Consider the following 62549-nt stretch of genomic DNA (forward strand, 5'->3'; position numbering starts at 1 on the left):
GTAGCAAACAAGTATGTGGTTGCCTAGGCAACACTGACCTCTCTGCAGCAGCACATTAGTGATACGCAGGTTGACTCATAACCAGCAGTCCCGCAGTTATATCCGTGGGGTTTGTCAGGTTTAGTGTCATGAAATATTGTATATTGTGTGGATGAAGGGCAGCGGTATTCTCTGTTCTGATTGCATTATACTGTTCAATCAAACTTCAACCAAAACATTTTCATACATGTCTGGATTTACTTTAATCATTTGTTATCATTTCCACACTGTACCACATGTTTTGTCTTTGTATGCCTCTATTTTATGAAAAAGTAACTTTTCCATTGTCAGAATAATGATTATTCTCTATGACCATGTATTTTCAATGGATACAATAGCCTGAGTCGACATTCACATAATAATAAGACATTTCCCTCGACCACGCCTACAGATAGTGGAAAACCAAAATGTTTTCCTATTGACCCCCATTGTAAAAGAGGCAACTTCGTTGTTGATTTTTTTGATATACAGAAATAACAAAACATGCTGGAAAGCTGCTGTGTTGTTAGCCAAGTCAAAAATCCTGACCTACATTTCGCAAATGCTCCCATGTAGGGAAATGATGCCTGCGAGAAGAGCCCTGTGGCTTCAGGCTATTCAGTGTGGTAGAGTGGGAAATAGGGGGGCAGTGTCCAAGTAGGCTACACGTAGCTATGTGTGGAAAACATTTCATCACATGTAAAACATTTAACTTGCTTAGTACAGTCTGTTTGTAACTCCGCTCACTACTTGTTGCTGTTTAGTCCGTTTGTTTGTGTTATTGATCTTGGCTACCTTAATGTTCAGGTCGGTAGCTAGCTAGCAATCACTCACTCAAGTGGCTGCTAGCATCATCATGAAAACGAGCATTAGGGAAGTCCTACAGTATTACATTGTTTCTAAGTAGTGAGAACACCAGGGAGCAGGCAATGTTGAAAAGGAATCTTTAGATCTGTTGTACTTTTCTCAAATGTAGTTTTGTAATTGACTTAGACAAGCAGACAACAAGAAAATTGTGTTTGAAAAAGGTGATGTTATTGCTGTGAGCCAATGGTTATCAATGGTTGTTTTCCCCCCAGGCAGGCAGGGTCTAGAATAGACGTTCTAGCTAATACCATCTGGGTCTATGGCAGTTCTTAATTAGTCACAAGGGGCATTGTGCCGATTTCTAGGTTGTTTTTGTCACCAGTACTGCCTCACAGGCAAGATTAAAAAGAAAGTAGGCTAAATGTGCGCATCCAAAGCTCTTGCTATAGCAGGCTGTTAATTGTTCATCTTACTGGTAGTGTTGAGCGATTTGTGCTTTTTGAGGTCATTTCGATGTCTCTTCGATTATTTAAAAAAATAATCACTGTAACAGCACAGAACAAAACAATTTATAGTCCCATGATGGTAGTGACTACCTATTACTGCTTATCAAGCATAATTTATTCACATTACTTTACTTTAATCAAATATTTGTGTCTATTTGTTACATTTGTTTTATGTTATTACTTTATTATTTAATTCCAAGTCATCTCATCTCTATAGAACTACTGCCTATTCTTTCTGACAAAATCACCATTTTAGTAGTTCAAAGTAAAGGCATGCATTTATGACTGAATACCAACTATCAATCACTTAGATCATGTATTTTCAGGTAGAGATATCTTGTGAAGGTCCCTCTCGATTACGCATTCTTCTCTCTTCTTGTCTCTGTGTCTGCCCCACACAGACCGTAAACGAGCAATGGATTATGGTCATTGTAGTTAATTACCACGTTTTCTGCACTAAACTATGTCGAATATTGGCCTGTTGGAAACTACAACTCCCTACTAAATCACACAGTTCAGGCTTGATCTGATTTATCTGAACGACATCGGTCACTTAGTTATTTAAAAAATGAAAAATAACCCACATTTCGGTTAATGCTCAGCACTACTTATTGGCAATAAGAAAAGACAATTGCCATAATTTTTTTATTTTCCTCACTAAGTTATTACAATTTAATTTACATTTAACAAACCAAACATTGAAATACTGTTATGTAAGGTAAAGTAAAAATCCAAACCAGTCCATGTATATAGTAAAATACACTTTACCAAAAAAACAAACGATTAGGCCTATAAGGGTGACCACGTCATTTGGCTGACCAATAATGTCATCAAACATTCCATGACCATCACAGCCCTAAATTCAATCAGTATTTGGTCTGATGTTTCAAAGAAACCAAACAACTGTCATTTCTGTCGCATCAAAATGACTGAGTACTTGAGGAAGATGCTCTTATGCTCTTACGTCCTCTCCTTTATCCTCCCCTGCATCTTCCTGTGTCTATCTCCCTCACTTTCACTTTAAAGCACCTGACCATTACTTCATCCACCGCTGTTAAATTACTAAACTATTACACAGTGCACTCAAGAGTAGGGCCAGGACTGATTCCTGGTTAAGTCACATGATACTGTGCTTCTCAGGGGCGGCTGCTTAGGCCAACTGATCTCTGTATCGTAATTGTATTTAATTGAACCTTTATTTAACGAGGCAAGTCAGTTAAGAACAAATTGTTATTTACAATGACGGCCTACCCTGGGGTAACCCGGACGACGATGGGTCAATTGTACGCCACCCTATGGGACTCCCAATCACGGCCGGATGTGATACAGTCTGGATACAGTATGATAGTGATGGCCTAGCACTGAACCAGTAACTTCTCTAAAGGGCTGGCAGTGAATGAGCTGATTGTACTGTGGAGAATGTGGTTTTATGAGAAGATCTGTCTTAGCATATGTTAATGAGTTCCATGTGTGTGCTGTGTGATTGTGTCATATTGAGGGAATGTCCCTAAGACCACAAGAGTATCAGTTATCATCCTTCCTTTCATCCCTTATTTTAGTGGGAGGAGAAAGGGTGGGGGAGAAGGAGAGCGATGGCTTGGTGGCGGACTAGTGAGAGAAAGGGGTTGGGGAGCGGAAGCACTGCATTGTCATTCCACCTCAAAAAGCACAAGAGGATTTTGACAACCAACATCTCTCATTGTGCTGTAATTTAGTAGTAAACTGATAAGATTAGCATTCCTTCATTATGTTGTTGAAATATAATGTAATATCTGAAAAATTAAGCTGATTGATTGCACCCAAATTGGCCCTTTTCATTTATAGGATACGCATAATATTCAATAAATATGGTATCCAACATTCGATTTGGACCATAATACTTCCTACCAATGAGTAAGACATGAGGAACACATTAAAATGATCCAAAGCAACCTACACCAATCCTAACCCAACAACCGGTAGGCCTATACAGTGTCAGTTCGCCATGTCTGACAAGTAGTGTGGAGCTGCTGCTTGTTTTTTCATCCTATGTAACGTATTCCCTGTGACTCTGATCATGGTTTTCTCTATGTATTTTCATTGGGATGTCTTTCTGCGGCGGTGGCAAAGTTGTGCCGCTGCTAAAGACATATAGGCAAAACATTTCTGTACCGAGAAAATTAGCCATATTGCATTATTTACCATAAATAAGTGTAAAAGTAGCAGGTTTTGCCCACTAGATGCCTTTGTTCCTACTACTGCCACACCCTTTTATCCATTTTGCTGGTCTCTTGTGTTCATTAAATGGATCAAAACATTTTCTTTGGAACTTTGGTTAGAAAACCAGTAGCTTTTGCTCTTGATGAAAATAAATTGTGTGGTCATCCTCACAAGTCAAGCCAGTCCTCCATGAAAGTAATTACGTTTGTCCTTCTCTTAGGGTTAATCTGTGTCCAGGAAACGGTCTGTGTGTGGTTTATTCCTTTCAAAAAAGGCATGGATTAGTTAGAATATTCCTGGTGAACAAGCAAACCTTTTGGCTATAGCAGATCTAATGGTTTTAATGTGAAGGTCACTAATGGTCTTCCACACACTGTGGAGTAGTTTCCAATGATAATGGTGTTTATTGTAATGGTAAATGTCAATAATCACACTACGTACATGTAGAGATGTTTTCTAATAATGTTATTGAAAATTATAAGACTGCCATGCAATGGTTTGTATTATTTCTCCATCAACGTTTTGGGCTTGTAGGAAAAGTCTTCATGTTAGATTTGCACCAAAGGGATAGCCCTAGAGAGCTGCCATTTGTTGGACTATTCAAGAAGAGTTGCTTTCATGGAGAACTGGCTTGACTTGTGAGGATGACCACCATTTATTTTCATCATGAGCAAAAGCTATTGTTTTTTACCCAAAGTTGCAAAGAAAATGTTGTGATCCATTTAAATTATCAGCAAATGGATAAAAGAGAGTGGTAGTTGCAGCAACAATGGCATCTAGTGGGAAAAACCTTGTACTTTCACACTAATTTATTGCAAATGACTTCAATGGCTAATTTCTCTGAACAGGTAAAAAAAAACATCACCAGATTCACAGGGAATACATAACATAGGATAAAGAAGCAATACACCAAGCAGTAGCTCCATACTACTTGTCAGAATAATTATTTTACTGTATACTGGTTGTTGAGATGGGATTGGCATAGGGTGTGGGGGTCCGTGCATTGCTTTTGACAATTTTATTGGATTCCCTATATTCCCTACCTGTCTTACTCAATGGTAGGAGGAAGTTTGGTCCAAATCTGATGTTCGGCAAAATATTTAGTGAATATTATGTGAATCCTAAAAATGTAAAGGACAATTAGGGTGTAATTAATTAGCTTAATTTCAAAATACATTCAAACCCCCGAAAACTGCAGGAATTCTAATCGTATCTATTTGTAACTACAGAAACGATTTCAGAACAATCTGAGATGGTGGGTGTCATGGGTTGCTGAAATGACATGGAATGACTCTGCAGGGATACAGAGAGGAGTGTGAGTGCATTTTGTGTGCGATTTCAAGGCCGTCACACTCCCATGAGGCCTCTGTCACGCAAAAATCTGTCCAAACTGTTTTCAGACGGTTCCCTTGGCCACAGCCACGCCAAGAGATGTCATCAGCACAGAAAACGCTCCATGTTTGTCATGTATGGTCATGGTCTGTCTGCTCCTGGTGGCTTCCAGCCAACCTTCTTCCCTTACGTCTCTGGTGTGTAATCATGATGGGATTCAGCTTGTCACCATAGGTACAGGATACTGCATTGTGAGTCTGTTTCTCTGTTCGGATATGGCTGAACTACTGGAGTAAATTCTTTGAAGCTTAAAGAGGTCCTCCAGTGATTTTTGAACTTGTCCTGTTGAAAATTGATATCCCAAGTATTACTATGGTAAAGTACACACACTAAAGAGTATAAAAATATGTTTTGAGAAAAATAGTGTTTTTAGACACAACTGCAAACTTCAAGGAGTTGTTCTGATGGGCAGTCATGATGTCATCGGCCACCACCTTGCTTGAGGAACAATAGAGGAGCAATAGAGGACAAAAGAGAAAAGGCACAGCTCCCACTTGTGCCATGTCATTTCATACCTGGACTACCTATTGAGACGTGCCTTTTGTTAAGTAAATCTGGTGTTAAGTGGGGTGAAAAGGAGACTGGAGTGCCACTTTAAAGACCTACTACAGTTCCCTTTTCACCTCATTTAACACCTGATTTACTTAAGAAATTGCACATCTCAATAGCTGGCCCAGGTATGAAATGACATGGCACAAGTGGGGGCTGGGCCTTTTCTCTTTTGTCCTCTATTGCTCGTCTATTGTTCTCACAAGCAAGGGTGAGATGATGACATCACATCAGACCAACCCCTTCAATGGTTTACACTTTGAAGTTTGCAGCACTATTTTGCTGAAGACATATGTTTTACCTTTAAGTGTGTGTACATTGCTCTATTTATACTTGAGATTTTGTTTTCAACAGGAAAATATGAAAAATGAAAGCTAAAAAAAAAATGCTGGAGTGCATCTTTAAAAGTACCACTCCTTCCTTCCTTTTGTAGAGTATGGTATGCTCTGTGTCTGTGTCAGTCGCAATTGTGTGTGTGTGTGTGTATGTGTGTGTGTGTGTGTGTGTTGTGTGTGTGCTTATAAAAAGAGAGGCTGGCAGTTTACCTGACCTACTGTATATTATCTTTGACTACCTCAGCCTAGGCTATATGTATTATTTGCACTTCTGTTTTGTGCTTGAATTGCTTGCCCAAATTAGGCCACTGTTTATTTTCTCATTGGAACACTGATCCTTGAAATGGATCTCATTTGAGGAAATGTTCTCCCATCAAGAATAGACCTAACATCACTGAGTACACTCAGTTCCCCACAGTGTTTCCCCCTTTCCTTTGCTCTGCTACTGTACATGGTGCTTTTGATCTGAGCTGAGTTTCCCTGCGTATCATTGGATAAGGCTGGAGCCGCTACACACACACGCACGCACGCACGCACGCACGCACGCACGCACACACACACACACACACACACACACACACACACACACACACACACACACACACACACACACACACACACACACACACACACACATATGTTTTGTTCTTCTATCCTCATGGGGACCTAAATTAATGTCCATTGAAATTCCTATTTTCGCTAACCAGTACCATAACCCTAATCTTAACCCTTACCTTAAACCGTAACCCAACCCCTAAACCTAAATCTAACTCCTAACCCTGAACTAAACCACTAACCACTTACTCTTAACCTAACCCTAATTGTAACCATAACCCTCATTTTAACCCTAACCCCAACGCTTAAAATAGCATTTTAAGAGTTGGGGTTAGGGTTGGAATTAGGGTTTTTTATTTTATTTTTATTTCACCTTTATTTAACCAGGTAGGCTAGTTGAGAACAAGTTCTCATTTGCAACTGTGACCTGGCCAAGAAAAAGCATAGCAGTGTGAACAGACAACACAGAGTTACACATGGAGTAAACAATTAACAAGTCAATAACACAGTAGAAAAAAAAGAGGGTCTATATACATTGTGTGCAAAAGGCATGAGGAGGGAGGCGAATAATTACAATTTAGCAGATTAACACTGGAGTGATAAATGATCAGATGGTAATGTGCAGGTAGAGATACTGGTGTGCAAAAGAGCATAAAAGTAAATAAATAAAAACAGTATGGGGATGAGGTAGGTAAATTGGGTGGGCTATTTACCGATGGACTATGTACAGCTGCAGCGATCGGTTAGCTGCTCAGATAGCAGATGTTTAAAGTTGGTGAGGGAGATAAAAGTCTCCAACTTTTAGGGAAATGGGAGAATTTTCCTTGTTTCACTATCCTTGTGGGGACCCCCACACACACACACACACACACACACACACACACACACACACACACACACACACACACACACACACACACACACACACACACACACACACACACACACACACACACACACACACACACACACACACACACAGGCCTACAGAGAGTGCAGGCATATGCTTATGGTGTGGTAGAGATGGAATGGTGATATCAGCCTGTAAATATCCCTGATCCAAGTACACACACTTTGGAATTTGCTGCTTCTTTTCTGTCCCATTCATCTCTATTATAAACCTCTAGGTCATGGTAAAATCCTCTGTGTTAAGGTCTCAGTAAGTATTAAAAATGAGTGCATAAAACAAATATCCAACTTCCAGCTATTTTCAACCCTTTAAAAGTTAGATTGTTTTGTCTTTTACAGTGAATGAGATTAGACAATCAAAGAAAATATAGCCCGATCAAAAAACATTTAAGTAAGCTAGGTTAATATAAAACACATGCTATTTTAGAATGATAGTCAACATATTCATCAGGAATTTATACCCTTTATTGAATGGGCAACACGGAAACAACAAAATAAACCAAATTGTTTTTCATGTTTAAAAATGTAATGCACACATTATAGTAACGTATGAAAGGCTATATATGTAAGTAGTAGTCTTAAATGCATTAAGGTGACCATATACAGTGAGTGCAGACCAAGTCCAGATAGGATTAGTTATATGTTTGATAAGTGCTTTTTCATGCACACACTGATGGAATCACACACTTGTTATTATTAGGATGATGTGGCCGTTCAGACATAGGCTGGTTTGAGCTGATTCTCTGTTGGTTTTGTGGTGAAAGGGACTCAGGATTGGGTAAACAATCTAAGTCACTATGGGCTGGACGGGGGCGGGCATTTCAATCATAAGGGCCACTTACTTTAATGTGTGAGGGTCGTGAGACAGGGGTGTTCGCAGGGGCTATGGTGATGCTACTGGTGATCTTGCTGTTGCCTTTGACGTGGCAGCCATTGGTCAGTACTGGTGTCCTTAGCTCCAGCCCGGGGGTGTGGTATGGGCCACCAGACTGGCTCTGGGTCATACCATTAAAAGACTGGATGTAGGGGCTCCCAAGGTGGATGTGGATCTTGTTGTCCTCTGTGGTGATGATGCTCGGACCAGTGCTGTCGGACCTCTGTAGCTGCCAACCATTCTGCCTCTCCGGGCTCACCCGGAATACGGCTTGACCTATGACCTTAGCGGATTCAAGCGATCCAGTGCTGACTGTTAGCATCTGGATGGGAGAGCCAGTGGGGTCAGGTGACATTGATCTGGAGGAAGCTGGGGACATGACTGAGACGGGTGTCTTGATGAGAGGGGAGAGGACTCTGTCTGGGCTGCCAAACCCTTCTGGTAGTGGGGCGTTCTTTGTTCTGGCCACTGGTGAGATGGCAGCATTTGGGATGATGGTGATTCTCTGTTTTGGTGGGGCTCCGCTGGTGGGGATGACGGCGGTGCTGGTATAGGATAAGGCATTGTCAGTGGTGGGGCTACTGATATCCAGCATGGCCGTGTTGAGGCCATGGTCTGGCGTTACCTTGATGTGTAAGGGCTTCCCTGGGGTGTGTGCAAGCATCACATCTCCTTTCTGGAAAAAGTTACTGTTCAACACTTTGCAGTTAATGGGATGGTGATTGTCCTTGCCATTGGGTGAAGGAATGCTGAATCGCCTCAGATTATTGTTTTGGTGGTTCAAGCTTTCAATGTTGTTCAGCGGAGGTGAGTTGCACTTATTGATGACACAATCCTTCTTTTGATTTGGGTCCTCTCCATCGATCTCCTCATACAGTTTACCGCTGAGAGTCAGCGGAGTCAGGCTCCTGTAGTCAGGTGGCAGGGTGTCTGCGGGCTCCGTCTGCACCTCCTTGGTGCACAGATGCAGGTCTGAGAAGCATTGGCCAGTCATGCCTGGCCGGAGGCTCTTGCTGAATCGCCGGTACCTTTCCAGCTCATGGGTCAGTCCCTCCATCTCCCTGGCCAACTCCCTGTTCCTGACCTCCTGCTGGGTCAGCCTCTTCTGCAGGGTGGAGCTGTCCATCTGCACTCGACAGATGGACTCCTCTGCCCCCATCAGCCTCTGGACCTTCTCCTTGAGTGTCTCCACCTCCCTTTTGAGGAGGACAGACTTGACCTGCTCCTCCTGGAGTCGCCTGAGGAGGAGGTGCTCCTGGTTGTTCTCCTTCTTCTCAGCCAGCTGGTACTTGGAGAGCTCCCTCCTGGACTCCTCCAGCTCCACTGCCAGAGCTCTGGCTCTCTCCTGCTCCTTGGAGCACCTCCTCTCCAAAGACTCAAAGTCCTCCTCTGCCTTCATAAGCTCTCCCTCTATCACTCCCTTCTGCATGAGTCTCCTCCTCAGTCTATCTACCTCCTGGGTGAGTTCTTTGACTTTGTTGTCTTCCTGTTGGTAGCCGTGGTTAGTGTTGTCCAGCAGGGGGCTCTTGACTTCTCGACATAACTCCCCCTTTTTGACCTCCAAGATCAGAATCCTTTTTTTCATGGCGCTAACTTTGCTTTGCAGATCCCCACTCCTATCCTCCTCTGCCCTCAGCCTCACCCGCAGCACGTCCCGCTCTTTCGCCACACTCTGAATCCTGTCCTCGAGCTCTGCTTTAGATCTCATTGCCTTGCGGCTCTCCTCAATGAGTTTCTCTGTGGCTGTTGACAGGCTGTCACTCTCAGCCTGGAGTTTCCCATCCTTCTTCTCTTGGAGTTTCTCCTCTGTCTGCCTGAGTCGCTCAGCCATGTTCTTCCTCTCTTCAACCACTACCACTGTGAGTGTTCTCAGCTTGGCAAAGTCCTGTCTCAACACCCCCTCAGATTTTTCCAGCTGGCCCTCGATGGCTTCCAGTTCCCTTACCCGCACCCTGAGGGTATCCAGCTCTCCAGACAGCTGCTTGGTGCTGGCCCTCTCCTTGTCCAGGCTGCCCTTCAGAGAGCTGCACTCCTGCCTGCTTTTCCCAAGAGCCTCCTCCAGTCTGTCCAGCTCACTGATTCGGCCGTTCAGCTTGTCCACCTCGGCCTTCAGGCTGCGACTCTGGCTGGACTCCCTCCCAAGGTTTCGGTCCAGGTCCCGGCATTGGTCCCCCATTCGGATCAGCTCCTCATCCTTTCCTTCCATCTCCACCACCCTCATCCTCAGCTGTTCCACCTCTGAGAGCAAACCAGGGGTTGTTGCGCACCCTTCTCTCCCATGGCCGAGCCTGTCCCTCAGCTCCTTCAGTTCCTCCTCGGCCCTCTGGAAGGCGCCCTTGGTCCCCTCCAGCTCATCCAGATTTCGACTGAGGGCAGCCAACCGCTGACGCAGCTGCCGGTTCTGGGTGTCCTCATTGGACAGTTTGGCCATCATGGCTTCCTGTTTGAGGCGGAAGTAGGAAGCTTGTTTGTGTAGCTCTGCCTCCAGACAAAGTGATTTAAGCTCCTCCTCCTTTGCCCTGGAATGGGTGGAGTTTAGCTCCTGTTGGGCGTGGTCAGCGATTTCTGTCAGTTTCTGGACACGTTTGCTCTGCTGTGAAAGTTGATTCGTCAGACGCTGCTGCTCGTCAACAACCAACAATGCAAAAGACTTGAGTTTAGTCAGCTCTTCCTTTAAAGCAGAGACCTCTCTATTGCTCTCCTCCTCCTTTCTTTCCCAGTAGGCCTTCTCCTGGATGAGCAGTAATTTCAGCCTTTAGAAGAGGGAGACAAACAAAAGGATGTGATTCAAAGGGAAAGGTGTGGTTTAACTTAGTGATGTAACATATTTAAAAGTCTACAACAACTTGACTTCTGTGGAAGGTTTACGAGCCTTTACTTTCAATCAAATCAAGACATGAAATAGCTGCCTGTATTTGTCTTTATTCTGAATGCAATGTTATCCAATGTGTGGAAGTCCCCCCACACTCCTTTTCCTCTGCCTACTACAGTACACTTCTGAGCTGGTGAGCTAATGTTCAGACAGGAAATGTACCATGTCCATGACGGAGACATAATTTCCTCCTTGTTCCCTGGCCCTCAGTGCTCTCTCTAGGAACAATCTCTGTTCCTTCACCTGACCCGTGTGTGTGTGTGTGTGTGTGTGTGTGTGTGTGTGTGTGTGTGTGTGTGTGTGTGTGTGTGTGTGTGTGTGTGTGTGTGTGTGTGTGCGTGCGTGCGTGCGTGCGTGCGTGCGTGCGTGTGTGTCCAGTCTCCACATCCCTGTCCTCCTGGCGTTTGCGAGGATGTTTTGACTGGCATCACAGATGGTGCCTTGGTAAGGAGTAGTTGGTTAATTATTTTCACCATACTCACCAGCATAAACATGTGTTTGAACACACACACACTTTTTACATATACACATAAATAAATACACACAAACCTTATACATACAGTGCCTTGCGAAAGTATTCGGCCCCCTTGAACTTTGCGACCTTTTGCCACATTTCAGGCTTCAAACTGTATTTTTTTGTGAAGAATCAACAACAAGTGTGACACAATCATGAAGTGGAACGACATTTATTGGATATTTCAAACTTTTTTAACAAATCAAAAACTGAAAAATTGGGCGTGCAAAATTATTCAGCCCCTTTACTTTCAGTGCAGCAAACTCTCTCCAGAAGTTCAGTGAGGATCTCTGAATGATCCAATGTTGACCGAAATGACTAATGATGATAAATACAATCCACCTGTATGTAATCAAGTCTCCGTATTAATGCACCTGCACTGTGATAGTCTCAGAGGTCCGTTAAAAGCGCAGAGAGCATCATGAAGAACAAGGAACACACCAGGCAGGTCCGAGATACTGTTGTGAAGAATTTTATAGCCGGATTTGGATACAAAAAGATTTCCCAAGCTTTAAACATCCCAAGGAGCACTGTGCAAGCGATAATATTGAAATGGAAGGAGTATCAGACCACTGCAAATCTACCAAGACCTGGCCGTCCCTCTAAACTTTCAGCTCATACAAGGAGAAGACTGATCAGAGATGCAGCCAAGAGGCCCATGATCACTCTGGATGAACTGCAGAGATCTACAGCTGAGGTGGGAGACTCTGTCCATAGGACAACAATCAGTCGTATATTGCGCAAATCTGTCCTTTATGGAAGAGTGGCAAGAAGAAAGCCATTTCTTAAAGATATCCATAAAAAGTGTTGTTTAAAGTTTGCCACAAGCCACCTGGGAGACACACCAAACATGTGGAAGAAGGTGCTCTGGTCAGATGAAACCAAAATTGAACTTTTTGGCAACAATGCAAAACGTTATGTTTGGCGTAAAAGCAACACCGTGAACACACCATCCCCACTGTCAAACATGGTGGTGGCAGCATCATGGTTTGGGCCTGCTTTTCTTCAGCAGGGACAGGGTTAAAATTGATGGGAAGATGGATGGAGCCAAATACAGGACAATTCTGGAAGAAAACCTGATGGAGTCTGCAAAAGACCTGAGACTGGGACGGAGATTTGTCTTCCAACAAGACAATGATCCAAAACATAAAGCAAAATCTACAATGGAATGGTTCAAAAATAAACATATCCAGGTGTTAGAATGGCCAAGTCAAAGTCCAGACCTGAATCCAATCGAGAATCTGTGGAAAGAACTGAAAACTGCTGTTCACAAATGCTCTCCATCCAACCTCACTGAGCTCGAGCTGTTTTGCAGGGAGGAATGGGAAAAAATGTCAGTCTCTCGATGTGCAAAACTGATAGAGACATACCCCAAGCGACTTACAGCTGTAATCACAGCAAAAGGTGGCTCTACAAAGTATTAACTTAAGGGGGCTGAATAATTTTGCACGCCCAATTTTTCAGTTTTTGATTTGTTAAAAAAGTTTGAAATATCCAATAAATGTCGTTCCACTTCATTATTGTGTCCCACTTGTTGTTGATTCTTCACAAAAAATACAGTTTTATATCTTTATGTTTGAAACCTAAAATGTGGCAAAAGGTCGCAAAGTTCAAGGGGGCCGAATACTTTCGCAAAGGCACTGTATACACATACATAAATACACACACAAGAATAAACACGCATGTAGCTAATGTTTGTTCACATTGTTTTGACATTTATTTGATATTCATTGTTTTGTGTTGTGAAACATGTTTCCCATTAAGGCAAGGACATATTTACAGAATCTCAGAGATATAGTGAAGGACGCCTGGGTTTGTATAGGGCAGGGCTAGTGTGCAAATTTACAGAAAACTTCAGAAACTCTCAATGATGTAAGTTCTTGCATGGAGCTGTATTACTTTTGATGAATTTGCAATGCAATTTAGTAGTTTATTTTCTCTGTAAATATTTATGGGGTTGTTTTTATGAGAATTTTCTTGGCATGCATTATGTTTTACTACAACACCGAAATGCTAATGAGCTGGATGACTGTCAGTATGCAGTTGGGAGTTTCTCTCATGCACACACACGTGTACTAATGTGCACACACAATTTTCCTTGTTTCACTATCCTTGTGGGGACCCCCCGACACACACACACACACACACACACACACACACACACACACACACACACACACACACAGGCCCAAAATACAGCCTAACTCTACAGAAATGTACAGTAGCTAGACAAACTGGTCACAAAGTTTAGCCTATATTGTACACATTTACAGTATTTCTTCATTGACAAACTGAGTTTTCTGTATTTTAATATTCCTGCTTCACTTGATACATTTTAAATCTTCTCACTGAAAATTCCCAACTGATTTATAACCCACATGGTTCGGAATGCTGGAAAATCAATGCCGGGAGCTCAGCTGGGAAATCTAAACTGAGTTTCTGATTAGCTCATCTCCCTACCCGTAAATGTGATTAGTGATAGTGACCATATTCAGCATTTTGTGTTTGTGTGTGAATATTTAGGCTAATGTAGCCTATAATTTAGAGCAAAAGCAATTAAGAGGAATATTTTATAATAGTTTAGCAGCCTTATTATTAGTCCCGTTATAGGCTAACTTCTCTTTAAACTGAGAATTGCTTTTAGATATTAGGCTAACTGTTGGGTGTCGTTCGTTTTTCTAGACTTGTCTGATAAGTTGTTGAGCTAAGTTATCCAAATAAATGTATGGGTGGAATGTTAATTTGAGTGTTTTTGTAGCAAAGTGAAATACTGTAAGCATAATTTAGCATGGTATCACTATTTTGTATCATAACTCCAGGTTATGTGTAGGCTAATAAGAATAAACCTAAATCCATCCCTGTAATATAGGGGAAGGCAACTAGATTCAACCATGGGCTGGTTTTTGTTGGAATGGATGGTCGGGGGGCCGGAACATAATTATAATAATTAAGCCCAATAAGAGTATTTGAAAATATCAATAATTGTATTGAGACATGATCACATATGTCCCTTTTTATTTGTGGGAATACTTGGGACCAGATATCCTGATTTAAACCATTTTTTTGCTGAATTCCAAGTTATTTTATTCTCTTTTTTTTTTACCAAAAAAAAAAACAATCCCCACCCCCCCCCCCCAAAAAAATTCACTCAAAGGGACTATACTGTAGCATGTTCTGAGTTCATCTGGGTTTGTTCCTACCTGATCTGTATGTCCGTAAAGTCTCAGATCAAATCCTATTCCCTCTCCGCTCTCCCACCTCTCCTTCCCGTAGTTCCCAGCAATGTGGACATTCCAGGCAGAAAACTAACATTATGAGAAGTGTTCTCCACACACCCCCAGCCAGACAGCACAGCTCTAGAGCCCATTACATCATCAACAGGACCTTATAAGGGGCTCTGTGATGTACAGACTCTATTGTGTGTGTGTGTGTGTGTGTGTGTGTGTGTGTGTGTGTGTGTGTGTGTGTGTGTGTGTGTGTGTGTGTGTGTGTGTGTGTGTGTGTGTGTGTGTGTGTGTGTGTGTGTGTGTGTGTGTGTGTGTGTGTGTGTGTGTGTGTGTGTGTGTGTTTGTGTACGCATCATGAATAATTTGTTTGTCATGTTTGCTAATCTTAATGTGTGCATGCATGCATATGTGTGTGCCTGTGTATGTGTGTGTGTGTACTGGATATAAGCCTATTCCAGATGAGGTCATGTTGCAGCCATGCTGGAGAGGCTGATGTGAAGGACAGAGGAAGAGACTTTACTCAGGGAGAGAACGAAAGAGAGAAGAGGGACCTCACACTCAATCTCAGTTCTAACAAGTTACTTGGCAACACTCACATTAGTGTACAGTACAGAGACTGGTGTGTGTGTGTTGTGTGGAGCCACATGTTTGTGCTAGCCCCCGTGCCTGGGGCCTGATAACCTGACTGAGGCATGACATCATCATAGGTCTGCAATCACATCCACATGTGTAGCGGTATGCTCTATCACTCCCTTTTCCCTCTCTATTGCTGGTACATGGGACCGATACATTGAGGTGTAATCCATATAGGATGTTCTATAGGTGCACAGAAATGCTTTCCCCTGAGGAACACTGGCCGAGACACACACACAAAAGCACACACAAACACATGTAACGGATGTGAAACTAGCGCAGCGCACCGCTAGCTTAGTTAGCGGTGCGCGCTAAATAGCGTTTCAATCGGTTACGTCACTTGCTCTGAGACCTTGAAGTAGTAGTTCCCCTTGCTCTGCAAGAGCCGCGGCTTTTGTGGAGCGATGGGTAACGATGCTTTGTGGGTGACTGTTGTTGATGTGTGCAGAAGGTCCCTGGTTCGCGCCTGGGTATGGGCGAGGGGAAGGTTTAAACTTATAATGTTACATTGATGCTGTTGACCCGGATTACTGGTTGCTGCGGAAAAAAGAGGAAGGTCAAAAGGGGGGTGAGTGTAACGGATGTGAAACGGCTAGCTTAGTTAGCGGTGCGCGCTAAATAGCGTTTCAATCGGTTACGTCACTTGCTCTGAGACCTTGAAGTAGTAGTTCCCCTTGCTCTGCAAGGGCCGCGGCTTTTGTGGAGCGATGGGTAACGATGCTTCGAGGGTGGCTGTTGTCGATGTGTGCGGAGGGTCCCTGGTTCGCGCCCGGGTATGGGCGAGGGGACGGACGTAAAGTTATACTGTTACACACACACACACATTTGTGTAGGTTCTCTCAAACACACATACATGTGTTCACACACACATACGCTTACATAGCATTACAAGCATTTCGCTACACCCGCAATAACATCTGCTAAATATGTGTATGTGACCCATGACATTTGATTTGATGTACAATGCCTTCAGAAAGTATTCAAGGACTTATTCCACATTTTGTTGTGTACAGCTATAATACTAAATGGATTAAATATATGATTTTCTCACCCATCTACCACAATACCCCATACTGATAAGGTTTACATGTTTTTAGACATTTTTGCACATCTATTGAAAAGTAATACCTAAGTATTTACACCCCTGAGTCAATACATGTTAGAATCACTTTTGACAGTGAATTATTCAAGCTCTGTGAATTGATTGTTGATCATTCCTTGACAACCATTTTCAAGTCTTGCCATAGATTATCAAGCACAGTAACTCAGCCACTCAGGAACATTCACTGTCTTCTTGGTAAGCAACTCAAGTGTTGATATGGCCTTGTGTTTTAGGTTATTGTCCTGCTGAAAGGTGAATTTATCTTCCAGTGTCTGGTGGAAAGCAGACTGAACCAGGTTTTCCTCTAGGATTTTGCCTGTGCTTAGCTCCATTTCATATATTTTTTTATCCTGAAAAACTCCCGATTCCTTAACGATTACAAGCATACCCATAACATGATGCAGTCTCCACTATGCTTGAAAAGCATATGTTTCTCCATAACACTTCGTATTCAGGACAAAAATGTAATTGCTTTAGTGCCTTGCTGCAAACAGGATGCATGTTTTGGAGTATTTTTATTCTGTTCAGGCTTCCTTCTTTTCTGCCTGTCAATTATGTTAGCATTGTGGAGTAATTATAATGTTGTTAATCCATCCTCAGTTTCTCATATCACAGCCATTAAACTCTGTAACTGTTTTGAGGTTTTAAAGGAAATAAGCTTTAAACCTGCAAAAATGCGAATGGGAGGTGCGGGATGTTCCCAATGCAGGAAGGGGGACATGAGTGAAAAAGTTTAGGAACCCCTGCTTTACACCACTGGTATAAAAACATTTCAATTTAAGTAATTTTAAATTCAAGCTGCAACACAACAAATGTGGTGTCAAGCGGTGTGTATACTTTCTGAAGGCACTGTGCTGAGACACACACCAGTGTTTCCGCTCCAGTCATTTATGTGTGGCGTTGCGTCACAGCAAAATCAATTCATTTGGAGATGCTAGAACAGTCCACATGTACTTTTCTTCTGCAAACAAAACGTGCCATGAATAGAAGAATCAGACAACCCCATAGTCGAATAGTTTATCTATGTACCTTGTTGGCTTTTTGTTGTGTGTTCTACGTGAGATAAATATTTATCTTGAGCCACATTCAGGTTACGAGTGCCAGGAGGGAAACATGCATTCTGACAAGCAGTCAACGCACAACAATTATTGCAATTTCGGGGGAAACAGCAGTTTTAATGGCCTTTGTTAAAAAGGGGGGATCCCAGCTTTCCAATCCTACATTATTTATTTCTCAACTTCTAAATGTGCGAACTACACTATTTTAAAGCCAGAGTATTTATCAGCAGCATGGTTAGGCACGTGGATAAAGATGGCGGCCCCACATGTACTAACTACAGTTCACCGTATTGTACAGTGCTCTCCATTACTCTTTTTTTGTATTGCATTAAGACAGTATACATGATCCCAAATCGATCTCCAAGAGGGCGCAATTTAAAAAATTAAAAAGTAGATTGAGCTGATTTATAGTTACATTGAACCATTTTGTGCACCGTAATTTAAAAAGTCTGTGGATATTTCTCATACAAAGATGTCATATCTTAATTGCTCCATCTACTGTATATGCACCTTTAATTTTTAATTTGACCTTTTATTTTACTAGGCAAGTCAGTTAAGAACAAATTCTTATTTTCAATGACGGCCTAGGAACAATGGGTTAACTGCCTGTTCAGGGGCAAAATGACAGATTTGTACCTTGTCAGCTCGGGGATTTGAACTTGCAACCTTCCGGTTACTAGTCCAACACTCTAACCACTAGGCTACCCTGCCGCCCCGGCCTTCACCATTTACTGTGAGTGCATAAGGGAGAGTGGGGCTAAATGTTGCACGGGTCAACTGTAGAGTAACTTGTGGTAAAACATCACCCTACTTAACATTTTTGGGGGCAGTGACTTAAATTATGAGACAGATGACATTTTTAGTTTAGCAAAAGTAGTGGTAATGAATGGACAAAGCCATCGATCACGTGACACCATTCAATCCCATGTGAAGACTCAATAGCGCATTTGAAGCCAAAGAAGTTGGTTAATCGGTTAAAAGAAATACTGGTGTAATCGAAGCAGTTATTGGTACCATGATTGTCTTAAACAAAAGTTTTAATTACACTAAGATTGAACACGAAGATTGCCATTCCCATTCACTATAACGAGTACCGCGGCCGGCCTTGAAATTTGTGGCTTCAATAAGAGGGGGCTGCCGTTCTTCCCTGATCTCCACACACACACACACACACACACACACACACACACACACACACACACACACACACACACACACACACACACACACACACACACACACACACACACACACACACACACACACACACACACACACACACACACACACACAGGAAGATGCTCTTGGAGCTGTCTCTTTTTCCCATGGGAACTGATTCTCTAGAGGAACAACATTGTGGCTAAACACTGGTCAATTCACTCTGAGGAGGAAATATAAGTTTTTCCCTCCTTTTTGCTGGAGAAAAAGCCTCAAGTCCCCAATTAAGGGTGAAATATGTCCCCTGTGACATGTCGTCATCACACAAGCATTTACAAAACAGCCCAACGACCCACAGTTCTCTGGAAACTTCTCTATTTATAGAAGGGACTGTTGGTGAGTATATGTGTGTGTATGCATGTATGTGAATTAGTCAGCATAGGACTAAAGCTCAAGACAAACACACACACACACACACACACACACACACACACACACACACACACACACACACACACACACACACACACACACACACACACACACACACACACACACACACACACACACACACACACAGAGACAAAATAGGGAGTAGCTCATGTGAAATCCATTAAACCTGGACCAAGCTGATTAGCAGCATGTGGCTCCAATTCCAATAGCAAATAACAGCAATAACACTGTAATAGCCCTGATGTTTTCAGGTAGTAGTTTACAATGAAGGCAGGAACTACTGTATGTTGTGCAATTCACAAGTGTGTTAACACTTTTGTTTACCATTTAACCTGTTGAGGAAAAGCTCGGTCTGGGGTTTTATCTGGTCAGTTCCCATGGTCAGACCCATGGTCAGACAGTGCTCCTCATTCCAGCCCATTCCACTGTCCTGGAATACTTCAGGAATGTATTCTTCCTTCTTCCCTTGAAGTAGCTTAGGCCTATGGGTTGGCAGATGGCCTAGCGGTTAGAGTGTTGGATCAGTGACTGAAAGGTTACTAGTTCAAATCCCTGAGCAGAAACATCTGCTGATGTGCCCTTGAGCAAGGCACTTAACCCTAATTGCACCATGGTCATTGTTGATAATGGCAGACCCTGGCTATGATCCCACCCTCCGATGGTGTCTCAGGGGGCATTTGGGATATGCAAAGAACGCATTTCCAATTCACTTATTTATACACACTTATACATGTGTGAAATGGTGCATGTTGTGCACCAAATTACTATACGCCCTGACATAACTGGATAGGTGAAAGCTATGTGATGGAGGGCTTGCAGATGCAGACACCTGTAGCCTAAATTGAGGAAGAAGGATGCATTTTGAAAGTATTCAGAAGGACCACTAACTTTAAACAGAGGGTTCATGGGGTCCTGTTTCGCTTCAAGGAGGGCCTGGCTGCCTCATTGCCTTTCCACAATTACATGAATGATTGAATCTCTCAAAGGCATTTCCAGGAAAGCCCTTAAAATGGCTGCCATGTAATAGGCCTGTTATATGAGGAGAGCTGATATTTGTGACAATGCTGTTGCTGGTTGCAGTTATCTGCTTGAGCTCAAAATTTATTAAATTGTGTACATCTCTTATGTCCCTGCCAGTGGTAGGCCCTAATCAGCAGTGTGTGTGAATGTGTGTCGGGGGTTTTACTAAAGTGCCTTTACTCTGCTCTTTTATGAAGAACTGACTCCATTTCATGTCATGCCAAACTACTCAGAGGAAGGAGTTAATTTGTGATTTATAACTGATCTGTCAGGGGATTTTTTGTTGTTGCGTAAATTAAGGTTTGGCAGCCTACAGAGCCTGTTCTCAACACAGTTCTCTGTGCAAGGCAACTGTAATCCTTTGGGCTATTGTATCCCCTTCTTTTCCCCTGACCCTTCTCAATGGCACTATGGTTCAGATCATTATTGAGCCCAGTAGTTCAGACAATGGATTCACTTAGACCTATTTGGAAATTATTGTCTGTATCAAATCAATAACCAATATTTTAGAGTTCTGAATGAACCCATCAGTTTATATCGTGACAAAAGAGTTGTGACTTCTGAATGAGTTTGCAGTGCCAGATCCTCCTGTTAATGGCCCTGACACATTACTGGCTGAGTGAACGGATGTGTGAGCGTGGAGGACAGATGAAACAGCTGGTTTCCACGACGACTCAGCCAAGTTTGCACTGTCCTGTCCTGTTCCTAAGGACAACTAATTAAAACATTTTATTGACACCCTTGATAAAGATGAGCAAAAATTACTGTATAAAATAAATTGTTCAAATACTGAATATTGTGTGCTCCAAAAAATTGGGAAAATATATAATTTTATACTAGTACAAAGAATGAGATTTAGTTTAAAAATGAATAATTAGTTTAAAAAGCAATCATTCAAATACTGATTCTCATTTAGACACCAAACAGCTCTCTTTTTATGTCATCTGACCAAAACACCGGTTTCAATCCAAGTGCAAATGCCGTTTAGCAAACTCCATTTGTTGGATTACATCAAAATAGAGCTGTTTGGCCATGCAGAAAATATGGGGGCATTTTGCTTCCATTGGTCCTGGGGCCCTTGTCAACGGCATCATGAACTTTACTCAGAATACTGTATGGAGGATTGGTCTCAGATCCCTCCCAATGTGTTCTCCAACACGCTCAGTGTCGTTATCCTCTCAAGGTTGAGGTATTGAATGGTCTTGAAAACAGGGTGTCAAAAAGTTTTGACCCCTACCTTAATTTTTTGTTAAATAAAACTTATAAAATCTCTTCCTCTGAGCAATTGTATCAGTATCAAATAATATAATTTCCCCCAAAAATGTAGCATACAATATAGCTCATTATTGCAGGATCTGACCTTTTTTTCAATTTTCGCCTAAAATGACATACCCAAATCTAACTGCTTGTAGCTCAAGACCTGAAGCAAGGATATGCATATTCTTGATACCATTTGAAAATAAACACTTTGAAGTTTGTGGAAATGTTAATGTAGAAGAATATAACATATTAGATCTGGTAAAAGGTAGTATATTTTTTTATACCATCATCTTTGAAATGCAAGAGAAAGGCCATAATGTATTATTCCAGTCCATGCGCAATTTAGATTTTGGCCACTAGATGGAAGCAGTGTATGTGCAAAGTTTGAGACTGATCCAATGAAACATTGCATATCTGTTCAAAATGTTGTATCAAGACTTCCCAAATGTGCCTAATTGGTTTATTAATACATTTTCAAGTTCATAATTGTGCACTCTCCTCGAACAGTAGCATGGTATTGTTTCACTATAATAGCTGCTGTAAATTGGACAGTGCAATTAGATGAACAATAATTGAAGCTTTCTGCCCATATCAGATATGTCTATATCCTGGGAAATGTTCTTGTTACTTACAACCTCATGCTAATCACATTAGCCCACGTTAGCTCAACCATCCCACGGGTGGGGGCACCGATCCCGTAGAGGTAATTTATTTATTTTATACAGTTATTTCTGCTCCTCTTTACAAGGGTGTAAATAATTTCAGACCCCAACTGTATAGATACACTGAGTGCACAACACATTATCAACACCTGCTCTTTCCATGACATAGACTGACCAGGTGAATCCAGGGGAAAACTATGATCCCTTATTGATGTCACTTGTTAAATCTACTTCAATCAGTGTATATGAAGGGAAGGCGACAGGTTAAAGAAGGATTTTTAAGCCTTGAGACAATTGAGACATGGATTGTGTATGTGTTCCATTCAGAGGGTAAATGGGAAAAACAAAATATTTAAGTGCCTTTGAACGGGATATGGTAGTAGGTGCCAGGCAGACCATTTTGTGTCAAGAACCTTAACACTGCAGGGTTTTTCACGCTCAACAGTTTCCCTTGTGTATCAAGAACGATCCACCACCCAAAGGACATCCAGCCAACTTGACACAACTGTAGGAAGCATTGGAGTCAACATGGGCTAGCATCCCTGTGGAACGCTTTCAACACCTTGAGTTCATGACCCGACGAATTGAATCTGTTCTGAGGCAAAGGGGGGGTGCAACTCAGTATTAGGTAGGTGTTCTAAATGTTTTGTACAGTGTAATTTCGGGATATGTAATTGTATGGATTTGTCCCCCTATCTCTGGCTTGGAGTGGCCATCTGTTATGTGCCACAAGACTCATTCAGATGGTTTTGATGCGATCATTCGAACAATCCCGTCAATTTTTTGGGACGCATTTGAGAAAACATGAACGAGTCTGGAGAAGGTTGCCGGGGTGGGGTGATATTTTAAGACGTGCGAGTGAGTAAAAGATCATGCACACAGACATGTGTGTGTCGTCAACAACATGTGGGAGCGGTTAACACTTAAGACCTGTCAACCTAATGACGGGGCATAGAAAACAGAGATTCAAAGCGTGGTCTGATGTCTGGGGTTTGAACAGTCAGATCACTGCATTCTGATAGACGTGTAATCATGCTGTAACACGCAATGATGGCCTAATCATACTATAACACGCAATGATTACATCATCCTTCACACAATGAATAGCCTAAAGTCTACAGTTCACGATCACAGCAGAACATCAAGGCGAATCTCTGTATACACACTATCTTGTAACTCTTCCACACAAACAAGTTTCTTATCTAATCTCTTTTATTTACCAGAGGATGGGGAAAGAGGGAGGGAAGGGGCGATCAGATATTAAGTTGATTGGCTTTAAACCCTGTGTGGGTGGATTGAGAGAAGGAGAAAAGGATGGAGAGATTGAGAAATAGATATTAAGAGGAGCAGAGTGGGAGACATTCCTTACTGAGGGAGTGTATATTAGTTATTTAGAGGAGAGGAGGATGGATGAGAAATGGATTGAGAGCTAATGAAAGGTGTCTTATTTACACAGCAGATGGGATGGAGTGATGACACAGAGAGAGAGAGAGAGATAAACGGCAGATTAAACATCTCTTACTTCCAGTAGTTACTTTTTCCTCTCCAGCACTACCATGTGTAGTCTCTTGTCAAAGCATGGACAATTCTCTCTTTCTCTAATGTTTTAAGAGAGGTCATTATCACTGATTCAATCTCCAAACTTTTGTCTCTGTCAGGCTCCAAGGAATGTGTGTGTAGGAGTGTGTGTGTGTATTTTTAGAAAGGGAGAGAAGTAGAGAGGATAAATAATGTTGTAACAACCGTCTAATTGAACGAGTGTGTCTGACATCAAAGATAGACATGGCAAATGAAATGTAAGCCTTGTGAAGCTTAGAGTTGTGTGTGTGTGTGTGTGTGTGTGTGTGTGTGTGTGTGTGTGTGTGTGTGTGTGTGTGTGTGTGTGTGTGTGTGTGTGTGTGTGTGTGTGTGTGTGTGTGTGTGTGTGTGTGTGTGTGTGTGTGTGTGTGTGTATGCACACTGATCTCACTCTTCTAGAATGTTCTTAGTCCACCTGCACAATGTCATTTATTGTTGGGAAGAGGGTGAAGCAGGAGGGAGAGAGAGGATGTGGGAGAAAAACATAGATCCTTCACACTCTTACCTGTTCTCATCTCACACTCACCTAGAATCTCTTCGCTGTGTGTATGTGTGCGCTCGCATGTCAGTGAGAGGACTTGGCCATGGCACAGTGGGGCAAAAAAGTATTTAGTCAGCCACACATTGTGCAAGTTCTCCCACTTAAAAAGATGAGAGCGGCCTGTAATTTTCATCATAGGTACACTTCAACTATGACAGACAAAATGAGGGAAGAAAATCCAGAAAATCACATTGTAGGATTTTTTATGAATTTATTTGCAAATTTTGGTGGAAAATAAGTATTTGGTCAATAACAAGAACTTGCACAATGGATGACTAAATACTTTTTTGCCCCACTGTATACTGGCTGTGTTGTCTGTATGTCTGCACTGCCTGCCTGCCTGTCTCAGTGCTAAATTGAGGTTAGCCAGGAATGCATGAGTAAGTCGCACGCTAGGCTACAGATCGGGCTAGCATGGCTGTGACAGTGACGGTGTCTACTGCTCATTAAGTTATATATTATATTATATGATGTGATATATCATCCTAGATGTATCACAAAGGGTGGCGTGTGTTGATTCCTAGGTCTGAATCACAAGCCGTATGAATGGGTGTGAGAGTGAATGTCTTCCTATAGACATTCCCTGTTAGAAGTCTAACTACCTCCGGATCCCACACCACATCTAATAACAATGTTTTCCCAATTAACTCGTCTTTTGGACACAGCCGCTGTCACTACAATATATCGTTTCGCTCCGAAACACGTTTTTAACCCAGTAACCCTCTCTGTGTAATCGCTGCTGTCCCAACCTGAAAGCCCACACATCTAAAGCTTTGGCGGCATACAAATGTGTGTGTGCAGGACCCTAGACTAACATTTTTCACCTTTTCTGTTGATTGCACCAGCACAATTTTTACTACTGCGCACCGATAATGAACTGACCTGTGTCTGATAATGTATTCCATACAGAACCAGGCTAATAATGGCTAGCCATCTTTTAAATTAGCATGCCCTTGTGTTCTTATATTGATTTGGATAGATTTAGAGTTCAATGCATGGTTTCCGTTAGGAAAATGTGGCACTGGACATTTGACTGGCAGAATTTAAATTTACCAGACTCGTATGCATTGGGTGCGTATCCTGATTAGGGTGCCGCACCCACTGGGGTCAGAATGACAGAAATCAGATTTGGATTATGGTAATTCATATTAACAGAACATGCAAGTCAAATTCTTACTAAATTCTGATGTGCACTTTGAAGATGTTAGAATAACTGTCCGCATTTGAATTTCCTCATCAACAAGACCAGTAACCAACAGCAACATCACCAGCCTATTTCAATCTAATATCCCCCATAGTAGAAATGTTATCTTATTCTATTGTTTAGCTTGTCTAGAAAATAATAGCTTTTCCAAACAGACTCTGGGACAAACCAGTAGGCCTAGGCTAAATAAAACATTTAAACATTAAAAAGCAATGAGTCTGATGTATCGGATCAGAAAGTTTAGCTTAAAATGTTGATAAACTATTATTTCTTCACATTATCAAATCAAAGTTTATTTGTCACGTGCTCCGAATACAGCAGGTGTAGGTAGACCTTACAGTGAAATGCTTACTTACAAGCCCTAACCAACAGTGCAATTTAAGTAAAAAAAGATCAGTAAAGAAATAAACATTTAAAAAACAGTAAAATGACAGTGAAAATAACAGTTGTGAGGCTATATAGAGGTGGTACCGGTACAGAGTCAATGGGCGGGGGCACCGGTTAGTCGGGCTAATTGAGGTAATATGTACATGTACATGTAAGTATAGTTAAAATGACTATGCATAGATGATAAACAGAGAGTAGCGGCAGCGTAAAAGTGGGGGTTGGCGGGTGGGGGGTGGCAGGACACATTGGAAATAGTCAGAGTAGCCATTTGATTACCTGTTCAGGAGTCTAATGGCTTGGGGGTAAAAGCTGTTGAGAAGCCTTTTGGGAAGACATGTTGAAATTGTCAGTGAAGACACCTGCTAGTTGGTCAGCACATGCCCAGAGTACACATCCTGATAATCCGTCTGGCCCCGCAGCCTTGTGTATGTTGACCTGTTTAAAGGTCTTACTCACATCGGCTGTGGAGAGCATGATCACACAGTCATCCGGAACAGCTGATGCTCTCATATGTGCCTCAGTGTTGCTGGCCTCGAAGCGAGCATAGAATTTAATTAGCTCATCTGGAAGGCTCGTGTCACTTGGTAGCTCGCGGCTGTGCTTCCCTTTGTAGTCTGTATTGATGCTTTGCCTGTTTGATGGTTCGTCAGAGGTCATAGCAGGATTTCTCATAAGCTTCCGGGTTAGAGTCCCGCACCTTGAAAGCGGCACCTCTACCCTTTAGCACGTCATCGACGCACTTGTTGATAAAGCCAGTGACTGATGTGATGTACTCCTCAATGCCATCAGAAGAATCCCGGAACATATTCCAGTCTGTGCTGCAAAATAGTCCTGTAGTTTAGCATCTGCTTCATCTGGCCACTTTTTATTGACAGAGTCACTGGTGCTTCCTGCTTTAATTTGAGCTTGTAAGCAGGAATCAAGAGGATAGACTTATGGTCAGATTTGCCAAATGGAGGGCGAGGGAGGGCTTTGTACACATCTCTGTGTGTGGAGTACAGGAGATCTAGAATTGTTTCACCTCTGGTTGCAGATGTAACATGCTGAAAGAATTGAGGTTAAACTAATTAAAGTTTCCCTTTATTAAAGTCTCCTTCCACTAGGAGCATCGCCTCTGGGTGAGCGGTTTCCTGTTTGCTTATTTCCTTGTACAGCTGACTCAGCGTGGCCTTAGTGCCAGCGTCCGTCTGTGGTGGTAAATAAACAGCCACAAAAATAATAGATGAAAACTCTTGGCAAATAGTGTGGTCCACAGCTTATGATGAGGTACTCTGCTTCAGGCGAGCAAAATCTAGAGACTTCCTTAGATTTCGTGCACCAGCTGTTGTTTACTGGAGTGTGCTGTTCTATCTAGCCCTATATCCCGATAGCTGAATGTTATCAATGTCGTCATTCAGCCACTTTTCGGTGAAACATAAGATATTACAGTTTTTGATGTCCTGCTGGTAGGATATCTGTGATCGTACCTCATCTAATTTATTATCCAATGATTGTACATTGGTAAGTAATATTGCTGGTAAGGGCAGATTTCCCACTCACCGTTGGTGGATCCTTATGAGGCAGCCCCGCCCTGTGTCCTCTATATCTGTGTCTCTTTCTCTTGTATATCCTGTGTTTCCTGCTTGTTGAATAATTTTTATTAATTTAATCCAAGGTTAGTGATCGCTGTCCTGATATACAGAAGCTCTTTTATGCCGTAATATACGGTGGCGGGAACATTATGTACAAAATAAATTACAAAATACGCCAAAATAACCACATCATTGCACAATTGGTTAGGCGCCCGTAAAACGGCTCCCATTTCTTCCGGCGCCATCTTTTTAGAAAGTGTACAAGGCAGTATGCTATGCTCAAATGTTCATTCCATAATGCAATTAGCTGAAAAACACTGTTGTCAAAAGGGCACCGGAAGAAATGGGAAGAGCTATCTATCTAATAGAACTCAAAGGGTTTTCTTTAACTTCTTGGTGACAGGGGGCAGTATTTTCACTTCCAGATGAAATGCATGCCCAAATTCAACTGCCTGCTACTCATCCCCAGAAGATAAGATATGCATAGAAAACACTCTGAAGTTTCTAAAACTGTTTGAATCATGTCTGTGAGTATAACATAACTTATTTAGCAGGCGAAACCCAGAGGACAAACCATTCAGATGTTTTTTTTAGGTTACTCTCTTTTCAATGTGTTTCATTGGAAATCCAGATTTATAAGGGACCTTCTTGCAGTTCCTACCGCTTCCACTGGATGTCACCAGTTTTTAGAAATTGGTTGAGGTTTTTCCTTTCCGTAATGAAGAAGTACGCCCATCTTGAACGAGGGTCACTTGAAGTGTACTGTTAGATAGAGGTGCATGACCAGAAAGCTAGCTACAGTTTGTTTTCCTCCTGTATTGAACACAGATCATCCCGTCTTCAATTTTATCGATTATTTACGTTAAACAATACCTAAAGTTGTATTACAAAAGGAGTTTGAAATGTTTTGGCAAAGTTTTCAGGTAACTTTTGAGATATTTTGTAGTCACGTTGCGCAAGTTGGAACCGGTGTTTTTCTGGATCAAACGCACCAAATAAATTGACATTTTGGATATATATCGAGGGAATTATTCGAACAAAAGGACCATTTGTGATGTTTATGGGACATATTGGAGTGCCAACAAAAGAAGCTCGTCAAAGTTAAGGCATGAATTATATTTTATTTCTGCTTTTTGTGTCGCGCCTGCAGGGTTTGAAATATGCTTTCTCTCTTTGTTTACGGAGGTGCTACCCTCAGATAATAGCATTGTTTGCTTTCGCCAAGAAAGCCTTTTTGAAATCTGACATGTTGGCTGGATTCACAACAAGTGTAGCTTTAATTTAGTATCTTACATGTGTGATTTCATGAAAGTTTTATTTTTATAGTAATTTATTTGAATTTGGCGCTCTGCATTTTCACTGGCTTTTGGCCAGGTGGGATGCTAGCGTCCCACATATCCCAGAGAGGTTAATGGAAGCTTTTCTAATGTCAAAAATGTAAAGTGTGGTGTACCGCAGGGCAGCTCTCTAGGCCCTCTACTTTTTTCTATTTTTACCAATGACCTGTTACTGCATTAACCAAAGCATGTGTCCATGTATGCTGATGATTCAACCATATACGCATCAGCAACCACAGCTAATGAAGTCACTGAAACCCTTAACAAAGAGTTGCAGTCTGTTTTGGAATGGGTGGCCAGTAATAAACTGGTCCTTAACATCTCTAAAACTAAGAGCATTGTATTTGGTACAAATCATTCTAGACCTCAGCTGAATCTGGTAATGAATGGTGTGGCTGTTGAACAAGTTGAGGAGACTAAATCACTTGCCGTTACCTTAGATTATAAACGTTCATGATCAAAACATATAGATTCAATGGTTGTAAAGATGGGGAGAGGTCTGGTCGTAATAAAGAGATGGTTGTCTGAACCGGAGCAACCTGGGAGGCCTCAGCCGGCTCATCAGGCTCTCACACCTCAACGAATGGTCGGCTCCAGATCCCCGGGATCATCCCTTTGGTTGGCGTCCTGTGGCCTGAGCCGAACACGCCGGGGAGGGGGTACCGTCACGTATGCTCTCTTCAGTGCTCTAGGTCGCCATGCTCCCATGTCTTAGCTGGACTGACAGGTTTCCCGCACCTCCATCCCATCCTTGATTACCTGCCCTATACACAGTTGAAGTCGGAAGTTTATGTACACCTCAGCCAAATACATTTAAACTCAGTTTTTCACAATTCCTGATATTTAATCCAAGTAAAAAGTTAGGATCACCATTTTATTTTAAGAATGTGAAATGTCAGAATAATAGAGAGAATTATTTATTTAAACTTTTATTTATTTAATTACATTCCTAGTAGGTCAGAAGTGTACATACACTCAATTAGTATTTGGTAGCATTGCCTTTAAATTGTTTAACTTGGGTCAAACGTTTCAGGTAGCCTTCCACAAGCTTCCCACAATAAGTTTGGTGAATTTTGGCACATTCCTCCTGACAGAGCTGGTGTAACTGAGTCAGGTTTGTTGGCCTCCTTGCTCACACACACTTTTTCAGTTCTGCCCACAACTTTTCTATAGGATTGAGGTCAGGGCTTTGTGATGGCCACTCCAATACCTTGACTTTGTTGTCCTTAAGCCATTTTGCCACAACTTTGGAAGTATGCTTGGGGTCATTGTCCATTTGGAAGACCCATTTGCGACCAAGCTTTAAATTCCTGACTGATGTCTTGAGATGTTGCTTCAATATATCCACATAAATTTTCCTCCCGCATGATGCCATCTATTTTGTGAAGCGTAGCAAAGCACCCCCACAACATGATGCTGCCACCCCCATGCTTCACGGATGGGATGGTGTCTTCGGCTTGCAAGCCTGACCCTTTTTTCTCCAAACATAACGATGGTCATTATGGCCAAACAGTTCTATTTTTGTTTCATCAGACCAGAGGACATTTCTACAAAAAGTATGATATTTGTCCCCATTTGCAGTTGCAAACTGTAGTCTGGCTTTTTTATGGCGGTTTTGGAGCAGTGGCATCTTCCTTGCTGAGCGGCCTGTCAGGTTATGTCGATATAGGACTCGTTTTTACTGTGGATATAGATATTTTTGTACCTGTTCCCTCCAGCATCTTCACAAGGTCCTTTGCAGTTGTTCTGGGATTGATTTGCACTTTTCGCACAAAAGTATGTCCATTCTAGGAGACAGAAAGCATCTCCTTCCTGAGAGGTAAGACGGCTGCGTGGTTCCATGATGTTTAAACTTGCATACTATTGTTTAAGTTTCACTTACTTAGCTAGCAAATGCAGCTAACTAAACTCAGCAAAAAAAGAAACGTCCTCTCACTGTCAACCTAACATGTGTAAATATTTGTATGAACATAACAAGATTCAACAACTGAGACATAAGCGGAACAAGTTCCACAGACATGTGACTAACATAAATGGAATTATGTGTCCTTGAACAAAGGGGGGGGGACAAAATCAAAAGTAACAGTCAGTATCTGGTGTGGCCACCAGCTGCATTGAGTACTGCAGTGCATCTCCTTCTCATGACCTGCACCAGATTTGCCAGTTCTTGCTGTGAGATGTTACCATAACATAGTCCATTCTTCCACCAAGGCACCTGTAAGTTTCCTGACATTTCTGGGGAGAATGTACCCTAGCCCTAACCCTCCGATCCAACAGGCCCCAACGTGCTCAATGGGATTGAGATCAGGGCTCTTCGCTGGCCATGGCAGAACACTGACATTCCTGTCATGCAGGAAATCACGCACACAACGAGCAGTATGGCTGGTGGCATTGTCATGCTGGAGGGTCATGTCATGATGAGCCTGCAGGAAGGATACCAGATGAGAGAGGAGGATGTCTTCCCTGTAACGCACAACGTTGAGATTGCCTGCAATGACAAGAAGCTCAGTTCGATGATGCTGTGACACACCACCCCAGACCATGACGGACCCTCCACTTTCAAATCTATCCCGCTCCAGAGTACAGGCCTCAGTGTAACGCTCATTCCTTCGATGATAAACGCAAATCTGACCATCACCCCTGTTGAGACAAATCCGCAACTCATCAGTGAAGAGCACTTTTTGCCAGTCCTGGTGGGTTTGTGCCCATAGGCGATGTTGTTGCCAGTGATGTCTGGTGACGACCTACCTTACAACAAGCCCACCACCCCTCAGTCCAGCCTCTCTCAGCCTATTGCAGACAGTTTGAGCATTGATGGAGGGATTGTGTGTTCCTGGTGTAACTCGGGCAGTTGTTGTTGCCATCCTGTACCTGTCCCGCAGGTGTGACGTTCGGATGTACCGATCCTGTGCAGGTGTTGTTGCACATGGTCTGCCACGGCGAGGACGATCAGCTGTCCATCCTGTCTCCCTGTTGCGCTGTCTCACAGTACAGACATTGCAATTTATTGCCCTGGCCACATCTGCAGTCCTCATGCCTCCTTGCAGCATGCCTAAGGCACGTTCATGCAGATGATCCTGGGCATCTTTCTTTTGGTGTATTTCAGTCAGTAGAAAGGCCTCTTTAGTGTCCTAAGTTTTCATAACTGTGACCTTAATTGCCTATAGTCTGTAAGCTGTTAGTGTCTTATTAACGACCGTTCCACGGGTGCATGTTCATTAATTGTTCATGGTTTAAACCATTTACAATGAAGATCTGGGAAGTTATTTAGGATTTTTACAAATTATCTTTCAAAGACAGGTTTTTAGCCTACTGAAACACCATGCTCAAACAGAGGGATGCTATGTTAGCTAGCTGGCTAGCTGGCTATGACTTTCCAACACAACACTGGAACTCTTCTAAGTCAAGGTAAGCTTTTTATTTTACTCATTTATTGCCCACTGGGGCCCGCCGGTGTAACTGCTTACTGACTGACTGACTAACATTACTGCATGAATGTAGCGGGCTTACTAACACATTAGTTATGTTAGCTAAGCTGACTAGGATGTTACTTTAGCTCAGTGGTGGAAAAAGTAACCAATTGTCGTATTTCAGTAAAAGTAAATATACCTTAATAGAAAATGACTGAAGTGGGGCGGCAGGGGAGCCTAGTGGTTAGAGCGTTGGACTAGTAACTGGAAGGTTACAAATCTGTCGTTCTGCCCCTGGACAGGCAGTTAACCTACTGTTCCTAGGCTGTCATTAAAAATAAGAATTTGTTCTTAACTGACTTGCCTAGTTAAATAAAGTAAAAGTGAAAGTCACCCAGTAAAATACTACTTCAGTAAAAGTCTCAAAGTATTTGGTTTTAAATATACTTAAGTATCAAAAGTAAATGTAATTGTAAAAGTATAAATCATTTAAAATAGCTTATGGTGGTAAACCAAAAGGCACATTTTTTTTCATTTTTTTTTACAGATAGCCCAGGGCACACTCCAACCTCTCAGACATAATTTACAAACGAAGTATTCGTGTTTAGTGTGTCTGCCAGATCAGAAGCAGTAGGGATGTTCTCTTGATAAGTGCACAAATTGGAGCATTTTCCTGTCCTGCTAAGCATTCAAAATATAATGAGGGCCTTTGGGTATCAGGATAAATGTATGGAGTAAAACGTATAATGTTTTCTTTAGGAATGAAGTGAAAGTAAAAGTTGTAAATAATAAAGTAAATTACAGACACCCAAAACAACTACTTAAGTAGTACTTCAAAGTATTTTTACTTAAGTACTTTACACCACTGCTTTAGCTAAGATGGTGACAACGATGTGGGCTGTGTGTACAGTAGCAGTTTGGCTTGGAAACGTTTTTTTTTGCCTGGCCACATACAGCTGATGTGTTGTGCAGTGAAGTCCACAAGTGAAGGGAAGAGGTGAGAGGAGAGCGCATACGACGTGGCTGCCATGAAAGTGAACTGTATTTACTCGTGATCAGGGGTGTATTCATTCTGCCAATTCCGTTGAAAAAATGTTTTTTAAACAGTAGCAAATGGAACAAAACGGGAATAAACATACCTGAATTTGTTAGTTTGCAACTCAAATTTTTCTCTTGACTTGTGTGCACCTATGTTGTAAACATTAATTCATAGGCTAGATTGTAGCAACCTCGTGATGGGTACAGGGGGAAAAATGGTATCATGTAGTAGCCTAAAACTATCGCTGCTACATTGAACTTGGTGAATGGAATATGAAGGAGAGTCATCTGATATGCTGTAATAGAAATAAGGCCATGCTCATGAAAATAAAATTGTCCTCCCTCATTTTAAACAGCACTGACCGCCACTGCTGCCCTTTATGAGAGTGGCAACTGGCACTGAAGGAGGTAGGGTTATGGTGGATTTGTAACCAAGTCGGAATTTACCACATACAACAAGGAAAAATCCACTTGAACGGCCCTCAAACTGGTAATTACTATTGGGAAAATGGTATATCATTCTGAGCATCCACTTCTCAAACAGGGTGACCTCTGACTTCACCTTTTAAGGAAATGGCCTCTAAAACAGCATTTTAGGCAGTAAAATGCAGCAACAAAACATATGATTTATAAAAAGCAATCAATTAATATGGTTTTTGAACTATAGAATTTGTTTACAAACATGATAGCTGTACTTTTATGTTTGTAATTGACAGCCTGTTGAGTGGAAACTTGAGCGGTCTGACATAACAATCCGGTCACAACAGACAATGCCCGGAACATTGTGAATGCTGAACCTTGTGAATGGCATTTCATTTGCCCGCTGTACCTGAACCAAACCGCGACCCCAAAATTGCAATAGGTACGGAACTGTGGGTTTGGTTAACCGTTACACCCCTAACAAACACACACACTGAAGTCAGCTCAGACAGATCCAGCTCAGAGAGCTTCATCAGCAGCAGATTTAAATGTAGAATGGAAAATAAATGTGTTTATGCAACAATTGTTAGTGCATCCCATCGAACCGAATCGCATCGATTTGATCTCTAATCAAGCCGAATCGCACCGAATCCTTTCAAGCTAGAACGTGTCTTTCTCGTATCGTATTGGAGCCCGTGTATCTAGATAAGTATCGAATCATCTTGAAAGGGAAAGATGCACATCCCTATAAGCTACTTCATCTACCCCATCCAGGGAATGCATGATTGATATTTTGATGTCGAAATAGGATACAGAATTATCAGATTTATTTTTGGACATCTTTGTGCATATTGGCCTAGGCTATATTATTCACTACCTGAGGAAGTGGGAACTCAAAACACTTAGCTATATTGCCAACTTTAAATACGACAATGTTGCTTGATAACCATGTAGGCTAATTGATTAATCTATCAGTAAATGTAATATCCTACAAAAACGTTCCATCACTAGGCCTATACAGGCTACTTGATGTCGGCCGATTCCCCACAAATGGCCCACTCCGCTACACGGGATGTATCAACACCATATACTATGTAGCACAGGTGGTAATGGCTGGAGCCAGATAAATGGATGCCAATCCATTATGAGGATGCCAATCCATCCTTATGAGCCTCAGCAGCCTCCTGTGCTATTTAGCCCACTCCAGTTGTAAAGCAGTGCTATGAGCTCAATATTGAGAGGTGATAAAGAAATGATATAATATACTCACAGCAAGCCGTGACGATCCTCTCTGTAACTAGAACAACAGAAGTTGCTTTGAAAACTGTATTTTTCCCGCAATTGCATTTTGAGCAAATGTCATGGTTGTGCTTTTAAGAATTCTCCTCTCTCTCCTCCGTGCACGAGGGAGTGACTCGCTCACACAGCAGCCGATAGCAGAACAGGGACATTTCTGATCAAATTGACATTACTGTTTGAATAAATCATGATAATTAAAAAATATATCAAATTGCAAACCGAACTGTCGTGACTAGCTACATTTGTTTCACTGCACAATAGCGACCAATAAAAAAGTAGTTTCACACTGCCAAGTCAAAGGGTTGCAAATGTGAGAGTGTGTGTGTGTGTGTGTGTGTGTGTGTGTGTGTGTGTGTGTGTGTGTGTGTGTGTGTGTGTGTGTGTGTGTGTGTGTGTGTGTGTGTGTGTGTGTGTGTGTGTGTGTGTGTGTGTGTGTGTGTGTGTGTGTGTGTGTGCATGCTAACATGTGTGTTTCTAAGGGACTGAGAGTGCTTAAGGAGTGAGCAGGGGTAATGGTCCGTGAGTGAGGATAGTAGCTATAAGTACAGGCCTGAGGTTAGCAGCACTACACTGCTGCGTATATGAACCCATTGTGGTCACAGTGGCCCTACACACTCACTCAGCCATGGAAATCACATTATAGACTACTCTGCAACAGAGGAATCTGCAGCCCTTAAACTATGTTACATTACAGGGTACAGATGGACTGGTTCCAATGTCCTTAGATAATCTCCTCTGCCCTCTGATCTCTTTCCCTATGTGCCCTCTGATCTCTTTCCCTATGTGACCTCAGATCTCTTTCCCTATGTGACCTCTGATCTGATAGGATAGATTACCCTAATATGGTAGAGCCCCTGCTCTTAGCCTAGGTAGCATTTCCAACACGGGTCCTGTTGCGGTTGGTGGGTGTCACTGACCTCTCGCGGTCCTGCTCCAGTAGACAGGTGAGGTCATCGCTGCGCTGCAGGAAGGCACGGTGCTGCTGGTCCTGCTCCTCCAGCCTGCAGAGGGCGCCACTGTGGGAGCACTCCACCTGCAGCAGCTGCTCCAGCATCCGCCTGTAGCTCTGCTTTCCAGTCTCCACCAGCCGGTCCAGCTAACACAGAAAGAGAGAGAAGGACTTGAAGACAGGGCTGAAGACACCGTGGCTCTCAATACGTTGTTGGAAACGGGCAAAGGGTCAATGGTTTATCATTAGCTTTCTACTTCAAAACCCATGCCTTAAAGCCTATACAAGCCTATGTGTGACTGGTGGTTTTAACAGTGGCTGTGTTTTCAATCTTAGCGTTAATCTCCTGATACCTCAGCCATGGGTTTCTCGTAGACATCCTGCTGTGGGGCCACCTGGGCCTCAGAAGCCTGGGCCTGGAGTGAGTCTCTCTGCAAGGCCCGGAGCACTTCTACTGGGGTGAGAAAGCCATACTGGGCCTCCAACAGAGCCAAATCCATCTTCTCTGCTTTCAGGAACGTGATCACCTCGTCTCTGGCCTGGTGGGATGGACAGATGTAATAAAAAAGAAGGGATGCAGAATGATAGAGATGAAAAAGAGATTGCACTCCCAAGTCTTTCTTATGCATCTGCGGTTTAGGCTGTGTGTGTGTCACGTTCTGTAAGGCATGTCTAGGAGTGTTTTACTCATGGTTTTAGTTAGTCACAATAGGCTCTTTTATTAGACTCTGATTCATTCTGTTTCCTCTACAGCTCATCTACAGCTGGTCTCAACTCAGTTCGGAGCAAGTCTCCCATTGACAATGTCAATGTGCGATGTAACACTCGCATTTATGCTTAAAAGGATTTGGCCCTATTGTGGTTTGGCCAAGTCTGAGCTATGAGTTACTAGCCCGCATACTACCATCCTGATCTTGTTAGCTTATAGAGCACAGCAGTCATGATTGTGGATGAAACATCTACTGTAAACCTAGATCCAGAAATACTAGAACACAACTGTTCTGTCCTGTCCTCACCTGCAGCTCTCCCTCCATTATACTGAGGAGGAACACAAGGTCATCCCTGGACAGGTCTTTCCCCCTCTCTCCCCCCTTTCCTCCCCCCATGCTGTCCCTCAGGACGGTTCCCTTGAGGGGGTCGAGGTGGGCCGCGGAGTTCTGTGAACCATTGCTGTTCCAGGCAGCCATGTTGGGGATGTTGCTACGGGAACGTATCTGTGGATCCACCTGGGAAGAAGAGTGAGGGAGAGATTCATGGACAGGTAGTACAAGAGTGGGGAAGGAGAATAGGGGGGCAGTAAAGGGAGGTTAGTGCAGTGACAATAGATGGTGATATAATTTGAAGCTGAGCACTCAGGTAAGCCTATTTCTTGTTTGAATCAATGAACGAATGCTTTGTGTGTATCAGTTACATGTTTGATGACTCTATTACAACTAATGTAAAGTGTTAGGCACCTTGTCATAACCAGCCGCCCAGGGCTAAAAAAAAATAGCTTTAGCATGTTTGCTTATGATGCTTATGCCACACTTATGTCATCTCATAGTTTCTCTGTTAGCACATAATTGACTGGGAGGTCTGGCTGACGGCTTGGCAGGCATAAGGAGCGTGCCAGAGACCAAGGGCTTAATTACTGACCATATGAGGAGATGAACTGTGTGTTTGTGCGTCTATGTGTAGTGTGTATGTGTTCTCAACGCTGACACCCAACAGGTTACAGCAACAGCAAACAATGCTGGTCCAACCGCAGATTATATTAAGTCGGATATCCAGGCCTAATAGTATCTCTGCAGATCCCAATCTATAAGAGAATAATTTGAATACCCAGCCAAAGCGTTAACTATATTCAGGATTTTAAAGGCTCACACACACACAGCTGTGTGTCCCACACAGCGCATACACAGAAAGCATACGTATGCATTATACACACATGATAAGCCTGCTAACACACATGCATGGACACAAACACAAATTACACTAGAAACAGGACAAGTTTTTTCAAAGTTCTACAACAGTGAGAGATGAGTCAGATGTTCCAACACAAGAATGGGGGAGTGAGGATTTAGGCAACAGCTGGATGTTGTCATCAAAACAGCCCATCTTTCTAAACAAGAGAAACAAACAGAATGGCTTATAGGAAAGGTGGATTGTAGGTTATAGGAAAGGTGATTGTACATGTGTGTGTGTGTGTGTGTGTGTGTGTGTGTGTGTGTGTGTGTGTGTGTGTGTGTGTGTGTGTGTGTGTGTGTGTGTGTGTGTGTGTGTGTGTGTGTGTGTGTGTGTGTGTGTGTGTGTGTGTGTGTGTGTGTGTGTGTGTGAGCTGTCTGCCTATCTGAGTTGTGATCCTCTCCGTATCAATTACTAAGACAGATGGTGCTATCTGGACAGAAAAGTCTAAATGGAATCTTTGGAACGTCCCAAGTCTGACATCACCACATTGAAATTGAAATGTAAAAGGTTTAGGGTTAGATAAGGGTTATGGTTAAGGTTAGGGTTAGGTAAGGGTTATGGTTAAGGTTAGGGTTAGGTAAGGGTTATGGTTAAGGTTAGGTAAGGGTTATGGTTAAGGTTAGGGTTAGGTAAGGGTTATGCTTAAAGTTAGGGTAAGGGTTAGGGTTTATGGTAGGGACGTCCCAAGGATCTCGGATAGCAGAAGCTCAATCTGGACTCCCTTTCCTTTCTGGCATTCATCCCTCCACTCGTTTACTGGGATGGAAGGAATGATAAAGTAACACAGAGGCCTTTTATGAGGTCCCATTCTTACAGCAAGTACTTCCAACCTACGACTCACAGCCACACAGGTATCATCTTGGAGGACACACACAGTTGAGATCTACACACACACACACACACACACACACACACACACACACACACACACACACACACACACACACACACACACACACACACACACACACACACACACACACACATGCCTACATTGTGAGCAGACATATTTTGAGGTTTTGAGCTGAACACTTTTACCGGGTATGATGATATTATATTATGTCTTTAGTTTGGCTGATATTTTCTACTGACTTGATTTTTGTTTCCTTTGGACTAGATCATGCTCTCTTGCCCCGTCCATCCTGCTAGCCCACTACGTGCACTTCTCTGTTCCCTATGCCTATTGATGTCTGCATGCACACACAGCACTTAAGCTTGGCCTAAGTGCTTATCTGGACACACTCACAGATATGCACTCATGCTTATACACGTATGGACATAGGCTTAATCTCTGTAGACAAATGCAGACTAATTTGCGCATACACAACACACACCTTATTGTAAGTGCCCAGTTGAGGGCTTTCCCCTTGCAGACAGACTGGCAACGCCCATTGGCTCCTTGGTTTATTTTCTTAACCATGGAGAGCTACCCGCGTCTCGCCTGTCTGCCTCGTCTCCACGGAAGGCCACCGGCTGCACCGGGATAAAAAAATAATGAACACTTTGGAATGAAAACATGGTCACAAGTGTGTACACACACCCTTTCACCACCCACCCATTAAATAGCTCCTATATTTTACATGGTGATACACTCACACACACTTTCACCGCTCGCTTGCCCTCTTATTAAATATCGCCTCAAACCCAGATGCCATTTTAAAGCTTGATTAATGTAAACATGACTTCAGTCTATGAATGTACATTTATTCACTGACATTCGGAGTCATGTTATGTAACCATTAACGCTAATAAACCATAGAGAGGATTAGTACATGTTTAATAAAGCATTAATACATGTCTGAGAAAGTGCCTGACTTGTCCAACCTGTGTCTACCCATTCACTCCCAATAGCCCGATAATATCCACCTGTTGTGGGAGGCCTAGGTTCAGATTAAGGTTCCCTCCTACTCAGGTTAGGTGGCTAGGTGCCATGGTCATTAAGGTTATGTCCTACGGTGGTCACTTCTTAGGGAGGGTGACTGGGTAGTGGGTGATTCTCAAGAAACTGGCACTAAACAAAAAAACTTTGTGAGAAAAAAAGCAACACATTTTTCACCATAATTCCTCTTGGATCACTAAGATCTGTATTGATACCTTTCCTAATTATGTTTATTGATAAGGTATTATGCAATTTCCACAACTACCAATGCAAAAATTCTCATTACCCCAAAAGTTTTCAAAGTACCAAAAAGTTATAAACAAATCAATTTATAATATTTTAACATCGCTCATTTACATTTTTTTCGATTGCTAAACGACAGTGGGCACAACTGGAGTCACATGTGCAAAACTCTAACTACAGTCTGCACTACCAACAGTCACCTGAGCTAAACAGTTCACATCACCTGCGAAACTCATTCCAAGCAACACAACTCTTAACACATGGCTCAAAACACGCTCAGTGCAGCCAAACACTATGCACAACCCTCACTGAGATAACACACACTGTCACTCAGAACACACTGAGAGTAAAAACACTAGCATCAAACACCAATACAGAAAATACAAACTTTTCATCTATACAGTTTGAACAATTTCAGTGACTTCATACAAAGTAATATTTTCTTCAAAGAAAAGAGTGACATTCTTTCACATGATTTATTAAAAATTTTAGAACATAACAATTCTTTAAGGTAAATGAAAATTAGCAGTTTGCTTCAATAGTCTGTAGTAATTTACGGAATTACAGTAATGAGAAAAAAAAGGTAGAAACTAAAAGTACATACTGTAATTCGAACAAATAATTGAGGGGCTAATCCGGCCTTTCTCTGGCATCAGGCCACAGGTTTTCTTCAACATCACATCTAATGTTTTCTATTGCCATGCACCTGGGGAAGAACCTTCTGGAGTGCCTTATCCATCCCTGGCAGTCCTCTGGACTCGTGTCCTCACATCCGGCACGCATGGCTTCCAAAAGAGACATTTGGTCATGTGGGTGGTGACCAAACTTTCCACGTCCGGGCAGAGAAAAACTCCTCTATTGGGTTGAGGAAGGGTGAATATGCAGGCAGGTACAAAACCATAAATCTGTGATGTGCTGCAAACCAATCTGTGACAGTTGCAGAGTGGTGAAAAGCAACGTTATCGCAAACTATGACAAAAACTTGGGGGTTTCTTACTGGCTCCCCCTGTTCTGCTGGCACTAGCTGAGCATAGAGCTGTTCTAGGAAAGCTATAAGCCTTTCTGTGTTGTATGGGCCAATGAGTGGTGTGTTGAGAAGCAAACCATCATTGGCCATTGCAGCCCACATGGTGATATTTCCCCCCCTTTGGCCTGGAACCTCCACAGTGGCCCTTTGACCTATAACATTCCTTCCTCTGCGCCGTGTTTTGGCAAGGTTAAATCCAGCTTCATCGATAAATACAAATGAATGTGGTCTTTCCAGTGCTTCCACCTCCATTACTCTCTGAAAAACAGTAAGTGCACAGTTTTACTGTTGAAATGCTAGTGTTTTTTTTACTGTAAATATTTTGTATAGCTGTGTACGTAACCACAGACGTCTTACCTGGACATATTGGTATCTTTGCTCTTTTACCCGTTCACTGTTTCTCTCGAACGGTGGAGTGTATAACTGTTTCATTGTAACTTGGTGTTTCTTTAGGACTCGAGCAATAGTTGTGCTGACAAAATTAACATTTTCAAATATATCATTATCAGCCAGCACTCTATCTTGAATCTCCCACAGTTTTATTGCATTGTTGACAACAACCATGTCAACAATAACATTTTCCTGCGCATCTGAAAATATTTTTCCTCTTCCCCCTGTTGGGGGCAGCCTTTGGGTCCTGTTGTAAAAATATATTTTACAGTCAAACTTACTGTAATATATATCTGTGTAAATATTCTATAATTGCAATACAAAATAGATTCCTGTAATGTTTTCATTTACTGTAAGGATGTAACTCTCACCTGTTTGCATGATGGAAAATTCGCATTACAGATGCCACTGTGGATCTTTGCACCCTCAACCCTGCCTCTCTCAATGAGAGACCATGGTTCACGACATGATCTATAAGTGTAGCCCTTATTTCATCTGAAATAACAGCTCTTTGTGTCACGTTCTGTCCATCGTTCGTATGTGTTTTCCTTGTTTTAGTGTTGGTCAGGACGTGAGCTGGGTGGGCATTCTATGTTGTGTGTCTGGTTTGTCTATTTCTATGTTTGGCCTGATATGGTTCTCAATCAGAGGCAGGTGTTAATCATTGTCTCTGATTGGGAACCATATTTAGGTAGCCTGTTTTGTGTTGGGTTTTGTGGGTGATTGTTCCTGTCTCTGTGTTTGCACCAGATAGGACTGTTTAAGTTTTCACTTTTCTTGTTTTGTAAAGCAACAGATGATATTATATTATAGGAAAACAGAGGCAACAGAGGCAGCAGCAGCAGTGGAAGAGGCTGCACTATTTGGATAAATGGACTTGGGAGGAGATCCTTGACGGAAAAGGACCCTGGGCAGAGCCAGGGAATATTGCCGCCCCAATGCCGAGCTGGAGGCAGCGAAAGCAGAGAGGCGGCATTATGAGGAGCTAGCACGGCAGAGCGGCTGGAAGCCCGAGAGGCACCCCCAAAAATGTCTTGGGGGGGGGGGGGCACAGGGAGAGTGTGGCAGAGTCAGGAGTCAGACCTGAGCCAACTCCCCCTGTTTACCGTAAGGAGCCATGGATGGAATTGGAGCTGTCTGTGAGGCACAGTGCTGAGTCTGAGAGTGTGGAGGAAAGCTGTTGGTTTGGCATAGTATGCACGGCATACCAGTGCCAGCACCACGCATCAGGCCTACAGTGCGTCCCGCCTGTCCAGCGCTGCCGGAGCCTTCCTCCTCTCCAGCGCAGCCAGAGTCTCCCGCCTGTCCGGCGCTGTCAGAGCTACCGCCCCTCATGCCAGAGGCGCCAGAGCCCCTCATTCCAGAGGCACCAGTGCTCATCAGTCCAGCGCTGCCAGAGCCTTTTTCTCCAGTCTGCCCAGCGCCGTCTGAGCTACCAGTCTGCCCAGCGCCGCCAGTGCCGCCAGTCTGCCCAGCGCCGCCAGTCTGCCCTGCGCCGTCTGAGCTACCCGTCTGCCCTGCGCCGTCTGAGCTACCCGTCTGCCCTGCGCCGTCTGAGCTACCAGTCTGTCCAGCGCCGCCAGTCTGCCCAGCGCCGTCTGAGCTACCCGTCTGCCCAGCAGCGCCAGTGCCGCCAGTCTGCCCGGATCCGCCAGTCTGCCAGGATCAGTTAGATCCGCCAGTCTGCCAGGATCCGCCAGTCTGCCAGGATCCGCCAGTCTGCCAGGATCCGCCAGTCAGCCAGGATCTGCCAGAACTACCAGTCAGCCAGGATCTGCCAGTCGGCCGGGATCTGCCAGTCGGCCAGGATCCGCCAGTCGGCCAGGATCCGCCAGTCGGCCAGGATCTGCCAGAACTACCAGTCAGCCAGGATCTGCCAGTCGGCCAGGATCTGCCAGTCGGCCAGGATCTGCCAGTCAGCCAGGATCAGTTAGATCCGCCATTCAGCCAGGATCCGCCAGTCTGCCATGGTCAGCCAGGATCTGCCAGGATCCGCCAGTCAGCCAGGATCCGCCAGTCAGCCAGGATCCGCCAGTCAGCCAGGATCCGCCAGTCGGCCAGGATCTGCCAGAACTGCCAGTCGGCCAGGATCTGCCAGAACTACCAGTCGGCCAGGATCCGCCAGAACTGCCAGTCAGCCAGGATCCGCCAGTCAGCCAGGATCCGCCAGTCAGCCAGGATCCGCCAGAACTGCCAGGATCCGCCAGAACCTGCCAGTCAGTCAGGATCCGCCAGTCGGCCATGATCCGCCAGTCAGCCAGGATCTGCCAGTCAGCCAGGATCAGTTAGATCCGCCATTCAGCCAGGATCCGCCAGTCTGCCAGGATCCACCAGTCAGCCAGGATCCGCCAGAAGTGCCAGTCAGCCAGGATCTGCCAGATCCGCTAGTCAGCCAGGATCCGCCAGTCAGCCAGGATCTGCCGGAACCACCGCCAGCCAGGATCTGGTAGATCCATCAACCTGCTTGAGCTTCCTCACTCCTGAGCTTCCTCACTCCTGAGCTTCCTCACTCCTGAGCTTCCTCACTCCTGAGCTTCCTCACTCCTGAGCTTCCTCTCACTCCCGAGCTTCCTCTCACTCCCGAGCTTCCTCTCACTCCCGAGCTTCCCCTCGGTCCCGAGCTTCCCCTCGGTCCCGAGCTTCCCCTCGGTCCCGAGCTTCCCCTCGGTCCCGAGCTTCCCCTCGGTCCCGACCTACCTCAGTCCAGTGGGGCCAGTTGTTAGGTTTCCTAGGCCAAGGTTAGCGGCGAGGGTCGCCACTCAAGGGACACTAAGGAGGTGGACTAAGACAATTATGGAGTGGGGTCCACGTCCAGCCCCAGAGCCGCCACCGTGGACAGATGCCCACCCAGACCCTCCCCTATAGGTTTAGGTTGTGCGTTCGGAGTCCGCACCTTGGGGGGGTTCTGTCACGTTCTGTCCATCGTTCGTATGTGTTTTCCTTGTTTTAGTGTTGGTCAGGACGTGAGCTGGGTGGGCATTCTATGTTGTGTGTCTGGTTTGTCTATTTCTATGTTTGGCCTGATATGGTTCTCAATCAGAGGCAGGTGTTAGTCATTGTCTCTGATTGGGAACCATATTTAGGTAGCCTGTTTTGTGTTGGGTTTTGTGGGTGATTGTTCCTGTCTCTGTGTTTGCACCAGATAGGACTGTTTAGGTTTTCACTTTTCTTGTTTTGTATAGTCTGTTCATGTATAGTCGTCTTTATTAAAAACATGAATAACCACCACGCTGCATTTTGGTCCGCCTCTCTTTCACCAGAAGAAAACCCTTACACTTTGTCTTCTTTGTCTTCCTCCACGCATCCGCCCTCTCCCTGCCACCCTTCTCCTTCCACGAACCCATCTTCCTTTCCAAAAAGAGTCTTTCTGAGCTCTACCTATATATACTGTAATATGTGTGTGTTCACTAACAAGTGTAAAACAAGACACCTGCTTAGCCTTTTAGCTGAAATTGCAATCAGCAGTGTTTGAAAGGCACAAGGCTGAAATCTATTCCGTTTTGAATGTGTGGTTCAGTTTTGACAGCAGTGTGTTAGCATTTGAACAAAGTGCTGTAAATCCACAGTGTTGTGCAGGTTGTGGTTAAAGTCATGGGATAAGTGTGTAGAGTTTTGAAAACTGTGTTCAAGCAATGAAAAACGAACTAGTTTGGTCCACATGAACTGCTGCTGTGCAGACTGTAGTTAGAGTTTTGCACATGTGACTCCAGTTGTGTCCACTGTCGTTCAGCAATTGAAAAAAAACTAATGAAAAGGCCTCAGTTAAAAATAACACTGAAAACAAATATATTTTAAAGTAAACTATTAAAATGTTTTTGTAATTTCTCATTACCGCAACACACAACCTTTTATGAATCTTGTTTTTTGTCAATTACTTGTGTATACAAGTACAGTTGTGGCCAAAAGTTGAGAATGACACAAATATTAATTTTCACAGTCTGCTACCTCAATTTGAATGATGGCAATTTGCATACACTCCAGAATGTTATGAAGACTGATCAGATTAATTTAACTTAATTGTAAAGTCCCTCTTTGCCATGCAAATTAACTGAATCCCCCCCAAAAAAACATTTCCACTGCATTTCAGCCCTGCCACAAAAGAACCAGCTGACATCATGTCAGTGATTCTCTAGTTTATGTGTCGGTTAACACAGGTGTGTGTGAGTGTTGACCTGAGAACAAGGCTGGAGGACTCACCACCTGGCCATGTCATGCTGATTGAGTTTGAATAACAGACTGGGTCAAGCTTCAATGTTCTGTTATAATCTCTACCCGGAGGGTGGTTCTTGGAATTTTTCATTGTTCTTCCTCTGTCAATCATGGTTACCTTTGATTTGATTTGATTTGATTTGATCAAGGATTCTCTCGTTAACACGTGCTGTCATCATTGCTTTGCACAAAAAGGGCTTTACAGGCAAGGATATTGCTGCCAGTAAGATTGCACCTAAATCAACCATTTATCGGATCATCAAGAACTTCAAGGAGAGCGGTTCAATTGTTGTAAAGAAGGCTTCAGGGCGCCCAAGAAAGTCGTGCAAGCACCAGGACCGTCTCCTAAAGTTGATTCAGCTGCGTGATCGGGGCACCACCAGTACAGAGCTTGCTCGGAATGGCAGCAGGTAGGTGTGAGTGCGTCTGCACACACAGTGAGGCAAAGACTTTTGGAGGATGGCCTGGTGTCAAGAAGGGCAGCAAAGAAGCCACTTCTCTCCAGGAAAAACATCAGGGACAGACTGATATTCTGCAAAAGGTACAGGGATTGGACTGCTGAGGACTGGGGTAAAGTCATTTTCTCTGATGAATCCCCTTTCCGATTGTTTGGGGCATCTGGAAAAAAACTTGTCCGGAGAAGACAAGGTGAGCGCTACCATCAGTCCTGTCATGCCAACAGTAAAGCATCCTGAGACCATTCATGTGTGGGGTTGCTTCTCAGCCAAGGGAGTGGGCCCACTCACAATTTTGCCTAACATAGCCATGAATAAAGAATGGTACCGACACATCCCCCGAGAGCAACTTCTCCCAACCATCCATGAACAGTTTGGTGACAAAGTGGCTCAGGGAACAAAACATCAATATGTTGAGTCCATGGCCAGGAAACTCCCCAGACCTTAATCCCATTGAGAACTTGTGGTCAATCCTCAAGAGGCGGGTGGACAAACAAAAACCCACCAATTCTGACAAACGCCAAGCATTGATTATGCAAGAATGGGCTGCCATCAGTCAGGATGTGGCCCAGAAGTTAATTGACAGCATGCCAGGGCGGATTGAAGACTTGTAATTGTCAATAAAAGCCTTTGACACTTATGAAATGCTTGTAATTGTCACGTTCGTCATAACGAGGAGACCAAGGCAAAGTGTGATATGAATACATTCTTCTTTATTTAAACGAAGAACACTTAACAAAACGAACGTGACACTATAACACGAGTGCTGACATGCAACTACACATAGACAATAACCCACAAAACCAAAATGGCAACCTAAATAGGATCCCCAATCAGAGGCAACGACAAACAGCTGTCTCTGATTGGGAATCAATTCAGGCCACCATAGACCTACATATACCGAGACATACTAAAACCCCATAGATATACAAAAAACTCTAGACAGGACATAAACACCTCGACAATACAAAAACTAAACTAACCACCCTCGTCACACCCTGACCTAACCAAAATAATAAAGAAAACAAAGATAACTAAGGTCAGGGCGTGACAGAAATTATACTTCAGTATTCCATAGTAACATCTGACAAAATATCGAAAGACACTGAAGCTGCAAACTTTGTGGAAATTAATATTTGTGTCATTCTCAAAACTTTGGTCCACAACTGTAATATGTACATATATTTGGATAAAGATGAAAAGGCACCCTATCAGGTTAATCTCAAATTACTTAAGTATACATTTCATTTTTCCTAATATTTCCTAAATGTCGGTGTAATGATAATTAGTGTTGCATAGTTTGTCATTGAAAAACTACTGAGCTCTATTAGAGATTTAGTAACCCAATAAATCATCAAACACTGTCATTGGTTAATCCCAAATGCCTTGCATAAAGGCACTAACAGACAGCTTGTGGTGGGCAGGGTGGCTCATATTCAATGTTATGACAATTCACATTTCAAGTGTTGATAACTTTTCTTTATTTGATCATAATGCAATTTATTAAAATAGTAAAATGCTATTTTAGCATAAGTATAAGTACTGTAACTATGTATTAACATTGTTTTGTGTTAGGACATGGATATGTGTGGTTCTAATGTATTTTAGATGGTTTCTAAATTGAATGGGATCCTATGGGCAAATGGCATAACATGATATTCCTATAGAATATCTAAATATGTAGGATATGGACCAAAAAGTTTCTTGGGATATCAAACGAAAATATTGTTATATTCTAAAACAGGTACACATTTAAAAAATGGGGGATATCCTCCTTTATGTTCAGTGGTTGCTCCTTGCTGAAACACAAACTTCAGATTGTGGTTTTAAGTAAATTAAATGGGTTTTATACACCCATATATACACCCATATTTCTTGACAATCTCTAATTTATTTTTAAAAAACGGATGTTTTACAAAATCTAAACAATAGGTGTAAGCAGTGCTAGTAAATATTTAAAGATACCAGCACAGCACACCCATTGACTATATATTAGCATTATCTTAGTATTATTACAGAAATTAAGCTTCTCATTACCAAAACGGACTTAAAAATAATGAGAAATTGTAACGCTTGTCGTCTGGGAAAGGAGAGGAGGACCAAGGTGCAGCGTGGTAAGTGTTCATATTTTACCAACGAACAGTCCTGTAAGGTGCAACACAACACTAAACAGAAAATAACCACCCACAAAACACAATGGAAAACAGGCTACCTAAATATGGTTCTCAATCAGGGACAATGATTGACAGCTGCCTCTGATTGAGAACCATACCAGGCCCAAACACAGAAATAGAAAATCATAGACAAACTAATATAGATAACCCACCCAACTCACGCCCTGATCATACTAAATCATACTACCCTAGCCACGGGTCCCGAGTGGACAGGAGATTCCGGCAGCGCTGGATAGGCGGGAGACTCCGGCAGCTCCGGAGTGAAGGGCGATTCCGGCATCGCCGGCATGACAGGCGGCTCTGGCAGCTCCTGGCTGACTGACGGCTCTGGCAGCTCCTGGCTGACTGAAGGCTCTGGCAGCTCCTGGCTGACTGGCGGCTCTGGCAGCTCAGGACAGACTGGCGACTCTGGCAGCTCAGGACAGACTGGCGGCTCTGGCAGCTCAGGACAGACTGGCGGCTCTGGCAGCTCAGGACAGACTGGCGGCTCTGGCAGCTCAGGACAGACTGCCGGCTCTGGCAGCTCAGGACAGACTGGCGGCTCTGGCAGCTCAGGACAGACTGGCGGCTCTGGCAGCTCAGGACAGACTGGCGACTCTGGCAGCTCAGGACAGACGGGAGACTCTGGCAGCTCAGGACAGACGGGAGACTCTGGCAGCTCAGGACACGCGGGAGCACCTGTCGGGAGAAGACGGAGAGACAGCCTGGTGCGGGGGATGCCACCAGAGGGCTGGTGCGTGGAGGTGGCACCGGATAGACCGGACCGTGAAGGCGCACTGGAGCTCTTGAGCACCGAGCCTGCCCAACCTTACCTGGTTGAATGCTCCCCATAGCCAGGCCAGTGCGGCGAGGTGGAATAGCCCACACTGGGCTGTGCTGGCGAACCGGGGACACCATGCATAAGGCTGGTGCCATGTACACCGGCCCGAGGAGACGCACTGGAGACCGGATGCGCTGAGCAGGCTTCATGGCACCTGGCTCGATGCCCACTCTAGCCCAGCCGATACGAGGCGCTGCAATGTACCGCACCGGGCTATGCACACGCACCGGGGACACCGTGCGCCTCACGGCATAACACGGTGCCTGCCCGGTCCCTCTCGCTCTCCGGTAAGCACAGGCAGTTGGCTCAGGTCTCCTACCTGACTTAGCCACACTCCCCGTGTTCCCCCTCCCAATACATTTTTGGGCTACCTCTCGGGCTTCCAACCGCACCACTGTGCTGCCTCCTCATACCACCGCCTCTCAGCTTTCGCTGCCACCAGCTCAGCCTTGTGGCGGTGATATTCCCCAGGCCAAACACAGAAATAGACAATCATAGACAACTAACATAGACAACCCACCCAACTCACGCCCTGATCATACTAAACAAAAGACAAAACAAAGGAACTGAGGTCAGAACGTGACAGAAATGTGTGTTTCGTTAATGAGGCCTTAGCTCAATCTGCAAGTAATAGATGGCAGCCATAATGTATCAGCCAGCAAATCATTAAAGCCCATTCATGCCTCAATGTTGGTAAAGTAAAGTTTCTCCAAGTTTTTCCCAATTTGAGCTTTTTCATCATTTTGGTAATGAGAAGTTCAAGTGTAGTAAAGAGGGTGTTTCAGAATAAATTCCTCATTCTGAAGACATATAAATTAAGAAATTAAAGAAACTAAGGAATACTCTTCTAGATGATTGATCATGGTTGACTTGAAAACTTGAAAAAATTAAACTAGTATACAATTTTTATTATTTATAGACAAACTATAGCAACATATTTTGTGTTTTATTCAAATAAGTTAGGTTTTTCTAAAGTAAAATGTTCTAAAATTATCTGAGAATTTAATCCGGACGCATTTCGGTAATGAGAATTTAAGGAGAACATTTTTTAAATTCAGTTGGAAATGTAGAATTTATTTCAAATAAGAAACTGTGGCATAAACTAGGTATGCGATGGTTTTCTAACTCAATTTGCTACTGCCATGGTAAAACTGGTTTCATGAGAATCACCCAGGTTCCCTCTGGCAGTTTTCTGATCAACTCCTCGCGAAATGGAAAAAAACTATCATCACCACCCATTCTCTTCACCTCTCTTCTGTTAGAAAATGGCTCAGTTACCTCTTTCTCAGCAGGAGAGTTCATTACTTTTTTTCTATCTCTCTTTCTGCTTCTATGGAGAGCTAGTAAATGTGCCAGACATATTGGAACGGATGTCCAGTAGGGCAGGGGTTCCCAAAATCTTTAACTTGGGCTCCCCTTCCAGGATTGGAGAAGAGGCTTTCTGCTGATTGTAAAACACTTATATTAGTGACACGAGTCCGAGTTACGTTTCAGACAGCGAACCATTACCACAGAGATCAAAGGCTCAAAGCAAATCTCAGCGCTGCTTTATACGCCGTGGCCTACTGAGTCAGCTCTGATGGGAAAACAAAGTAAAAGGAATTGGCTGAACCGTCGTGACCCTTATGAAGTCATATGTTGATATGTAGGGGAGCTGTTTATGCCTATTAATGTGGTTTAATATTCTGATCCCGGGTCGTCTCAGGTTGAATCTCTAATACTCTATGCACATTCACTCAAGTTAGCTGACATCAAGTTAGGATTCTGCGGCCCTCAGAGAAGCAGGGTTTTATGGAATCTTGGGGGTGAGGCAGTTGTCACAGATATGACGTTTTATTGTATCCTGTTCATGGTATGGCACCAGAGGAAAAAGTCATGCGCAATGAAGTGAAAAAAAACATGTCCACAATCCAGGAAATGTCTATGGTGAACAGTGTGAACCTTCTCCTACCTTTGAAACTGTACGAGAGAAAATCACAATTCATAGGACTTAACAAGCTGGCTGCCATTGTGATGAGTCACCTTGCACAAGAGGTTTGCTTTGTAGGTTTTACTAGTCTAATACTGTAATATTGATAATTTGATACAATGGTTAGAGATTCTAAAGGCTTTTTACCGCTTATCAATCAGTTATATGTGTAGTTTGTTTCTCTCTGTTTCTTGTCTTTGGAGAGTTCCCACTTCTGGCCTCTGGAGTTTCACACATGCATGGTTAGTGCTTCGTTCTCCTACACTAATATAACTGATGCATATGAAATGTCCCTTATTTATTGTTATTATTTTGGCTAAACTGCCCTGTCAGAGGGTAATATATCTCTATATGATTCCCAATAATTTTACTGGTTATTTTCTTGGCTGGATGCAGTCTCTTGGCTTTAAACATACTTAAAATCACTCTTTCCGACTGTGGACCTCTCTTTTTCCAAGTAGAGTATGCCTGTCAATCACAACGGCGTAACATGGACTCAAGTGTGGAAAGCAAAGCAGAGTCCATTTGGATGTCAGTCTGATGTAATGAAATGTGGAGTGAGGATATAAGATGGTGTGTGAGTCCTCTCCTGCAAAATTAAGATTGTACTAAATTCTCTTGACGGAAGTCCAATCTCTGGATAGGGGGAAGCATTTGAAATTACACTGGTGTGTCTTTTTGCCTGTGTGTTTACACGCTCACATGTGAGTCTGATGTGTATTTCTGTGGGATGGATACAGTATGCTTGCAAGGTAGAGAGAAGTTTGCAGTTTACGCATATCACATTCACGTACGCACACACACACCTGTGTTTGCCATCCATCCACAGCCATCAGATCCTACATTCTTCTGGCATTGCTTCAGAGTGCTACAGAGATGATTGATAGAGAGAGGATGGAGTGATCCTAAACATCAGACACACACTACCTGTCAGGGGGAGAGAGGGAAAGTTTAAAGATGCGCTTTGGCCCTCAAAGACACATGGATCTCACATGCAACCGTTCTGACATCACAGTTCAATGGTTTTATGACTCTGTACCCCTGCATTGTGAAAAACCCAAAGCTTCTTATTCTGGATGTTACCATGAGAGAGTGGAAGAGAACCAGCTGGGAAATGACAGTCCACACACACACACATACACACACACACACACACATTATTTTTTATTTAAGTAAGACATATTGGCAGTTACATAACACACACACTCACGTGCACAGGAAGGGGCGAGGAGAGAATGTGATGTTTTCGTCCCAGTGGATGTTAACCTCTGTCTTTGTTTAGAGAACATTGTGTCAAGTACAGTACAGCCACCCAGGGTTGATGGCTATAAAGCCTTTAATGGGACGTCAGCTTCATGCCTTTATCTTTTGCCCTTTAAAAAAAAAATGACCCTTTAAATTAAAAAAAAAAAATTGACAATGATAGTTGGAGTATTTTATCTGTAAGTTCCGTTTTAATTTCTCCATCACTGTCTGGGCTATGAGGTTATGTACATGAGGAACTAGACTGGCCAGTAAGTTTTTGCTGTGTTTATATGCAGACTGTTTCTCTCCGATCCTAATGGAAAACTTTCTATACTATAATACTGTAAACCCCCAGAGTGCACTGTGGTCTTGTGTGACATGCTTGTGGCTTTGGATCAGGAAATGTAGACATTAGCGAATCGCTCCCCGGGGCAAGCACACACACACTACCACACTGGAGAGAAAGGGTCAAATTTAACAGCACTTTAGAATTATATGTGCTGGCTTAGTGGCCCTGAATTGTGCTCACTCTGCTGCCAAAATAAATGTCAATAGTCTAAACTCACAAGAGTCTTATTCAGTATAATACATTGAAGTGTTTTGACACTTGCTTGAATAAAAAGGCTTGGTTATTCATTACCACCTCTCTGCTTAGCATGTGAAAGCTGAAATGTGTTGGTCAATCCAATAGGGGGCAGTATTTAGCCAAATATTCTGCCGTGGTGACACCAGTGACTAGATAACTCTATCACCACAGATCTAAATAGACCATAGGCTAGTGGTTGATCCATGTCAGAGTTTGCAACCTGCGCTCCCTGCCCTTTCCTGAAACTGCTTCATTTCCTAACCCCCCATAAAATGTATTACTGCCTTTAAACCAAAGGAAAACAATCAACAAATGTGTTACCTCTTTCCACGGAAAGGAGGACGGAAATGTTCCTTGACCTCATTCTATGAGCAAAACATCTCCCCAGACGCGTTTCATCAATCTGACTTCTCCCACCGACTCAGACACTAAAGTGGTTGTTGACTTTGTGCTTGTAGGAGGCTACATTTACTATTGATTTAACAATAACACATCTTCAATAGTGGCTTTAGGAGGAAGAAACTGCAGGCCTCAACATCACCAATATATCCTTGGACTGCAAAATAGGCGGTTGCTACTTGACCTGGGATGAAGTATAGATTTTTGTACCACTTCAAGTTGATTAAAAAGTCAGCTAGAATTTCTGAAACACAGAAACATGTTATTTTGCTGACCCAAAAGGTCAAAATGAACATCAACCATAATGAAAGAAAAGATGAGAAACACAGTCTGGTCAAAATGGGCCTGAGGGGATATCATATTGGTCAGTTTTAGCCTTCATAACTATCCCTGTACTAAGCTACTGACACACTAGTATCCAGGGGCGCAACTTTAGTTTTAGAAGTGGGGGGGGATAACTTTTTGTTTTTTAATCCAGTGGGATAAACACTCCAAACAGCCTACCCGACCGGCTTGGAGGCGTTCGAATGGTCCTAAAGCACACTGTTGCCTCGTTTTGTATCACATACCAATGATAAAACTGGGGGAGACAAAAATGCTATTTCAGAATGTGTGTTGGGGGGGCATGTCCCCCCTGTCCCCAGTAAAAGTTGCGCCCCTGCTGGTATCCAAGTAAGCCAGGAGAGTGGAAGACGGAATTGTGTTGATGATATGGATATTGGATACTGAATATTGGATATTGCTGTCGGACTCTTTTTTGAATGGAGACCTCGGAAGTGTAGTGTAACATCATAAGATTTTGTATCTCCCTATGTTATGGTGTGAAAACAGTTTTCATGGGCACACATATCCAAAAGAATCTATGGATTGCAAAATCATATGCTTCTAACTGAAAGAGTAACTTTAACAAGATGAATCAAGCAAAATGTATACTGTCATTAACAGAGTTCTTCAATAATGATGCATTATAGTTGTTTGATACGCATTTGATGTTTAACTGTTTAGTTAAGTGGGGAAATTATCACACAACATCAGCTGATTCAGGAAATAACTTTTTGAATGACAGTCAATAGATGAAAAGCTGGTGTGATACTGCACGTGACAGAACAACAGACAAAGTACGGGAATTAATGTTGATCTGGACAATTGACAAAACATTTTGGTGTCTATGTTGTCACAGCAGTCAAGATAATTAGCCTATGTTGTGGACAACATTATGTCAAGATTCCTGAGGTAAGATTACAGTCTGTGGATGTTTTCACTGTTTGTTTTCAGAGTTCAAATGGACCAACCAGGAACCTGAAAATTGCTTTTTTGTTTTTGAATAGAAATAGAAAAATAAAAAGTGGGTTGGTTTTAATTTTTGCATATAAAACCAAAAGCAACTCCTTAATATTTAGATTTTCACATGGGGTGGGGTTAAATTTGAAATGCCTGTCATTGGTTAAGTGCCCAGCCTACACTTCCTACAGTTCACCCTTCTAACGCCATTCCATGAATCTATTATCAATTAATTAATCTATTAATAGCTGCCCATATTGTGCCATATTGCCAAGATAAAGTAAGATTTCGTGTGAATTGACTTAGTAATGAACTGCGGTTACTGTAAATGGTTAGCTGACTGATATATCCTAACTAACCAATGGTAATCTTATTCAATGATGCCATACAGCCAAAACAACCGTTTTCATTGCTAGACTAGAGATATGCTGCTAGCTATAGTTAGTCAGTGGTTGCACATCTAACTAGCTGGAATAAAGCAAGGGTGTGAATAGTAGATGTGTAAATATATCCTTTCAGTGTTTACAGCAGGTCTTCAACTACTCAGAACTGTCTGATCAGCCTGATAGGGTGCTGTGGGTGTGTCCAGTTTACACCTGTGCAAATCCATGTGTGTATACAAATGGAATGAAGCATCCAACCAACGCCTCAAGGGTTGTGGGGTCCTGTCCAGAAGCAACCCCTAGCCCCTGCCCCTAGACACTTGTGGAGGTCTGAGAGGATTGGACAGGAGTAAACAATACCACCAAATTTCCACCAAGCCTTTTCGGTGGGGAAGGTGGAGCTCTCACCATGTCACCACCCATCAATCCCTCACAGATCTCCACAAGTGTCTAGACTCTGGGCAGTAGGGGCGAGGGGTTGTTTCTGGACAGCCATTGGTATTATGGTAGAACAGTCAATTAGTCAGTCTGGCACTGTCTAAACATTTTAAATGGTCAGTGCAGTTAAAAACTTGATTTCCTGTTTTTTTTTATGTATTTCCACACACACACTATGAGATAAGGCCAGGATGATATCAGTGTTTTTTCCATGGCCAAAATGAAAACACAAAGCAGACCAAACTCTTTGGTCCTTTAAAAACCTGCTGTATGTAAAATATTGTGTGCTATATCTAAATGTGACTCTGGATGACAACATAATGTTTCCAACATTAGGGCTGTTTTCCTAAAGAAGTTAAATCTGCTAAGTGTTTTGTTTCAGCCTGTTCAGATGTGATGGAACTTTTGGTCCACATCATGACGTCACGCAATGTGACCTGATTATAATAGACCAATGACTGTTCTTCTGGGTAAGGGGATGAGCTCCAGACAAATACTTGCTTCCTCTGTCCTTGAGAGAATCTCAATTGCATTTCCTTGATTCGTCGCATCCTCTCTTCTCCTCCTTCACCTCTCACCTTCTTATCCAATGGGTTTTGAGAAGGAGGCGAGGGGGGAGGACGTGAGGAATCAAGGAAATGCAATTGAGATTATCCCCTTGTTTCCCACATTCCTCACCTCCCTCTCAAAGCACATTGGGGGAGAGGAGTAAAGCCAAGTCACATAATTAGTTAAATAAAGTCCACCTGTGTGCAATCTAAGTGTCACATGATCTGTCACATGATCGCAGTATATATACATCTGTTCTGAAAGGCCCCAGAGTCTGCAACACCACTAAGCAAGGGGCACCACCAAGCAAGTGGCGCCATGAAGTCCAAGGAGCTCTCCAAACAGGTCAGGGACAAAGTTGTGGAGAAGTACAGATCAGGGTTGGGTTATAAAAAAATATCCAAAACTTTGAACATCCCACGGAGCAAATTCATTATTTAAACATTTAAAGAATATGGCACCACAACAAACTTGCCAATTGAGAGCCACCCACCAAAACTCATAAACCAGGCGAGGAGGGCATTAATGAGAGAGGCAACAAAGATACCAAGATAACCCTGAAGGAGCTACAAAGCTCCACAGCGGATAATGGAGTATCTGTCCATAGGACAGAAAAAAGCCATTGCTTAAAGAAAAAAATAAGCAAACACATTTGGTGTTCGCCAAAAGGCATGTGGGAGACTCCCCAAACATATGGAAGAAGGTACTTTGGTCAGATGAGACTAAAATTGAGCTTTTTGGCCATCAAGGAAAATGCTGTCTGGCACAATCCCAACACCTCTCATTACCCTGAGAAAACCATCCCCACAGTGAAGCATGGTGGTGGCATCATCATGCTGTGGGGATGTTTTTCATCTGTACTGACTGGGAAACTGGTCAGAATTGAAGGAATGATGGATGGTGCTAAATACAGGGAAATTCTTGAAGGAAAACTGTTTCAGTTTCAGTCCAGAGATTTCCAGCAGGACAATGATTCTAAGCATACTGCTAAAGCAACACTTGAGTGGTTTAATGGGAAACATTTAAATGTCTTGGAATGGCCTAGTCAAAGCCCAGACCTCAATCCGATTGGGGGGGTAAATAGTCATGCACACCCAAGTTTTCATTTTTTTTGTCTTATTTCTTGTTTGTTTCACCCCCCCCCCACCCCCCCAAAACCAAATGCATCTTCAAACTTGTAGGCTTGTTGTGAAAATCAAATGAAACAACCCCCCCATAAAATCTATTTTAATTCCAGGTTGTAAGGCAACAGAATAGTAAAAATGCCAGGGGGATGAATACTTTCGCAAACCATTGTATCTCAAGGCCTGTTAAACAGCCATCACTAACACAGAGGCTGCTGTCTACATACAGACTTCAAGCCATTGGCCACTTTAATAAATTGATCAGTAGTCACTTTAATAATGCCACTTTAATAATGTTTACATATCTTGCATTACTCATCTCATATGTATATACTGTATTCTATACCGTCTATGCCGCTCTGTTAGATATTACTGCACTGTCGGAACTAGAAGTACAAGCATTTCGCTACACTCACAATAACATCTGCTAACCATGTGGATGAGAACAATAAAATGTGATTTGATTTGATCTTGAATCGTATTGCAATGTCTGCATATGATTCCAAATCTGCCAGCTGAGAAACGCATTTTCTCATTTCCGCTAAGGAATAATTTCTTAATTTGATCCTTGTTGGCTTTTGTAGGTATGGGTGTCATGGCAACTAGCTCAACAAATGTTAGCCTCAATGACCGAAATGGAGAGAGATTTTCCAGGTGACAAGTGAAGAGCTGGCAGGAGACAGTCGTCGCAAGTTAATAATTTAAGAGCTTAAACTGTACATTATGTCACATGTACAGTTGAGGCCATCTTTTTATCACTAAATTGATTAGTGAAATGTAGTTTTTGTACTCTTGAATATGTTAAACTTGGCCGGTTTAAACCGTTACGGGAAAAGTGGCGGAAATATGTCCAGGTTGGCACGTCCAGGTTGGCACGTCCAGGTTGGCACGTCCAGGTTGGCACGTCCAAGCATTGAAGATGACACGCCAACTTGCGCGAGTCCACTCCCTCCGTATCAGACACCCCGATCCCTGCTCCTCTCGTGTCCCTCCTCCACCTGCCTGTGCTGAAACAACAAGTAGAGCGCCTCTCCTGAGTCACATGAGCAAGTCCCCATTGAAGTAAAAAAAAATAAAGTGTATTTCGACTATCCGCATATCGTCAAAAATGCATGATATTATTTGAATAGTGAAGTCATTTCAAATGCCCATTCCTAATTAGGGGTAACTTACCTCATCCACTACCAATGGATGTTGAACTTATGCATACACTATATATCTCAAGTAAGGATTCAGTAAGTGAGGATACGGTCTTGAGTGATTAAAAGTGAGATTAATCGTGTTGAAGCAGCACACAAGCACAAACAAACACACACACGGGTTGATGCTATCCTGCAGGGCTGAGTGGTATCTTTAATCAGACTAATAGAGTTAGCCCTGTTAGTGATAAAGAGCTTTTCTCAGGGCACTTAGAGCTATCTGCCCCGCAGTGATAATCACCAAGAGTGTGTGTGTATGTGTATGTGTGTGTGTGTGTATTTTTAAAAGAGTCTACCTGGTTTTTATACAGTACTCAAAACCATTCCATGATTTTATCGTAAATTTACAACAGCAACAGGGTATGTTGTACCACAGAGACAATTTCATTGGGTGTGTGTCAGTGACAACATGGTGCCTGTCTGAGGCAGAATCAGCTCTATCCGGAAACCAGTCAATTGATCTCCAAAACCAATCACCTCTAGATTCCCATTAAAACCAGTCATCTCTATTGATCTCAATTAAAACCAGTCAGTCACCTCAATTTATTTTAGTGTTGGCCCACTCTAAGGCCATTGACTTCCATTGATCCCTGTGTCTCTCTCCTGTGAACTCATTCACCCATAAGCCTTATCTGTGTCCAGAGCAGTTTCTAACCATCTGGACTGGATGAGGGGTCAGGGGTTAGGGGTCAGAAAAATAATGCATCTTGTGGCAAAATTTCACCCCCCTCTGACCTTTCACCTTTTCAGGCTGTGGGCCTGCTCAGATGGAGCAAGACCAGGAGAGTGTGTGTGCGTGTTTGGTAGGACTGGCTGGCCCAGATGTGGTGTGTGTGTGGCGTACTCGTGATGTGTGTGTAGCAGGACTGGCCCAGATGTAGTGTGCGTGCGGAATATACGGTGTGTGTGTAGCAGGACTGGCCCAGATGTAGTGTGCGTGCGGAATATACGGTGTGTGTGTAGCCGAAAGGACCCAAAATGGCAGTGACTTTTAGGAGTGACCTCTGTGTGATGCGTCATGGGGGGTATTTTTACTTTTCACACGTCACACATGTATAAATCAGGGATTCATGTGCAAGTATTTTGACAAGAACAGGACAGGTCAATACATAACGATACAGTACATAACACAGCCTAGCCTAGCAGTGTCCCGACACATAAACTAGCACACTTTCAAACACCAAAACACGGTTGCTTTTTTTGTGCTGTTATGTAGGCCTACATGTGAATGTGTTTAGCATCTTTCCTTACTTTCTAGGCTACAGTAGTTGTGTGTCACGCCCTGACCATAGAGAGCTTTTTATTCTCTATGTTGGTTAGGTCAGGGTGTGACTAGGGTGGGTCATCTAGGTGATTTATATTTCTATGTTGGCCTGGTATGGTTCCCAGTCAGAGGCAGCTGATTATCATTGTCTCGGATTGGGGATCATATTTAGGCAGCCATTTCCCCATTGTGCTTGATGGGATGTTGTCTATGGATAGTTGCCTGTTAGCACTATTGTTAGCGGCAAGGTTTGTTTTTGAGATTTATTTTCACTTAGAAATAAAAAGATGTGGAACCCAAATCACGCGGCGCTTTGGTCCAGTTATTATAACGATTGTGACATTGTGTAGGGTACTGCATGTATTTTATCATTGATAGCATTCTTGCTAGTGGCTTACATGTGATTAGCATTAGCCTTTCCTCCCAGCGGTCCAGCTGCTCTGAGGGGGTTTCATGCTAGTATTAGCATAGTGTGTTCTTGTTCTAGCATTAGAACATTATATTAATAGAGCTCTTTTCCTAGAGTCACCTCCAGGGAAATGTGATCCATCTGCTGTTCCATGGGAGGAAACCATATCCCTTGTACCCGATGCCCTCAGTAACCCTGTGCCCATACTACACACGCACGCCTGGCACGCACCATATACACACACATACATACTTATACTAGAGACCCCCACCTGACTGTTATAGTCTTTGTTCACTCAATGCAAACCCGGCCCCTGCATGATCCTAAAATCAGTCAGACACTTGCTGAATCAACTCCACACACACACACACACACACACACACACACACACACACACACACACACACACACACACACACACACACACACACACACACACACACACACACACACACACACAGCTTGACAGTGGTATTTTTTTCATTTGATTTAACTAGGCAAGTCAGTTAAGAACAAATTCTTATTTACAATGACGGTGTACCCCAGCCAAACCCTAACCCGGACAATGCTGGTCCTATTGTGCACCGCCCTATGGAACTCCCAATCACGGCCAGTTGTGATACAGCCTGGAATCGAACCAGTGTCTGTAGTGATGCCTCTACCACTGAGATGCACTGCCTTAGACCGCAGTGCCACTCAGGAGCAAAATACTCTGGAGTATTTGTGATCATTCATTGGTCAGCATTAGTCATACAGTGCTTGGCACATCATTATACTACATATTACTGAGCGATTTATGTAGTCAACCAGGAACTGGTGTTTGGTGATTAGATCACTGTTTCCCAGCACCAGACTGTACAGAAGAGAGGGCGTTGTTTCAGTCTCACACAGTGAGTCACACACTCAGATCCTCACGCATCTACAGTGTAGATGGAGTATGAAGTGAGTCAAACATAAGAAGCAGTGAAACTCAATCTTAGAATTTAGAAAAGAACCGCAGCTAAAACTGGCTCATCCAAACCAGTCCAGAGCAACCACAGAACTAGAATTAGTTGTTATTTCTATGAGAGAAACTCCCAGTTTACAAAGCCAATGTTTACGCAGCCAGACAGGTTAACAGACAGACAGGCAGGCAGGCAAATGTACCTGCAGGACTGATGGAGCAGAAGTGATTGTGTCCGGCTGTGCTGCTCCGTCTGAGTCTGGTACTCCTTCCCCTTATCTGTCATCCAATAAAGTCCTCCCCTACTCTTCTTCTTCTATTGCTCTCCTCTTGTCCCCCGTTTGTCTATTCCTTGATACGCTTTTCTCTCTCTTCCCTATTTCCCCCACTTTTGTGTCCTTACATTTTCTCCAAGTGGTCCAGATAGAAGGAAAGAGAAGGGGATGTGTGTGTGAGAGAGAGTGTGTGGTTTGATCCTTAAGGAAGGGATGGAGTGGGGCTTAGAGTGGAGGATGGATGGATGGAGAGAGGGAGCGATTGCCCTGACATATGACTGTAAAGTATAGAGTGAAGGGGTGGGGCCAGGGAGTAGTGGTTGGATCAGACCTACCATGCAGAAATGAGTCGGTGCTAATTAAATGTAACACACTAGACACACACACACACACACACACACTTTCCTGCTACAAACCCCTGTGCCTAAACACACTAACCTCCTAACCTCTTTCCCCTGGACAGATGGTCATGACTGAAAAGTAGCAGAGCAGGAAAAAGAGAGGGACAGATCAAGATAGAAAAGGAAAAGATGGAGAGAGATTGGTGAGATGGGAACAGAGAGGGTGACCGAGATGGAGAACAACGGGAAAGGAGATGGCTGATAACCATGCATGCACAGACACACACTCTGGTTGGTTGGCGTTGTGTTGAGTGCAGTTTGTCATTGAGGTATATTGAGCGGCTAATGTACGTCATTGTCAGCTATGCCGGACACTCAGAGAATGACCCAACCATCCTGCAAAGTATCCTGTGAGTGTACTAAGCCTAAAAAGTTCAGTGGACACCCTTGTGTTACTCCAAATATACTCCTTCATTACTCTAAATATACTCTGTAGCCACATTGATGTTACTCCACAAGTGCTTGGCAACCATAGTGATATTTACATCTCCAAGTGATTTCCAGCAACTCTTAAAGTCACAGTCTGTAAGATTTTCTCAATTCATTTCAGTTGTGCCAATTCATTAATGCATTGCGAATCTAGTCTAGTGTGAATGAATGCCAACGCATACATACACTAATGTGTAAGCTCTGTCACTGTCTGGGCAGGCAGACACTCATCTGTAAGCTCTGTCACTGTCTGGGCAGACAGACACTAATGTGTAAGCTCTGTCACTGTCTGGGCAGACAGACACTAATGCGTAAGCTCTGTCACTGTCTGGGCAGACAGACACTAATGTGTAAGCTCTGTCACTGTCTGGGCAGACAGACACTAATGTGTAAGCTCTGTCACTCTCTGGGCAGGCAGACACTCATCTGTATTTTAGAGGGAGAGTTATTATCACTCCTTCACCTCATAGGCCTATGGATCCATGGGAATTGGGAATGATTTATTGCTGTTCCTATTGGTGGTATTTATGAGGGTCACATGAAGAGGGAATCAGGCAATGGTGTCTTACAAGCATATTATAAATATATGAACTCCTCAACCTACACATTCAGTCAAACACCACAGCTCGGGTTGATCTCGTAAAACCCAGCCGTGCCACATGCCACCAGGTCCC

At 43.2% G+C, this 62549-nt stretch overlaps 1 protein-coding gene across 1 annotated transcript; it reads right to left on the reverse strand.

Annotated features, from left to right (window-relative positions):
* Nucleotides 1-7713: 7713 nt before the first annotated feature.
* On the reverse strand, nt 7714-36943 carry LOC118385820 (filamin A-interacting protein 1-like). Its single transcript, XM_035772985.2, has 4 exons — nt 36854-36943; nt 36191-36376; nt 35806-35984; nt 7714-10897 (listed from the first exon to the last, which is right to left on the reverse strand). The coding sequence occupies exons 1-4, from the start codon at nt 36941-36943 to the stop codon at nt 8092-8094; spliced, it is 3261 nt and encodes a 1086-aa protein (XP_035628878.2). The 3' UTR covers nt 7714-8091.
* Nucleotides 36944-62549: the final 25606 nt, after the last annotated feature.

Source organism: Oncorhynchus keta, chromosome 7 (genome assembly GCF_023373465.1).
Source record: "Oncorhynchus keta strain PuntledgeMale-10-30-2019 chromosome 7, Oket_V2, whole genome shotgun sequence".
Classification (NCBI taxonomy): domain Eukaryota; kingdom Metazoa; phylum Chordata; class Actinopteri; order Salmoniformes; family Salmonidae; genus Oncorhynchus; species Oncorhynchus keta.

Coding starts and splice junctions, on each gene's coding strand:
- LOC118385820 (XM_035772985.2), bottom strand. CDS start 36,943: ATGGGGGGAGGAAAGGGGGGAGAGAGGGGGAAAGACCTGTCCAGGGAT. Junction 35,985..36,190: donor ACGAGAAACCCATGGCTGAG/GTATCAGGAGAT, acceptor TTTCTGTGTTAG/CTGGACCGGCTGGTGGAGAC. Junction 10,898..35,805: donor CTGGAGCAGGACCGCGAGAG/GTCAGTGACACC, acceptor CCTCTTCTAAAG/GCTGAAATTACTGCTCATCC.